Genomic DNA, 72,089 nt, shown 5'->3' with positions numbered 1-72,089 from the left:
GTTAATGAAAGCTTTTCACTTGAATGAGCGTGCACATCACAGCAGCTCAAGCACCAGCTACTAATGAGAGGGGTGAGAATATATTCTGTTACAAATGTTGTAGATCAAGGCATGATCATACAGCATGTTGTCGTTTTCACAGATTTTATCAGCTGGCCAACTTGCATTAGCTGCTCAGATTTACACCTGCCCTTTTCACAGATCGACATTTTATTTCTAACAAACATATTTATTATTATTTATTAAATATATACAGTACCGTTCAAAAGTTTGGGGTCAGTGAGAATTTTATTTTTATTTTTTGGAGGAAAGAAATCAATACTTTTATTTATCAAGGACAGTAAAGACATTTATAATGTTACAAAAGATTATATTTCAAACAAATGCTGTTCTTTTGAACTTCCTATTCATCAAAGAATCCTAAAAAAAAAAACTGTACAACTGACAGACCAACAATTGTTTCAACTTTGATAATAATAATAAATGTTTCTTGAGCATCAAATCCTCATATTATACTGATTTGTGAAGGATCATTTGACACTGAAGACACTGACACTGGTGATGCTGAAAATTCAGCTTTGATCACAGGAATAAATTACACTTTACTATATATTCACACAGAAAACAGCTGATTTACACTGGAATAATATTTAATACTATAACTGATTTTTGTTGTATTTTTAATCAAATAAGCGCAGCCATGGTTAGCAGAAGAGAATTCTTTTAAAAGTATTTAAAATCGTACCGACCCCAAACTTTTGAACGGTAGTGTATATATATATATATATATATAGCTTTACCAAAAGCTACAATAATTTCTTAATTTTTAGGAAGGTTTTCAGTTATGACACATCCAGTCCCTTTATGACAGCTATACACTCATAAACATTTTTAAAATATAATTTATGATACAATTAATATATTCTAACCCATTCTAACTGATGATACAAGAATATCACAAATCATTTTCACAATTACAACAAATTCTTGATGTACAAGAGAACAGTGTAAACTAGCTAGACAGCAACTGTGAAAAACTGTAATAATAATTATTAAATAAATAGCACTAAGACACATTTCTTGAAACCTTCATCCTTTTCTCACAACATTAAACACAAAACCAAATCTTCGAATTGCATTAAAAAAACTCTTCTGACAAAATCAAAGAATCGGATCAAAACCATTTCACCTGTACTCATAATCAAACAATGCTTTCAGATCATACACACAGCAGTCAATATATAAACACTACAGATCATTATTTAGATACTACATAGAAAAATGGAGAACACAGCATCTACATGTAGTTACAAACAAATTTTGCATTTTTTGCATTAAGTATAGTAATCGCAACTTACTGAATATATATATATATATATATATACACTGTATATATATTGTACACTGTATGTATACTGCAAGTAAAGTATTGAATATTGTATAGTATTGAATGTCTGTATATTCAGCACTTGCATACTGTAAAAATACAGAAGCCAAAATGCAAAAGCACAAAAGGTCAAAGAAAACTCAATGAATAGCATTTTACAGTACACACAAAAGAGTTGTGCAACTGCAAAATCAAAGTCAATGAGAGATTAATTTTGCCTCAGCATCATATCTTCGTGTTGGGTCTAGTCTACTTTGTCCACATCATAGGCAATGTTGTCTCTTGCCAGGCAAAGGAAATTAACCTCTGGTGTGCTGGATCCAGTCTTGACAACACTCACACCTTGCTCTCTCTTACTCGACCTCATCCTCTTCCTCCTCTTACACATACTCTTCTCCCGCTCAGATTTTTTCCCATCCATTGTTCATGTCAACATTCAGTGCACCAGTGCCAACATGTGTTTGTAGGTTTATAGTTTGTACAGTTGGTTTGATCACATCATTAAAAAACAATTGTGAACAATTTTGAGCCGGTGTGTGAAAACTATGACAATGAATATAGCCAAATTTGTTTTAAATTATTTTTGATGCAGTCAAAAACTCTCCAACTACTTTTAAAGGGGTCATCAGATGCAAAATTCACTTTTATATGGTGTTTGCATATAAATGTGTCTTTGCAGTGTGTGGAAACAACCATCATACAATGAAAAAAAATCCTTGAAAAGACTAAACACTGCCAAGGCAGGTGTCTTGTGTTGACACCCCACGGCAGTTGCTCATTATCATTTAAAGAGACATGCACCCAAACGGGTCGCTGTGAACAGAGCTGTTCTCAATGGCCCAACCATTGAGGAATTTTAACCAAAGTATGTTACAAACTTAACATGAAGACCCTAAAGAATCATCCCAACTTGTAGAAAATGGGCATCCGATGACCCCTTTAAAGGTGACCGTTTGGAGCAGATTTAGAAAAGGCTGTCTGCGATTGCCAAACTGGTTTTAGTTCTTCCCCACTCACATGCAAATGCACAGAGAGTGTTCTCCATGGTGGGTTTGAACAAAACCAAAACTAGGAACAGTTTGGCTCTGGATGGAATGCTATCATTCATCATGACTGTGAAAATGGCTGGCCTTGAACCAAGGTGCTTTAAGTGGGAGCCATACACACACACACACACACACACACACACACACAGGGCAAGTTGTTATCACCGAGTATGTATTGAGCACGGCTGTTCTGTTGGCTCGCTTGGGGCCAAATTTCTTTTTATTTTTTGATAGATTTATGAAATATATGAAACTATTTATTTATTTGTCAGTCTTTTATCAGATTTACCAATTGTTATAATTTCCATTTGTGCTGGTCAATTATGAACAATAGGCAGAATTGAACTACTAGCAAAAATTCGAGCGAATTTGGTGGAGCCGAGGGGCCGCTGCAAATATTTGGGTGGCTCTTCCCCTAACAGATCTCACTCCAAACGTTTGATAAAACTTGAGAGTCCTGCAACTGTGTTTTAGTTGTGTTTAACTTTTTACATTTGTGTTTACTGTTTTGCAACACAAATGCATGACAGTGCAAAATGTGTTTTAGTGAGTGAGAATGTGTTTTTGGAGTTTCACAAAAAAAAGTGCATGAGATTTGCCAATTAACTTGATTAAGGTTTTGCAGAAAGAGTGATTTATTCGACAAATGGTTTTAGGACTTTGAGAATCAGAGAATGGGGTTTAGTGTCTAAGCAATTGTGGAAAACTGTCATTTGATTAATATAATATAATATAATACGCACATTCACCATTTTTCTTTTTTGAATCGGTAATGTGTTACATGAGTCACCAAAATGTACCCATTAGAATCAATGGAAAGAACATTAATGATCATTTCAACTATGTATAGAAGATGCAGTGTGGCTTTTACTGACTTCATTTTCACTACTAGACCAACAGAGAGGGAGATCAGACAGACAGTTTGCCTGGAGGCTGATGGCTTTCCCATAAGAGAGAGATGAGAAGCTTTACAAAGAGAGAGATGGGACTCTGACTAGCTTAAAAGGGATTTAAAGATTTATCACAAAGTGCCACAGGAGGATATTCCCCTCGAAAGCTCACCTGATATCAACCTTCCTGCCTCCCCTTACAACACAAACTGTTTTTTAAACACTACAGTAAGAAATTCATCTAGCTAATTATCCCAGCTTTAAAAGCAGCACTATAATAGTTCTAATCCCAAAAAAAAAAACCTTAGACTTCACCTCTAAATGAACCAAATCACGAACCAGATGATTCACAATCACTTCAAGCTACATCTTATATATGAATCATGATCATTTATTAAACGTCTCTGTGTTCTTTCATCTAAGAGCCATATGTTGAGTTTAACGGGCAGATCGCAGACCCAAGAGAGATACCACAGAGATAGAGAAAGGACATGTGAGAAGCTGTCAGAACAAGAGATGACTCCAGGCAACAGATGCCCAATTACCATATTTACATAATTATGGTGATGTGGTTGGATCCGAATGAAGTTGTAAGAGCACATCTGTTGTTGTCCAGCTCTGGCGTAGCCCAGCAGAGGAGCAGGCTGAATATTTATGTGACATTTCATGATATTTCAATTGCGTGGTGCTTATCACAGTCAAATGCAATGGAGACCTATTTCACAAGATTGATTACCATCTGTACCAAGGTTTGATGGGAATATGTTTAACAAAATATCATGGCAAAACCATGACCGCGTTTCACGGCTTTTAGAGAATGTTTGCTGACAATTAAATAACACAATTTAGCTGCATGACTTATATTTTGTAATAAGGGATCTATAGGTAACACTTTAATTTCGATGGTCCACTTTAGACAATCTACTAACTAGAAGTAAATTTGCAACTACATGTCAACTCTCATTAAAGTATTCGCAGACTGTGGTAGACTGTTAGGTTAGGGTTCAGGTTAGTAGAATAAGTTGACATGTAGTTACTTAAATTACTTATAGTCAAAGGAATGTATGTAGGGGGACCATCAATATAAAGTGTAATACTCTAATGAGAGTTAAAGCTGCAGTAGGGAGTTTTGAGAAAACGTTGACTTAGCCTGAAAATTTGAACAAGCACAACTTACAGGTCCCAGCCCCTTGCTCTCTGCTGCGCTACAGCCCTCCCTCCACAGCTCTTCCTCCACAGCGGAGCCTGTCGTGAACGCGCAGGCTAGTAAACAGGGCCACCCATAACAGCGGATAAAAAGTTATATGGCACATTCACTAATAGGGACTAAACGTCAACAGTATGCTTTACATTGACTATGGCCTGCCCATACTTTGACTACAAACTTGGTCCTCAAATCATTATGTATTTTGCAATAGCCTACATGTAACTTTATAACGTTGCACTCTTTCTATAAGTTATAAATAGCTAGTAAGATAACGTTAATATAACGGTAACTAACGTTACAGTATGTAAGTAATTATTCTAGCGATATATAATGCTAGATAAGGTGTGCTAGTGCATTATTTCAGCAACATGACAAGCCAGTGAATTAGCAGGTTTCAATTGTTGCTTAGCAGAGTGCGTGACATTTTATCTACATGTTATGCGGCTAGAGTTTTGACACCGAGTCAATGGGCTCTGTGTAATTCTTTCTTTTTCGCTTGTTTATTGTCATCTGTCTTTTTCCTTTTACCTCTTTGTTTTATGAGCAGGTGTCACTCGAGAATTGGCAGTTTAGGTTGTTTCTCCGTCATAAGCACAGCTGCAGCACGCCGGCAATCTTGAGTTTGAACGACGGCTCGCGCTGTGCAAGAGAGGGGTGTGATCAGCGCGTACACGAGCGTGATTGACACTGCTAAGACATTCCTCCTGGCTCTGATTGGTTGTTTCTGACCGGGAGCGTGTATTTCTGCAAATGGCAATAGGACCATTGGGAGGAGCCAGAAGAGCTTGATTTTTTTCACAGATTATCTGTCTCATATTCTACTGTCATGACATAATGACCGTTTTAACAAATATGTAAAAAAAAATTTTTTTTACAAAAGTTACCTACAGCAGCTTTAACTGACATAGTTGCAAAGTTACTTATAGTTAGAATGTCTACTGGACCATCAAAATAAAGTGTTACTGGGATCTATATCTTTATCTGAGACAGGAATTAGAAGAGTAAGAAACCACCAAGAAACATCCTGTTTTTTTTGTTAACCGGAAAACACCACTTACATTTTCAAATCTCCAAATGTAAGGTGAAATCAGATCAAGCGCACAAAACTGAACAACCGCCTTAACAAAAATAACCAATATCATCTTAGAAATCAGCATGGGACAAACTTAATGCACTAAAAAGTCTTAAATAAGCATTCACTAAAAGTAATCAAGAGAATGAAATGAACGACACAAACCTCTCTGGAATTTTCCTACTATAAAATACGTTGCTTTCTGCTTCCCCTTTGAAGACAGCTTCTGCTCTAATAACTCCGTCTATAGGCCGGCTGTTCACAGGCTTTGCGCGGTCCTAGCTAGCTCTCGGCCTGAGCCTTTTCAACTTTCAGATAAATTATTCAGACAGATAGCCTATAAATACCATTCTCTTTTAATGAAATATCCTGGTGAAGCACCGCAGTATGATGTAGCAAACGTAGTCCTGCTGACTTCCATGCACATCAATCTAATTGTCTGCAAGAAACATATGTTACACGAAAACATATGATTATCACATCTTTCGCCTTATCAAAAACTAAAAAAAGATTCAAAGAATTCTGATCAAAGAATCCTGAAAAACATGCATCACGGTTTCACATATATTAAGACGATATTAAGAACCACGACTGTATTCAACATTGATGATAATAAGAAAAAAATTCTTGATTTTAGAATGATTTCTGAATAATGGCTGCAGAAAATTCAGCTTTGCCATCACAGGAATAACTCACATTTTAAAACATATTAAAATAGAAAACAGTTCATCTTAAAATTGTAATAATATTTCAGTATTACTGTAAATACTGTATTTTTGATCAAATAAATGCCGCCGTGGTGAGCATAAAAACATTCTTACCGACCCCAAATTTTTGAATGGTATTTTATGTGGAGATTATTCAAAGTGTGAGTTAAAGGAACAGTTCGCCTTCCAAAAATATGTAAAATCATGATTTACTCACCCTGATGTCAGTCCAACCGGTATGATTTCCTTTTTTCATTGAACACAGGAGGAGATCTTTGGAAATCAAATGATGTTTAGAATTAATGACAATTTTAACACAAACTTATCACATTTTAATGTGTGTGGCATGCCTTGAGGTCGAACGTTTTAATATGTGCAAATAAGATTTGAGAGCTACTGTGAAAGGGAGCTACTGTGCTACTGTGAAAGCGAATAAAAAATCAATTGTATATATAGCTCATGGGTCTTTAATGACTACTTTTACAGTATATTACCTTTTTTTGGAGATACTTTCATTGCATGCAAAAAAAAGAGAAGCCCGGACATTCCACAAAACGTCTCCTTTTGTGCTCCACGGAAGAAAGAAAATCACGAGTTTGAAACACCATAAGGGTGAGTAAATACTAATAAATCTTCATTTTTCCATAAATTGTTCCTTTAAGTTATACAGATAGATTCAAAGGCTTCAAAGTAAAAAAAAAATTGTAGGTGTATTGTAAATATGAGTCTGGAATTAGTAGTAAACTTCTCTCTGCATTCTAGGGGGAAAAACAGAAAGCATTTGTTTAGCCTATGCCTGTCCTTAAAACAGTGCCGCCACCTACAGACTTGCCACAATTACAGCATATTCAGAACACAGTCAAAATCACTGACCTGCATTATTATGCATATGACTGACACTGACATACATACTGTAAAGTCAAAGGCAGCGCTGCTATATTCTACAGTAGCAAAAACTAATCACTTATCACTGACAGTTTCTGGACACTTTAACAAGGGGAATTAATTAACATGTGGTAAGACATCTGCCATGCTCCTAATGATCTCCTGAGTGCAACATCTTTCCAGCTAAGCCTCAAAATATAATCTCCTTAGCATGATGGAGTCTGTTTAGAAAATAAATATGTAAATGTGAGCTCCAGTGAGGATATACACTTTGGCTTTCATGGCTGAGAGCGGGCGAAGAGTGACGGAGAAAAGCAGTCTGCGTATCTCAAATGTAGTAGCTAGACAGAGGACTGTCAACTATGATGATGAGGATGAAAATGAATGAAACTGAGCTATACGTGTTACAAATTGGCACACCAACACTAAGTGTCACAAGCAATCACATCACCTCACGCTATTCTTCAATGAATGACTATCAGTGAGTTACTGAAGTGTGATTGTGGCTGTATTGTCTCACTTTTCACAAGATAACACATACATATTTGTTCTTATTTGTTTGAGTTTTTATACTATTATCACACAATACTTTTTGAATTTCTATATTATTTTCATTACAACATTATTTAGAACATAAGATGATTTCGCTGTAGGAATCGTTAGCCACAAAGAGGTTAATTAAGGTCTTCTTATTCATGTTGGGACATTTGGTCCCTAATGTAGGGCAAAACCTGACCCACAAAACCACACAGAGAACAAACTGAAATCAGATATAGGAATTGTGACCACTAGATGGCAGAGAAATTCCATTGAAAAAACATCCACGTGGACTGTAAATGTCTTCTAAAACTTAAAAAGTTAAAAGAATGATATAATACGAAAAAACATACAATTTAGATGTCAAAATATAAACAACAGTAGCCAAAGACAAGGACTTCTAGATTTCCAAACATTTGGGAAGTTATAAGAGCTATAAAATGCATAAATTACAGGCTAATAAAAATTCAGCCCGAAATACAGTAAAACAACAAGCTACGGATAAAAACAATAGCCTACAATCCGTTTGATCCAAAACATTGCAATAATGCCAGGTATTACCTTGTTTGTTTTACCGACGAAACGAGAGTGTCCTAAACGGTTTAAAAGTAGAGTCAACCCTTTAAAGATACATTAAAATCCTAATATTTAATGTCATTATCAGTCACTGTTAATCGAAGGTTAGAGCATGTCATTGACTTTTTATTCAGTCAGCGTACTCGGTTAAAATACGGCTAATACGTACTGGTCTCAGTCCCAAACTGACAGCTTGCCGTCAGGACTTGTTGTTTGTCTGCATTTACAGCTGCTGTTTACACGATTTCTGTGCCATTAAACCGTTTTCAAACAGATTTCCCAATTCACATTCACTCCTCTCGTCTAACTTGCCTGTTCTGTTCACATCTAGCTCTTCCAAAGGACTCACAGGGCTTAGATCCTATTTCGAGTTTTCGGATTGGCTAACACTCGCGGGCAGATACTTGGAGGCTTGCAGCTTTGACCTGCAGGGCCCATTTCTTAGACAGTTAATGTCTTTACCACATACTTACAGTGCAGCTTGATTCCTTAACATTAATTCTGAAAGTGTAGGCTACATATTTGCACGCACATTATTTTCCAAATAAAGCCCATATTATTTATAGCCATTTATTTCAGTTTGTATTTGTAATAATCCGGCACAATAATTTAATCAAGTCACCAATTATCCTTGACAACAGCACACAAAAGCACAACGCATTGCAAAATGTAGGTCAAAACTGTGCATTCACCCATTTGTATATTTATTTATGTTAATTTATTTGTATGTGTATTAAAAATAATCTGAAAATGATAGCCTAACATTTCTTGTGTTTCATAAATACTTCCATTTGAAAATGTGCAGCTATAAATAACTAATTAATAATCTAAAATGTTTACATGACAAAAATTCAGATTAATATGACAAATGCTAGCTGTCTTATTGGATTGCTATAGATGATAATCAGGTTAACATGTCGGAATATGACCAAATTTCGTTTAAAATGGGGATACCTCACACCATTGCCTTCACTTTCACTCATCTTTAAGCACAAACACACACACACACACACACACACGCACACACACTTATAAAGAATTACACAACCAGCAAAGCAGTGGCATATACATACTCAGAAAGTGAGCTCACGCATCTTCAGTTATTGTGCGGGGTTGCCAAGCTGTGCTGCTTTCACATTCATGAAAATCCTTGCCATTAATTCCCTGGGATGGAGGCGAGGCTGGACCACTGATGAAATATATGCCAGAAGCCCTGCCAATTTCTATCTGAAAGCCAACAGACATCTCATTCACTTAATGCTGTTTTGGGGAGGGGAATGCGGATGATTTTTTCCACCCCTACACTGAGGACTTATGCATCATGATCAGCAGAGAGTGAGAAAGAAAAGACTCTGCCTGAGGTGGGTCATTTCTCTGCCTTCCATCAGCTCTTTTATGGAATAATGACATTCTCCAAGATATTGAAATAGATGGTGGAAGAAAAAAAAACAATAAGTGAAGTGGATTTTTTTTTTATTATTATTCAAGCAACTCCACAGTGCAAACACTATCTAACCTGAAGTATAGTCAATGTAACACTAATTGACTTTCAAAGTCCAGTAAAGGCATTTTTTGACAATTGAAAATTCTTTTTTTTTTTCATCCTCCATTAAAGTGGCCATGAAATGGAGCTGCAATAGTGTTCTCTTCAGAGAACTGTCCTCTATCCGAGTGAAACAGCTTCTTGGGGGGAAAAAAGTAGACTTGGACTTGGTCTTGTCCATCAGGAATTGTTGTGGTTTGCTATTGCTGTGATTTTATGTGAGTCACAGGTTGTCCTGCCCTCACGCCAGTAAACAGGTCATCAGAGAATAGAAGAGATGTCATTCCATGCAAGAGGGAGGGGAAGTTATTTTGATTAAAGATTATGATGGCACATGAATCAAAAAAATTATAATAATGTGCATGGATAAATCATTTATAATAAAAAATGATTTCATGTTGACATTACGAAAAATCACACGGAAGAGTGCTGTTGTACAGAATTGTACGACTGTGATCAGCGACTGTGTAAACCTGTAAATGGAAATATGGGCTTTCTCTGACATCAAATGCAATTACACTGTTGCAGAAAGCTAATATTCATATTCAATCCTTTTTCAACCATCTGGACGTAATTGTAGTGAACCTTTTACTCTGTAGAGTTACTAACAGTAGGCAAGCCAGCTGGCAGGTTGGCATAACACATTGCTCTTGAAGGTTCTGGTATTTTAGACAGCCATCATCCATGCCAACAGTTCCTGCAAATCCTCACGCAAAATATTCAGGGGCCCTGCAGACCTCAACAGAGCTCAAAACGACCGTATCACTCCAAACTGACCCCGTAAAGGCCCCTCTCAGCTTACAGAGCGATAACGCTGTGGCTCGAAATGAGCATATCAATTCACAGCATAACAAGAACAACGAGAGGGAGAAATTGAGAGAAAGAAATACATGCAAATTCTAATAGCAAATTCTATGAGATCTGCATGCTGGTTATTTGTTTTGTTTTTATAATCTGACGGACAATTATTCTCTGTGGTAATCAATAGGCAGTCAGGTGCAGGACACATTTACCCTTCATCTTCAAATAAGTGTTTACTTTGTTATTTGAAGAGGATAAAAGTGGGTTCTAAACTATAAACAGTGACTCTCCAACCAGTGAGGGTGAAAAAAAGCACCAAACATAAAGCTGTGATATAAAAGATATGTGACTCATAGCCGAAATACAAAAGTAGTGCTATAACTCTTCACCAATATTGTAAGCATAACTGTCTCCTAAAGCTTCCCTCCCTTGGACAGCAGATGATTGGTATGCCTGTGAAATCCTAAAGGCTCCCAAGAGAGGTGGCGCCTGGAGATGATAAGATCCATTCCCATCAAAGGTCAGAGCTGGTCGAAGAATAATACGGTCAGCATTGGGCAAAATCACATCACATTGCATTATCATATTCCTGACAGCTTGCAGAGAGTCTCGGTCAGGGAAAAGTTAAGACTGTATCATCAAAGAAAATAGATGCAAATTATGGAAGAGAAAGAAGAAACAGGTGAAGGCCATCTGAAAATTTCCAACATGGTGCTTAAAGATTTCGATGAAATCAAAATGGTTGTTTTGTGGATTCTAAGTCATGATTCAGGCTAATGCCATCAATATGCTATACCATATAAATTAAGAATATTAGCTGGAATTTAACATATCAAATACTACAATCTATACATTATAAAACATCAGATGAATGCATCTGTGGCAAAAAAAAGAAAGAAAGTGTATTGCACAAAATTTGAGAATGGTGGTGTTTATGCCAAATCCTAAACATTACAAAATATACATTATATTCACCATAGCTTGTTTCATTACAAAAACAAAAGCAATTTTTCTCCCATTTTACTCTTATAATAGTGCTCACTACATGAATAGTTACCTTTCATGTATGTGTTGTAATAGCTGTTTGTAAATGTAAAAGGTCTGCGAAGTTTCTTAAAAGCCTTAAACGAGTCGTCAGTAATTCCAGTTTTACTTCCTGCACAAACATAGATTTGTTACAAATTTGCATAATGCCAGCCTATGGTCGTATTTGCCCGTGAACAACGACACCATTGTTACTGTTCAATTACGTTAGATTAAACTGGGAAGGGTCATAGCACTTGCATATTGTTGTCCTATTGTTAGTTTAACTGCTTCTATTGTTCTCATTTGTAAGTAGCTTTGGGTAAAAGCGTCTGCTAAATGAATAAATTTAAATTTAAATGTTCACAGCCGAAATTCAGATATGGTAACAGCCATTACGTTTCCGATACACGCTATGAGAGATAGACCAATCACAACAGACTGGGCTATTTGACCAATCAGAGCAGAGTAGGCTCTCAGAAAGAAGTTCAGAGAGACTGAATCCTTTATCGAACAGTTCCAGACAGTGTGAGAAAAGAGGTGATGCTGCAATGTTTATTATGAGAAATTTAAAGTGTTTTTTTGACCTGTAAACCTATTGTTAGCATAATAATGGCATTTAAAAAGTTTTTTTGGCGGGTCTCAAGTTTGATTATACCTCTCTAGGTGGGCCCTACCATGAAAACGTTTGTGACCTCAACCTATTGTGCCAGTCAGACATAATTTCCTGGTATTTTAAAACTTTAAAATTTAGCAATTAGTACAAGCATTACTAAGTAGCTTATTGTCTTCTGTGGTGCTGCATGTAAAGCCTGTGAAAACCTGTATATGAAGCAGCTTTTCTTATCTTCTTCTTCATCTTATAACAAGGCTTAAAAAAGATAACATCTTCATGGCTTGTTGAAAATGTTTGAAGATGACAGAGTAAGTCCTCAATGCCCAGGCCACCCTCACAGGAGCCGAACGCTGCACAAACAACCCCCATCTCCTGAGGAAGGAGTGAATGAGTTTATGTTGCCTTGCCTTGTCCTTTCCATCTCTTTGCCTCCACCTCCTTTCCTAACTCATGGGACCTTCTTGGCTGAGGTTCGGAGAAGTTTAGTTTAGAAATGACTCATATGGAAACTTATATAGTGTAGGCAGCCAGGCTGCTCTGCCTGTTCCTATGGCCTGTGATGTAGTGTGAATAATGGTCGATTACTTGTACGGTCCTGTTTCAGCCATTGCACTGATTTCTCCAACAGAGAGCAATGTTAATGATGCAGAGAAAGACCATACATGAATAAGGAGGAATAAAAAGGTTTTTGGCTCACTCTTAGGAAATAGTGTGTCTCTATGAAAAATTAACAAGAAAAAAAAACTTACTCACAGACCTTAGTTGCATGATAATGTGTTTGTGTAATGCAAAAAATATTTTATTATTGCAATACATTATAATATATAAAATAATAATACAGAAAATAATACACGCTATACTTGCATTTAAATAATTTAAAACAAATAAAATAATTTAAAGTCATTTTTATAAGTACCGGTAATACAAATTAGTAAAATGGGGTTCACCAGGCTAACCTGTGTCACAGACTTTATATACATATACTTTTTTTTTTTTTTTTAAGAATTCCTAAAATTTTCATAAACAAATCACACCATTTCCTGGAAATGGAATGTATAATTGTGTGATTATGTAGAATTAAAAAAAGGAAAAGAAATTAAGCATTGGACATTGATTATATTGATGTTTGATGCACGTCAAGTTTTTTCAACATTCTAAAAACATGGTTACAGTAACAAATATGGAAACTGCATAAGTACTCCAAGGTCATTATTCAAATGACAATTACACTGACATGAAATGCATATGTAAAATTGACTAATTTGGCTACATCCAGCAATAAATTGTATTATTTTTCTTGTCATGTATTATCTGTTGAATTCATATTTGTACATTTAGTGAAAAATGAAACTAATATATGTGGTATGTGAGTGTTTATGTTTGCTTTGGACTCACTCGCTGCCCAGTCGTGACATTAGAGCCAGGCGGTTAAAATCTAAGTTATTATAGCGCTCCGCTCAGATAAATGGAGGTTGCATTTGGTGCAATTTATTCTCATTAATTATTTAGCGGCCAGGGCCTCGCATTATGCAGTTCAGATACTTAATAGGAGCAGATCACCGAGTGGGTCAGGAATGATTACACACTGCACTGGCTGGCAACGTGAAAGCATTTGCTGTGAGTGGTAATTACTTGAAATGATAAAGCGTTTGCATTAAAAGTGATAAAGAGAGGGCTCCAATGCAAAGTCGCTCATTGCAAAATTAAGAGAATTAGCAACAATTTAGCCTGCCAGTCATGCAAGGGCTTCACATTACTGGGGTTAAATCAGACCATTATACACTATGAACACATTCATACATAGTGGATGTTTCTGGGGTTGTTTTATGACTTTCTTTTATTTTCTTTGATTTGTCTGTTTAATCACATGCTGATACAACCTCTCATTAATCTTTCAAATTATGCATAGTCTGCACTGGCAAATTAGGCAAAGGAAGAGTTTGGAATATTAATATAGTGGAGTAATAAAATAAACCACGGTAAAAACACATATGAACACAATCTTCATTTACATGTCTCGTGACAGGCAGGGATTCTTTAATATGCACAGCCGTAGATGATGTAGACGATGTCAGACGAAATGCTTTAAAAATAGCTATTCGGTTTCCAAGCCTCCAGAGGTTCTTGTCTAGAGTTGAGATAGGGAGGCAGAACGTCTTCTTTTGAAGCAAACACAAAGACAAGCCCACAGGAGCTGTAGCAAAGTGAGACAAATGAAGATATGACCAGCAGTTGGGTTATTACTCAAGACTGGGAGATATGTCCATCTCACATGACACAAAGGCACCTAATTATTAATAATGGGGTTTTAGTTCAGTATTCACTCTGGTTCTTGAACAACTGCTATGTACTTTAATTCATGCTATGTTTCCTCTTTCTGTGGGAGAATCCCCTTGTTTGTCACTATCTTGTTTAAACATAATGACTTTGGTCATGCAAATTTTGTCTGTCTCCACGGGCCTTTTTTCACTCACAGTCATTCTCTATAGTCATCATTTTCCATCACAGCTCATTGAAGCACCCAGTTAGAAACAAAGATTGAGCTTTGTTCAATGGAGAACACACTTGACTGCTCAGCATGATAACAGTGGCTCAGATTATCTAAGTGCACTGTTTTAACTTCACTGTTGCTTGTAAAGTAAATACATCCTGTCTTAGGGGAAGAGTATTTGTTGTTTAATTCAGTGTTTTTGGTTATGCCATGGTATGATCTGCTGCTGCGTCTAGTGAGTGAGCTAGTCAGCTAAACAGCAAGAAAGGATGCTTTATTAGTGCTCTGGGTTCGGGCCAAATTCAACTCTGAGCCCTCTCCTTGACAGCATGCCAAATACGCATATTTTATACTATATCTAAAAATATGTAAGTGTGAACTCATGAAATAGCAGACATCATTTTTGAGCATCATGTTCAAACCTAGTGTGCTGCTTATCTAGACAGCATTTTTGGATTTTATAGGATTGATCAAAACTAGTCAAAATCTAGCCAAAATACCTTTTGTAGACAGCATTTTTGAACACCAGACACATTTGAACCTAATCAAGACCTAGATCCCTTTCTAGACATCATTTTTGGGCATCATAGTCACCTTTGTTTAAACCTGGTTTAAAAAAACTGTTGGTATCATAAACACATTCAACCTAGTGAATTCTAGTGAGATGCCTATATCAAGAGAAGACTGAAACTAGTTAATACTCGTGAGTCACCGATCCACACTGCATTTTTGGGCATTACATGTTCAAACCAGTCAAAACCAAAGACCTAGACGCCATTTTGGGGCAGCATAGGAATGCAAACCTATTTGAATCCAAGTGAGATGCATAGACAGCATTTTCGGCTATTATAGGCATGATCAAAACTTGTGAAAATCTAGTGGGCTACCTACTCAGACACATCTGAACCTAATCAAGACTTAGTTAGATACATTAAACATTAGCCTGTTTCTTGAGTAAAGAAAAGATGTCACTTCCGTTACTACGGTACAAACTGCGTGCAAGTATAGGGCTCACTGCATCCTGAGGTGGACATCAAACCCCGCCCACATCCAAGTGTGAGGTCAGAAGCCACACCCGTGTCCAATACATCGAATACATCCCCGTTCCGCCCCGGAAACCTACATACAACAAATTGGGTTTCCGGGGCGGAACAGGGATTTTTGTTCCTGTTCCATTTTGTTCAATGTGTCATCTAGGCTGCAGCAGGGTTCGCAAAATGTAAATGTAAACTTATCCAAGATGATTATGACGATGAGTACTATTATTTAACTGAAGTTATGATTACAAATGCCTTTAATTCAAAGTACATTTATCCGCCGGGAGGATAGAATTGACATCATTACGTGATGACGTAAAAGAACTGGTGAACCGTTTTTTTGAACCGGTTCATTAAAACGAACTGTCCGAAAGAACCGGTTCGCGGAAAAGAACCGGACTTCCCATCACTACTGTACATCATCTAAATGTATTTTTTGGCAGGTGTTGAAGGGACTGGGTAAAATCAATAGCGTCAAATACTCTTTGATAGCGTTCCACTATGGTGGCGGAAGTAAACATACACTGCTTTGAGTCAGAACAGAAGTTGTGTGACGTCATGTGAAAAGGGCCTATTGTAAAATATATATTATTTCTCCTCATTGTAATTGGTCCCCCCTGAACGTGCGAGCATAAATCTGACCCTGGAAGACCAAGACAGTATTTTCGGGCAGCATATAGGTATGAAAACATATGTTTACGCCTACCTAGACAGCATTTTTGGCTATTAGGCACAATCAAAACTCATTTTTGACTACCTAACTTATACAGCATTTTTGGGGCATCAAAAACACATTCAACCCTAGTCAAAACCTGTAGACAGTCCTATCTAGACAGCATTTTGGGCATTATATACACATTTAAATAGTGAATCACCAACCTAGACTGCATTTTTGGGAATAAAAGGCATGTTAAAAACCTAGTCAAATCGTCAAGAGACTCTTCTCTAGCATTTTTGGCATCATACACATTCAAACCTAGTCAGTGAGTCACCAACCTAGATTACATTTTTGGGCATCATAGGCATGTAGAAACTAGTCAAAGCCCAGTAATCAATTTCAAACAATTCAGTTGTTTCAAAATGCAAATAATACCCATGCATACTGTAATATCTGTGCCAGATTGATAACAAACTTAAAGGGAAGTTAGAAGGATGGGGGATGGATAAAGAGACAGATAAAAAAAAAAAAGCTTCTCATAGACAAAAACAGATCACCACAGCTGTCTAAATCTCTACTGCTTCACTATCCTTTTAAACCGTCGAAAACACTATTGTCTTACATTCATCAAACCATGTAAGTCACCCCGGAGTGAACAAAGAGAGGCTCAAATTCTAAGCAGGCAAGAATTCCTTCCCGCAAAATGGAGATCAATGCTATATTGACTCACACTCATCAGAGTAAATGATTTTTCTTATTGATTCTGCTGGAAGACTGACATGTGGAAGCCAGAGGAGTTACGCTGTTTTATGGTAAGATCTGTAAGTGCATTTCTGTGGATGTAAACAATCGAACATGCATGGTCATAGGTTACACATATCACAAATATCACGGGTTATAGAAGCACATGAATCACGACAGCATGCATCTACTTGTGTGGTGATTTTGGAATAGGAGTCAATTAGTGTAATCTAATCAACACTGAGTAATTTGAGATGCATGAATGTGTAAAGTCTATGTGATAAAGTCACACAACTTCATAGTTTTTTTGTTGTTGTTGCTCTGGAGTGTTGAGGTGACAATAGATCAAACTGCAGATCAAAATTATGATCAAATTTAAGCATTTCATTAGGATTTTTTTTTAAAGGCTATTGTTTTTTTCCCACTCATCTTTATATTTTTTCACAAAACGTAAAGTCAAATTGCATGCATACAACTCACAAACAGATTATGAAATATACCATCGATTCCATCATAGCTCTTTTAAACACCACAATTATACACCAAAATTATACATAATTTGTTTCAATAAATAAAACAATATATATATATAAGTATAAAGTATATATATATATATATATATATATATATATATATATATATATATATATATATATATATATATATATATATATAAATATAAGTGTAAAGCAACAGAAAGTATTTTCTATACACTAAGAGTAAATAGTTGTTAGACACGTTTTATACTTAGTGGACACAGTTTTGCACCTCAGTGTATTGTAGTATATTATATTGTAAAACAGTATGCTCTTTCATTCACACATGCAAGAAGACTCGTTTTATTAACCTTACAGGTAAAATAAATAAATAAATGAATAAACACCTATTTATTGTGCTATTAAGCATTTTTCTCCCATTTCTCTCCAGTGAGTCTCTGTTAAACATGCACATACTCTATTTGGAAGGTGGGCCTTTATATTTCCTTCATATAAAAAGCTCTTCCCTTGTCTGCAGATGTTCTCCCTTTCCCAGACATATGGAAATCCTCACCCTGTGGTCTGGAGGGAGGGAATGCTGCGGAAGAGACCCATCTGGAGTGGGAACAAGGTGGGTAATGGAAGAGATGAGGCCCCCCTCTCTGCCAGGTTCTCTGGAGAAACCTTGGGCTTGTCTGGAAACGCATCAATCGGTCATACACAGCGGGCTGATCCAAAGCCTGTCACCGGATAGCCCAGGGAGAGGAGTTAAAACTACAATTGGTTCTGCCGTTTAATGATAGAAGCTACAGGCCACTGGAGACCCGGCGAGTGCTGAAACAGACAGGCTTAGTGAACGCAGCTGGAGGATTATGGCAGATTTTGGGTGATGATGGAGACAAGTGGTTTTGAGGCCGTGAATAATCACACGCAGCCAAACTTGACCACTTTGACATGCTTATTCAGTCTGATTATCGTACGTAAAGTGCAAAGAGCAGCATTAAAACCTTTTCACGTGTCAGGGCTTCAACACAAACGCAATGCGCCATTTTGACCTTCATACTAAAAGCGCTGCAAATAGCATTACATAAGACGATTTTACGAGGTTACTAGGTCAAAAGAAAGTGGTTTAGCAAGTTACACAGTGTAAACAAACAAACAAACAAGGTAACGTAGATTAGCATATGTTAACTGTCACCCCCCCCCCTTTTTTGTATATACATGAAAATGCACATTTCGAACTTAAATGGTTGTAATTCAAGAATGCTTTGGAATATAGACGTAAGATTGGTCTCGTTTTAAAGAAGACATTTGGCAGATTTTTGTAGATTAAGAAAGTGAAACAGCAAAAAAGTTATAGAAGTTTGAGTTTATGAAAATATTCAATGTAAAACATTTAATTATTCATATTTTATATAAAATATAGATTTTCAAAACCTGGGCGACTCTGAAACTGCAAAAAAAAAAAAAATCAAAGCCAAAAATCTGAACATGTTGTGTTTCAAATTTTAGGTTGATTTCTCAAAAAATGAGCTTTCAGTAAGATTTTGTTTGGGCGCAGTACCAAACTTTTTCACTAGATGACAACCGGACTCCATTACTGCCCATATAAGGGCGCCTCCATTTCCAAATGTGTTTTGAGTGATCTGAACCATTATTTCCACAATTTTCATACAATTTATGAAGTAGACATCCTATTCAGAAGTAATATGAGAAGTTTGGCAGATTTTGATATGAATTCAACCTCTAAGAAACACATAAAAAGAACAAGTATGTGCGTTATAGCTTGCTGCCACATCACAAATGGTGAATTTATAATTTTTTCTTTATATTTAAAAAAAATTCAGACTTTTTTTCTAAAATAATTGAATGGATGCTATCTTCTGAACTCTTGGCATGAAAACAAACTGAGGTTTCTACCCTTCTTTCGTGATGTTTCATGTTCATCGCTATTTCAAAATAAAGGTCTAAACACGCCTTAGGAGTATGAAAATATTCTTGTTGCAAATTGATAAATTACGGCTCCTCTGTAATTTATTTTGAAAATCAATCACCAAATATGGAAACTAGAGATTGTACGCTTTCAAATGATATATAGTTTGTCAAGATTAGTTTAGGTTTAGTATGGGATATTACTGTATTAAAAATGTAATGGATTTGGGCCGGTGACACTTAAGGGCATCCGCTGTAAAAAGCTGTATAAGCTCCTCCCAGATCACTTCATTTTCCACAGCTCATGTTGTCTGGAGTTTTTTTACTGCTGAAGTCTCTTGGAAAGATAGTTTTGCAGTGTTTCAGCAGCAGAACAATCCAAAAACACATTTAATAACAGTTCAACCCGAAGGAGATTAATCTATCCTTCACAGCCTCACTTTCATGCCCGTTAATAATCAAAGATGGCGCTGCTGTGAATAAGGTCAATAACATACTGTCTATGGTCAATAACCGCTGTAGCCATGGGAGGATCTCTTAAGTGACAATAATGAAACCGTTTCTTTCTGAAATGTTACTTTTTGCAATGTGTCATACAAATTAAAACTGCAGTATGTAACTTATTCGGTGTTAAAATACTTTCTCCTGTCCCAATTTATAACTATTAAGTAAGCCATTCATAGGTTAATTTTCTCAAAACCCTTTATGGCATTATGAAAATGAGCTTTTAGCGACATATAGCACAACGGTGCGGACCAATTCTGAAATGACATCAAATATAAATATTAGATATAAAACCTAAACTTTAAACACTTAAATTAAAATGAGAAAAGTTTAAGCTGAGGTTCTAAAATAAGTAAAAAATAAATAACAATACTAACAAGTGATATATTATAATCAATGGCTTACAGGGGGCTTATTCAGAAAGCTGTTTTGAAAACAATTTATTTTTGCGGTCCCTTTTCAGTGGCACAGAAATCATGGCACGCTTAAGCTTCAATGTGACTGACACATGCTTCTCTTCCATACTTATCTTATTTCATTTATGCGACACCAGACATACAAATGTATCATGCGAATTGACTGGTAATCATTGGCTGTTTCACAAGTCGCCAGCAAACAGCAGTTGAAATGATCGAAAGTTTCAGCGTTGACCAGCCTGCAACTTTGTGAAGCCTCCAAATAGTTCAATGGATTGTAGAACACTTGATGCGAGTCATTTGGCTAGAGGAATAGAAAAGGAGCTGAATTTCTCAGGGCTGAAGCACTTGGTCTGCTCCGGTCCAGAGGTGGAAAGAGTAATAAAATATTCTACTCAAGTAAAAGTACTACTACTTCAATTAAATTTTACTTAAGTACAAGTAAAAGTACCCATCTAATAATCTACTCAAGTAAAAGTAAAAAGTAGCTCATTTAAAATGTACTCAGAGTAAAAGTTACTGAGTAACTTTTTTAACAGCGGGGGTGGGGGACTCTCCCGTGTAGGCTTGTAATGGTATGAGATTTTCACAGTATGATAACGTCTCAGAAAATATCACGGTTTACAGTATTAAACAATTATTAAATAAACTGTATTATTAAATTATGGGTATTGTTATTATTATCATCAGTTAAAATGACAGTTAAATTAAAGGGTCACTTCAGGATTTAGCATTAAGCTTTGTATCAGTAGAAAACCTGTAGTATTTTCGAATTACCGTATTAGATTTATGTATTTTTAGTCTGGAAAAAATCCTCTGATGACGCAAAAATCGTCATTTTGCATCATCGGAGGATTTTTTGGCCAGAGGCTAAAGACTACAGTCAGTAGTAGGGGCTGTCCCGCATGTTCTCAACCCGCCCATAGAGGCTGGGATCTCACTCACAGAATGTACACATAGTGTCAGACATCTTTGCAGGCTCTTGTTCTGTGGAGAAAGCTGAGTAGTAGTGAGTTACCATCCTCTTTTTCCCAGACGTCGAGATCGTCCAAAATGTCCGGTATTCAGCTTCTGCTTTCTGCAGTCGCCTTTCATTGTTTACATGCACACCTTTTGTTTCAATCTAACTGAATTCATTCCGATTGGTAAATCTGAATGTAGTGTTTACATGAAAGCTAAACAAGTGATCGGTTGATGTGTGTTTTGACATTGCTAAGAAAATTCCCGCTCCTCCGTGAGGGCCGCGTTCTCACGCGGCCCTAGCCTCGTCCTGCTCGCCACAGTAAACATGATGAATGGCGACTGTAGAACGCAAAAGCCGAATCCCAGACATTTTGGGTGATCTCGAAATCCCGGGCAGACTCATCACGGAGACTCACTAATAGCCTAGACTTGTTGTTTAACTACTGGGCTCTGTTACCGGTAGGCGTGGCCTCCTAGGGCAGCGAAGCAATTGCATTCTGGGAGTTGTTGTCTTTCATCCACATAAGCCACATTTTCTGGCTTTTCTCAGTCTAGATTCTCTAGAAAGCTCCAAATTCAAAAATAATTTCACATTTCTTCTACATAAATGACCCATTTTAAATACACATTCATCTTCCCAGAGGTGAAGTGCCCCTTTAATGAAAACAGGATTTTTCTTTGGTTGAACAAATGCTTTTATTATAACCAACTTGAAACCATTTGTTTGTTTTGTTTATTAAAATTTCAATAAAACATGTCTAATCAATTAAATTTGATAATTGATAATGAATTAGATTAACAACTTATTTTTAACATTAATAATTTATTAAAATGTTTAAGAAAAAATATTGTCCTATGAAATGTATTTTATTCAGAAAAGTAATGTTTCTTTTTATGATTTAATCCAAATATATTTTCAAAAACGGTTGTAATCAAATGTAAATTTAAAATTGTGTCCTTTTATTTTTTGGGGAAGCGCTGCAAAAACAGATTTACTAAATTAAACCATGGACAAAAAATATATATTCCTTTAAATAATGTTTAAATAAAATGTATTGTTGTTGTTATTATTATTATTTAGAGAAGTAGGCTACGTTCTATTGTATGCCTATAATAGTAATATATTTCTGTCCTAATTTCTCCTAGTAAAACCAAACTTATTTTGACGGGTTGTAGTGAAGACCAAAAGTGTAAAAAAAAGTGTTTCAAAGTGTATTTGACAATGGTTTATCTCAAATAAAATTATGAAAATGCTCATTAGACGTTCTCTCAGAGCAGCTCTGGAAATGTTCATGTATTCATATCCTCAAATTGTTTGTGAGACTCTGAATGTCACGAGTACTTGAGTATGTAGTAGACAAAGCGCGCAGCTCAGCAGAACAAATAGGGTTATATTTACATGCAGTATTTTTGTGCTTAGCTTAAATATTCACAGATCATGTCGCGATTGGATTTATTCCACAGTTCTAACTTACTTTCCATGTATTCATCCATCCATTATTTTGCGTGTTTTATGTGACATCTGCGTTATGAAAATTTCATTTTCATGACTGGATTCCGGGGTTCCCTCTGCATCACGTAAATCGGGACATAACTTTATCTGCAGGAGGACCATGTCCTATATCCTCCTTTTGCAGCCACTTTGCGTCCACATTTTTTGCAAGTTGGATATCTATCCTCGAGGACAACCACGCTTTTTTTCTACAAAGTATTTTCATACTGGCCATAATTCGCTTGGCGCTTCGGTTTCAGCTTCAGCTGGGTCTGCGTCACCTTTTTTGCGCGTTTGTTCTCCCGCGCTTCAATCAATGCAGTAGTTTCCGGAGTGTTTTTTTTTTTCTTTTCTTCTTGTATTATTATTTTTTACTCAGTAACGGATATGATTTCAAATGTAGCGAAGTACAATACTTCAAAGAAAAAGTACTTAAGTAAAAGTAAAAGTACAGATTTTAAAAACTACTTAAAAAAGTAGAAGTACACAAAAAAACCTACTCAATTACGTAACGCGAGTAAATGTAATTCGTTACTTTCCACCTCTGCTCCGGTCAAGTGTCAGTGCTTTGCATGAAGGGTGATCCCAGATGAGACAGCTCCCAGCATGCCTCAGGGTACCAGGACTCACTATCAGAGCTGCACACACACTCAATGTGCTGAGGAGAAAGCTTTTATTCTGCATACCAAATTATTTGCATCAAAAGCTATTAAAGGTTATCGGGCAGAATAGTAGTATCGAAGCTCTACAGTATTTTGACACTTCAGCTGCATTAGATAAAATATGAAACCAAATGACATTTATTTGAAAGAAATATAACAGGAAGATATGATAAATTAAATGGATATTTCCTGGTCGAAAACAACCTTGAGATCAGTTGGACAAGTGTATAATTGCATTTTGGGGTCACTGTATTTGAGTTATTTTAGCTTTGGGTGTGTTGAAGTACAATTGTATGAAAAAGACCAAAAACATCACGTTAGATAAATTGAACATTTTATTTGTGGAAAAAACACAAGCAAAATGCATCAATAGACATTTCTACTGGAAGCATGGGAAATGATAAAGAAGCCTCTAAAAGCAAAGTCGTGCACATGCCAGAAGTCTGTCGAATGTTAGCATTGTATCAGCTATAGACAAGGAGCAGTGAGCAATTCAAATAATTCAGAGAAAGGGCAGTCAAATGTACATTTACAATTCAAATAATGAGCTCAATACAAAATGTACAAATAACAGCAACTAGCAAGAATAAAACCAGAAGGAAAAAAAAAATTGTTTTACTAACAAAATGAAAAATTATTATGCAAAAGAAAACTGTAAAAAGCATATATTTTTTTACAAGATATTGACAAAATTAAAGGAGCCAGGACTATACAGGTACACTGAAATTTCACAAGGTTAACGCTATAGCATATGTAAACAAGCATTCTATATTTGGGTTTCTGACCAAAAAAAAAAAAAAAAAAAGCTAAAAAAAGTGTAACCATCTTTACACAGTAAATTAAGGTTACTGGTCGTACACAAGAACAGAACTGCTTGCGCGTAAATAAAACAAAACGTTTAGCTCCATTGCTATTCATAGCCTATTATGTTGGCTTTTGCACCATTTTGAGTTATACATAAGCAATTTTAATTCAGCAATTGTTTTTTTCTCCTCAAATTTGAATAAATTAAGATACAATTCATTGTTTGTTCTTTTTTTCCTTTACAATTTTACAAAATTCAGGTAACCGTTTCTGACAGCGGATAAGGCAAGTGAAAAAATGGCTATATTCATACATTTTACGAAATGTTTTTTTTAAGCTATACATTGCAAATTCAATAACTTTGCAGGGATTAAAATGTAGTAAAATCTCAACAATCTGAACAATGCAGAATAATTAAAGCCCCAGTGATTTGTGATGTCAAACATCTCCCATTCTGGTTATTACTTTGCATACTTAGAGTAAAAGAAAAGATTTTACGAATAGTGTCTATCTTGAATTGCACTGATCTAAATGGGTAACAAAGCAAAATCAATATCAATACAACTGAAATGCTTTGTATTCAACAATCAATACCGGTTTGGTTGGTTAACATCACAAACACAGAAGACACACGTTCACCCTCTCAAAACAACCCAGTAAAGCCTTCATTTATACAAGATGCTTATTAGTCTGTCTACTTCTGCTAATGAAGGTTGCTCACAGAAGCAGTTTCCCATTCAAAGCATCAAAGTGTCCATTTATCTCTTCATTTCAAAACATACAAAAGATTAAAAGAACAATTCAAGGAGGGAAAACAGCTTGATGGGAATTCACTGGAATAATTCTATGCCATTGCAGAATTAACACGCAGTACAATGACAGAAGTCAGTGTTGTCTTTACAGATGTACAAGTAAACAAATATTCTGCATATATCAAGAGGACAAGAATTACACAATTGAAATGGATTATATTAGACTTTATTAAAATGTTATATATCACACATATGGTAATTACATTTTGAATTATCCATTTGCCTAGCATGTCATCAATATCAAATTCCTTTGGTCCTTCAATAAATAAAACTCATATCATATACACATACTTTGTACAAGTTTACAGTTCAAAGGGACGATTTGCTGACTTTTAGATTTGTGGGAAACGCCAGCTAGACAGCTTGAGTATTTTGAGCCAATGGGGATCGGTTATGTTGAGTGAAATCATGCTTGTGTCAATTTTTCCTGACACCCAAATAAACTAATTTCTAAAAATGTTGGTACTGAATGCTTGTGAGAGTTCCCATGCATTCAATGACAGTTTAAAGCTCATGTTCAGCATGTCTCTGAATTCTAGCGGTGGGACTGTCTTAGTAAATACAGCACTGCTCTCCATCATGTAAGTTTCGGAAAATAATGGGGTGAAGTCACACGTTTGCCTTCAGATTAAAACGAGGCCGAGTATAGCCCTAACATTAAAATGGGTTTCTTTCGAATCAAAAAGAACTAGAAATCGCAAAATAAGTTCTTCAACGTTAAAGGCCTACGGACCTTTGAGACGTCAAACCCTTTTAGTGTTTTTACAATACATCATATTATGTAGACCATGAAGGACATCAAAAGCTGTCAAATAAAACGTTTCAAATACATTTGCAAAACCAGACGTTAAGCCAAGTGAGCATTAAGAAAGCTCAGTTCCGAATGTTCAAATACAAAGCTGACATCATGCTCACAATGTCTCCTTGCAGTTTTTGAATCCCAGCTGTCTTCTCCATAAAGCGGATGCAAAACACCATCCGTTTAGTTCATTGACGAAACCAGATCTAGGGAATCCCAGTGCACAAATGTTCAGACCAGTCTCGCAAAAAAAAAAAAAAAAAAAAAAAAAAAAAAAGCAACAGAAGAATGCAGCCTGACACCAGGACACAAGTATTTCCATTGTTTTCAAGAGTAGAGGGATCTGTTTCTATGGTGTGAACGTCAGTCTGAGGACTGAAACCATTTCACAGTGTATCTAGCACCATTGCGGGAAGTTTCTCAGGAATCTCCGGCAAGATTGTTTCAACACTAAAGGGGCTTGAGCTACTTTAGCTGTGTGAAAGTGAAGAAAAAACAAATCTCTTAAAGTAGAAAGATGCAACATAATAAATAAGAGCAATAATGGTCCAGAATAGATCAAATGTCGGTGGTTATTGTGCACAGTGGACATTTACATATAATTTTTTTTAACAAAACACAAAAAAAAAATCGCTTCAGCTGCACATCCACGTACAAATATAAAACAATACATACAAGAGTGGGATGTCTCCAGAAAGGGAAAGGAGGTACAGGTCGCCCAACGACCCAATACCATGGTCCAGTTTGCACCATTCACACAAATGTATGTGTACGTATGTGAGTGTGTGTGTGTGTGGGTAAGAGGACCATAAATCCCCCTTTCAGTGATGGAAACGAACATGAGTTGGCTCAGGGCAAGGTGAGGGGAAAATGGAGGCAAAGTACATCCCTGCGGTCTCGACAGCGTCCGTGGCGCTCAGAATGACTCATCGTGCCCGACCGAGAGGTCTCCCTTTGGGGTCGAAGCACGGGATGAGCCCTTGTCCATGCTCTCGGAGCCGGAGCTCTGGTGCTGCTGTTCAGAGCCGGCGCTGGAGGTGACTGTGGAGGACGAGGTGGAGGAGGTGCGGGTCTTCTCCTTAAAGTCTGTTATGATCACTGTGACGTTCCCCACAGTGATGGCCAGCTGCTGGGCTGTGCTCCTGTCAATGTTCTTCAGCTTGGGCCTGCGGATGTGGAGAGAGGGAGAAATATTCAGGGGGGTAGTGCGACAAAGAACACAATTAAGATCACTTTTGGAAAGTAACGATGGTGAAGTAACATGCACCTGTATAGTCATGGCTTCAATTTTTAAAATGGAGATAAAATCATGTTTTCATGTTTGCAATTTACAAAACCAAGGTAACTTTATTAAAGTAGGTAATGCAGGTGATTTAAAATATATATATATATTTATAGACTTTAAATGTTGGCTATACAATACCATTCAAGAATAGTGATACTGCATTTTTTTTTTTTTTTTGAATTTTTTTTTTTCTTCAGCAAGGACGCATTAAACTGATCAGAAGTGACTTTCTATTATTAAAAAAATCCTGAAATATATTCATGGATCATGGTTACCACAAAAAAAAAAAAAATGAAGCAGCACAACTGTTTACATAGATAAATATAAGAAATGCTTCTTGAACAACAAGTCATCATGAAGTAATGGCTGCTGAAAATTCAGCTTTGCAATTACAGGAATAAATACATTTTTTAAACAAATTACTTTTAAATTAAAATTATATTATATTTTAAATAAATTCAATTATTAAATAAAAAAATAATATATGATATTAAATATAAATTAAATCCGTAAAGAAAATGGTGAGAAAAAAAAAAAAGGTACAGATTCCCTCTGGGCCCAGCCATAACAAACAATGAGTATTCTATGGTAAGAAAGGGGGAAAGTCCTGCTTTTCTCCTTTCGCAGTATTTGCATGATTTTTAATTAAATGCAGAAAAGGATGGTTGTTTCATGGAAACCACGTCGAGAGGTCAAACACTTGTCCACAGTAAAAACAGTCAGACAGCCACAGCTTTTAATGCAAAAGACAGAAGTAGCTAACATGTTACTCTCCCACTAGCGCTAACATTTAGAAGTAAAAACCCCTAAACACTGCTTGGAATGCAGAAATTTAAGGTCAAAAGATGGTTTTGAGAGAAAATAAGACCAGGTTCACATTTCCTAAACATTTGCAAAATTAACAATGAACGGCAGACATTTCAAAAGTTAAACATCACCAAAACTGACATTTACACAAAAAGCCAAACACAAAATCTTTCAAAAAATGGAGACATATTTCCAGGGTTGTGTGCATAGCAAAAGCACAAAGCTAAATCTCATTGATTGGTATTAGCCTCAGTTGTTATTATGCCTCCAAGACAATGTGACACAATGAGCTCTGCAGACAGAAACAGAATGGTGGGACGGCAGCCAAAAGGGCGTGTGTGTGGGAGTAAAACTGTGCTGCTCATTTGAGATCAGCCCACGACTTGCTCATTCAGAGAGAAAGGGATTGAGACAGAGAGAGAGAGAGAGAGAGAGAGAGAGAGAGAGAGAGAGAGAGAGAGAGAGAGAGAGAGAGAGAGAGAGAGAGAGAGAGAGAGAGAGAGAGAGAGAGAGAGAGAGAGAGAGAGAGAGAGAGAGAGAGAGAGAGAGAGGCATTTGTGAATCAGAGCAGTTTCTACAGTGATTTTCGTCACTGCTGACTGCCAGCTTTGTTCACTGTCAGGGTGACTTACAACACATTCTCAAGTCAGATCAGTTTTTATTATTACACTACCATTATTTGGGCTTTAAAATAGCAGCATTAAGCATGTTTATGAAATTGTATGGCAGTGTCTAGTGCTAATAGAAGTGTCTTCGCCTTTCCAGACTATGTGAGCATTGCTGAGGGGCAGGGTACATGTGCCTGTACAAACACCTGATTTGGTGCTTCATTTTTTTTTATTTGGACCGGCAATAGTTTTTTCTCCTGGATTCTTTGATGAATAGAGTTATAAAGAACAGCATTTATTTGAAATGGCATTTTCAAAATTGCTGTAAAATATGGCCAAATTCTGACAGTAACATACTGTTACTGTTTTCCATTAAAACGGTACAATGCATTCTGGGAAATATTCTTCACGGTAAGCAACTGCTGTTAATTTACAGCTCATTTTCAACATTAATGTACTGTATTTATGTATTACGGCTTTGGACTGTAGTGCCCAATGCATTGTGGGCTCGTGCATTTTTGAAGTATTAACATAGGCACTGAACGGGTGTTTCACAGGAGTTTGAGTACGAGTAAGTCCTCCTATCTGTGATCGCGGCGGAAACTAAACGAAGCGGAAAGGAAAGGGTACATTGAAACGGACTGCAGCGAGGAGCGTGTTCTTTTACAACTGGACCGGTGACACTGCTGAGCAGGAAGAATTTAAACTGAAAAAGCGGTACCTGAAAAACTTGTTCGTGTTTGCGGCAATTATAACACTTCGAATCGAGAACTTTGAAACGGACTGCAGCGAGGAGCACATCCTTTTAAAACTGGAGGTGGTCGGAGTGTTTTCTCTCACACCCAAATCACTCGAAAGGTGACTGATGAGCTGGAACTGAACAAGCCGGAATAATGTTCGAGTGTGCGTACAAGTGAGTGATTATAAGCGCATTAATTAGAGGGGGAAAAATCCTGTCGATTTACTGCAATACATAATTTATTCCCAAATGTCAGTGTTTATTAAGGCTTTCAGACTGTATATTTCTTGATGGCACTCAGCCTGGTGGTTTTGGGCATCTAGTGCTCATTGGCGGGAGAAAAATAAATAAATAAATAACCGGTAAAATTTGGTCAAACTTTTAAAACCAACTTTCATTTAACTGTATAAGCTATACAGAAGATAATGAGTTTTTCTTTTCTGCACTTTTTCTTACAAATGTTCACATTGCTTTTACTATATTTTTGTCCATTTGGAGTGTTCTTGCTTATAAATAAATGTTCACCTTTTTATTAGCCTATTATTGTAGTAATTACCTGTGTGATTTTAATTTCCAACCTATTTTGAGGTTCCCTTTTGACCTAGAGCTGTAGCCAAAATGACGCAATTTGGGTTGTTTTTACCTCACCATTTTGTGTGTGTAATAAATTTAAAGGGGAACTTGGCAACTCCAGCCATTTCTTCGCTGATTTTCACTTTTGTTGTCACATGTTTTCTCATCGAGCTCCCCCTACAGCTGTGCGGCGTATATTTTTTTACAACACTGTCATAAAAAAAACTCACTTGCGGCACCCTTCCTCCCGCTTTCTACCGCTGCTCATGTGCATTTGTTATTATCGGAGCCGGCCAACTTTATCGTGTGGAGCTATGTCTACCGAGGTGGGTAATACATCAAACACCGTATCATAGAATTATGTCGAATTGCCATAAAGCAGTTCGTGTTTCTCGCTCGTTCTCGCTTCTCACGAGACTTCCTATTTCCAATTTACCGGGACGTTAGTCCCAATGTTGCAAGGTTGGTTTTCCGCCTGGGAACGCTGGGGAGAGCGGGGAAAGTCACCATTCTCTCCAGGACAGGTTATTGAACCTTTCAAATGATTCCTAAATGGTTTTATTTAGGGATGCACGATATATTGACCACATATCGATATCGGCCGATAAATGGTCTTTTTTGATGTTATCGTTATCGGTCCGAAAAGAAAATTGGGCCGATATATCAAAGCCGATAAATAATAGATTATTTACTTCAGTTGAGAGATGCGCGCTGTTCGCCATGATGGTTCTGAATGATTGGAATCACTTCGAAAAGGAAGATACAGTTCAGTGCAACATGTGCAGCACAAATCTGTCACATAGGCTTCATCACATTATAATAAGAGCAGCCTGCAAAAGAATGTTGTGAATTCTTGTTCGCCAGTGTTTCAGCGCGACGAGCGCGTTGTGGCGGAAAGAGCGCGTCTGTGGAGTTTAGCCTTCATGACAAGCACAGTCAAGTTCTCTCTAGCAGTCGCAGCATTCTGCGCCATTGTAAGTTGTAATATGTTTATTTTGTGTATATATATATATATATTAGGGCTGGGCGGTATGACGGTATGTATCGTTACCGCGGTAGAAAATGTCAACCGTAACAGATTTTTTTATTCCGTGTATACCGCGAAATGCAAATAAGTGGGCGTGGTTAACTCGCATGCAACGTGCGTGAGACTGAAACACTGAGAATTGTAAAAAGAAACACGGAGAAAGCAGATCAAGAGGATCCACAAAGGAATTACATTTTCTAAAGGGTTGTTGTTGTTAACGTGATATTTTCGGGGGGAAAGGCGCACGCGCAGCAGTTAAACCAGAGCAGTGCAGCACCCAGGCTACAGAGTGCATGCTCGCAAAGCATTAATTGACAACAACAGTTCATATATCAATATCGTAACAAATAGAAATATCCTTAAATAATGTATAGTTATCTGTATCTTTCCGTCTCTTATCTATAGTTTTTAAACACGCAAACAGTTTGCCGTGGTAATGAACAACCGGCTTGTTAAAGTGAATGCCTATCCTGTAGCCTATCTGAGGCAAAATTACTAAATGTGCAGCGCGAGTTATATATTTCTAAGTCCAAACAATTGGCCACCGAACCAGCTGATAAAATCTTCCTTTGATTCGATACGTGATTACAACTTGACACTCAAATTAACCGATCGCATTTACTGATGCAGAAGACGCGTGCGTGCACACGCACTGAGGGAGCGCGGTGTTCACCGGGCTATGATCAAATAATGACGCAGTTACAAGGTGTGTATAATTTAAACAAGGCTACTTTGTCAACACTAACAGTAGCTGCTGTTCGGTTTTCATACTGCTGCTCTCCTTCTAGTCACTTCTGAACTTATATTGATTAAAGCGCAGGGTGACGGGTTGCCAGATCAAAAAAAGAGCAAAACAAGCCCCTTAAAACGCATAAAGCAGACATGGCAAAAATGTACCGGGGAACACATTTAAACATAACTAGTATTACTATCCTACAAAATTAAAAGGAAATAACTAATTTATTATGAATAGAATAGTTCAATATAAAATATTCAGATATTATAAACTGATTGATGAAGTAAAGCATAACATGAGATTGAAAAATTATTCATCAACACTTTATTTAAAGTTTAATTGCACCGATAGGAGTTGTATTTAATATCAATCAGTTGGGGGTAGTTCATCTAAAAGTTGATGAGTGTGTTTTGTTTATATTTAGCTATCAAAATTGTTTACCAAAGAAATAATTGACCAAATAAGAGAAACAGAAAACAATGTGAAGTACTTTTCATTTCTAAAGTATTTGGGTTTATTTATTATACAAAGCCCTTTTTGTCGATTTTTTGAGAATAACTACATATATAAATAACTATATCGTGAAATATATCGTTACCGTGAAATAAAATTAGTCATACCGTGAAATAGAATTTTGGTCATACCGCCCACCCCTAATATATATATATATTTCTGATTAATCTAATATAGGATGCGTTTGGTTGAGTTAATGAACGATGCATAGCGCTTCATTGTAGGCCTACCGGTGATCATCTTTATCTTTAGCGTGCGCAGCTCAAACAGCAATGCAGATTTATAACTACATTATAGGACTGTCATATACATGCCATTATAATGAGAACACTATTGTAATAAAACGTTGTGAATTCTCTGGGTTTAGTTGCCGTTTCAGCGCGTTGTTGTGGGAAAAGCGCGTCCAGAACAGGGATTAGCCTACACATTATGATCCTGCACAAGTTCGATTGTGCATTCACCTCATTTTGTGCAGATAAATCGTAATATAAAGTTGATGTAATATAAATATCTGATTAACCTTACCTCACATATGATGCGTTTCGTTTAAACAACCTGCTAGAAAAGTTCTTCAATTTCCCGGTGCTCATTCTCTTCAGCTTCAGCGCGCGCAGGTTAAACAACAATGCAAAACATTAAAAGCTATGGTTGGGACTGTCATATAATTATAATTGTATCCACTATTGTAATACATTTGTAAATTCAGCAACCGTTGAGTTGATTAACCTTCTAGCAAAGCGATTCAGTTTCGTTCTCTTCAGCTTCAGCGCGCGCGCTCACACAGCAATGTCATTTGAAACAGTAACTAAGCTATTAAAGATGTTTGCTATCACTGTAATATTAAACATATTTCATTTTTTTCAAAAACATTGCGTTATAATTAATAACTAACATTATTTTCTACTCGTATTATTTTCATCAACGATATGGTTTGATTAAAATAATTTCCTTATTGTCCGTGCGGAGGCGATTCCATTTTATTGATCCATGGCACATGCATTTTGTTTCTTTATATGCAGCCCAATGTTATCCAATGACTTGTTTGCATTATTTAGGTATTTTATTTTTTGTTAGGCAATAGATTTTTTGATAACACTACAATAAGGTCTCATTTGTTAATGCATTAACTAACAGAGGCAATAGCTTTTGTTATTGTTATAATAAAATATGTGTTCATGTTAGTTCACAGTGCATTGACTAATGTTAACAGATACAACTTTATTAAAAATGTCTTATAAGTTCATGCTAACTAATGGCTGCTAACAAAATTAAACCTTATTATAAAGTGTTACCACTTTTTAATAAAGGAAGTTGCCCAGTGTAAAATTAATTTTAAAAGTTAAGGAATCTTACACTGCTTCAAACTAGGCTATACTGTATTGTATATGTTTGATTTATGTTAAAAGTGTTTGAGACAAGGCTTTTAATGGTGAGCCTTTTGTTTATGTATACAGGCTATCAAAGTATATCAAAATTTTAATTGAGATTTATCGGCCAATATATCGGTTATCGGCTTTCAAATGTAAAGAATTATTGGTTATCGGTATCGGCCAAAATGTTAATATCGGTGCATCCCTAGTTTTATTAAGTTGAAATAGTTTCCAAGTTCCCCCTTTAAATAATCACAGAAATGTACTGCATGTATTTTTACAGTTAATACTGTAGAATTACAGTATATTGCAGACATATCTGCAGCCAGTATTGTACTGTAAAATAAACAAATACTGGAAAATACTGTATTTCGTTTTTACGATAAGCTGTAAAGCAATTTCACAGCATTCATACCATAGAATTACAGTAGATTCCTGGCGACTATGCCGCCAGTATTTTACCGTTATTTTACCAATAATTGTTTTACTACACTGTCAAATGCATTGGCAAATTAATGTTTTTGAAAAGTAGTGCATTTGTTAAAGTTGATAGACTATCTAGTAAACAGCAGGAGTGTGTAAAAAGTACTGGCATTTTGTTTTATTGGTAGGCAAGTACAATAGGCAGTAGGCTTGCTACGATAGTCGGTGTTGACGGTGTTACCAGTTTTCAGAAGCAACACTAGCAATAAAAGCAATACTTTTGTTGTTGTGTTTTTCATTAAGAGTAATAGGCTAATGAACTCACCATTCAAGCAATTCGCCCCCCCCAAATTGGCGCCAATTTGAAAGCGAAACTAAAATGCGCACGGCCGCACGTGTCAACGGACGCAGAGCGAGCAGAACAGAGTAAAATGTAAAAAGTGCATTCATAATGGTGCGGAGCAGAGCGAGTGTTTTTCCATAGGAATGAAAAGAAAACGGTCGCTCTGCTCCGCACCATTATGAATGCCCGTGCGGTAGGCAGACTGACTGACGATCCGGTCACTGCTTAAAAAAAATAAAAAAATAAAAAAAATAAAGGTTAGATACCTGGAGATGTGAGAGTTCTTAATTTTGGTTGTGGATTTGCCGGACTGAAAGCTGTTTCGCTCACTGGGTGGGTTTTGATGGCTGTCTGACTTGGGTCTGTAAAGAGAAAGTCTTTTGATTACAAATGCCATAAAGCATAAATCAAACGTTTCTCAAATTCTTATTGGTGATTAACGGACTTGTTCTTTTTGCTGTTGGGTTTCTTGGTGATGGCTGGGGTAATTTCTTTCTCCCGGTCCTTCTTCTCTTTCTCAGGTTGATCCTTCTCGCATTTGTCCTTGTCCTTGTCCGTGTCCGTGCATTCGATGTCGGGTGGATTTGTGTCGGGACGGTCCCCCTCGGCCCGATCTTTCTCAGGCCGCTCGGGCTTTTCCTTCTTCTCTTTCTTTGGGGGAGGAGGGGTGGCATACTGCTGGGCCACCTGCTGTGCCACCAGCTGGGAGTTTATCCGGGGTTTCCTGTGGGGCCAAAGAGAGTTGATAGCATCAGAATGGCACAATATATATATATATATATATATATATCAGGGCTTGACATTAACACTTGTCCGGGACAAGTGGATTTTTTTGAAGGGACAAGTAAAAGAGAATTTTACCTGCCTGACCAGACAAGTAGCCTGATTACAACGTCAATAACAAAATAAATGACTAGGGTATCACCAAAACGTGAGAATGATTCTGGTTCTTACATTTATTGTAAGTTACGATTGATAGTGGATAATAAATGTAGGCTATTACTGACAGTAACAAGGTTGCGCTGTTGAGGCTCAAGGACAAATGGAAACAAAGAAACTCAAGTTAACAACATACTGCCGATAAAAATTCTAGTTTTTATATTTTTAACATAATGATACAGTTAAGCAACCTCGCGCAACGAGTGTTGTTTTCCTGAATACCATTACGATTGAAAATGTGACAATTTCATACAACAGTTCAAGAAACAGTTCAAATTAATTCACTTACATTTTAGACGCAATATTGACTGTTTTTGGTCTGTTTCAGCGGCGAAAATAGTTCTTAACATAGATCACAACAGAACGCGCATCTCACAGCAACACTCAACCATGTTTTCATTACGGAATGATTCAGTCATTTGAACAAATCGTTTGAATGAATGACTCATTGATTCGCTCATTAAGACGGTCGCCTCCCACCAGTATCAGTATTAAAAGTATCATTATTTCCAACATTTCTTAGTTGTATATTCAAAAATATTTTAAAACAATCTCATAACATTATTTAATGCAATTGTATTTTTTCAGTGTAAATTATTTCATTTGATCAGCCCTACCTAGGGTAACAGCCCTATAGTGTCTTATTATTCTGCTAACTAAATTTATAGATCAAATTTAGAAATTTGAAATGAAAAATGAAGCATACATTTAATAAGATTAGGGAGGGAAATGCTGTTTAAAGGTCATTTAAAAAGCTGATTGAACACTGATGAGAATATTGCTTCAGAATAAATTATATTTACAAGACTTTTTTTCTTTTCGGACAAGCAACTTTTTTACATGCAAAGTGAGATATTTCAAGACTTTATTTGTTATAATTTTGATGATTATGGCTTACACCTATGAAAACCTTTTCACAATACTCTAATTTTGAATTTGGGGTTTTCATAAGCTGTAAGCTAGCCTAGAAATCTAGACGCACCCTAGCGGCAGCGAAAATTATTTCGCAGCCAGTGTGATCTAGCAACTCTCCATAGGCTTTTGAGCTGGAAAAACCAAAAACTGGTCAGGCCAATCACATCGTGTATAGAGTCGGCGGGCGGGCTTAACACAATGACGGCACAGTTCATGCCGTTCCGCGTGATTTCCATAGAGGTGATTTCCCTGCTACTTGAAAACAATGAAGATGCAGCGGTCTTTCGAATCGGCTTTGGCCGCGCCCGCTGGTGGAAAAACGCATGGGACTCACTCATCCACAACCGTTCGTTGCTCTGGTTGGTTGTAGCGTTATCCTATTGCGTGCAGAGGGATTTTGAAAGGTAACCATTTATCCCGCCCCTCGGATTGAGGCATGTCAATGGAGAGTTCCCAGACCTAACATCTAGATGTAGGTCTGGCATGCCAGGCTAGCTGTAAGCCATAATCATCTAACTTTGCATGTAATGAGTCTATATAATATATTAGTTTCCCCTTTTAAGTTGAATTACTGAAATGAACTTTTGCACGATATTCTAATTTTTCCCAGTTTCACCTGTGTATATGTATATATATGGTAAATGGACTGCATTTATATAGCGCTTTCACAGACCCAATGGCCACCAAAGCGCTTTACATATTGCCTCACATTCACACACCAATGGCGGTGTCAGCCATGCAAGGCGCCATCCAGCTCGTCGGGAGCAGCTGGGGTTAGGTGTCTTGCTCATGGACACCTCGACACTTGGTCAGGTGGAACCGAGGATTGAACCACCAACCTTCCGGTTTGTAGACAAGAACCACTGAGCCACTGCCGCCCCATACATATTTTTTCGCCCACATTTTATAATGAGTATATATAAATAATAGGGGTGCTCCGATCAGGATTTTTGGGGCCGATCACCGATCGCCGATTACTGGAAGCTGTATCACCCGATAGTACCGATACCGATCACCGATTACAGGGTCTATTTGAAGACTTCCTTTTATCATGTAGCATTACTTATTAAACTATATTTAACAACAATGTACATTAAGTATTACATTTAAGAGAACAATGCATAATGAATTGGCACCTGTGTATTTATTTGCAAGCAACATGTATTAACATAGCAGCTTGGTTATTGGGAGCAGCTTAGGGCTTGACATACAACTTTCCTGTTGAATATAAAATAAAATTAATAAAAGACAGAACATCTGAGTCTTTAAATTTAGCTTTAGACTACTTTAAACTAAAAACAGCAACAAAAAAGGCTATAGCCAAAATAATGTTTCGAGTCAGTCAGCCATCAGTTTTTCTAATATACTTAAAGGACCACAGGTAGTAAAGTGCACAGCAACAAAAAACAAAAACTAACAACTTCCATATCTGTATCTATAACTTTGCTTTTTTCTGGGATGCTTAGTCAGATTTTGTGGGCATTTAGAGAGGAAGAGAGAGGTAGAGAAACCTTTTTGTGTGTGTGTTTGTGTGAAGAACCCTTGCAAAATTATTTTAAACAGATTAAGAAAGCCACCACTACTGGTCACATCTATGGTTAGATTGATTTTTTTTTTAGATCCAGTGAAGTCTGTCCCACCATGTACCTAATATAAATAAATAAAACATCTTCAGTTAACTAACAGATCATTCATTTAGTTCGCTATTAAATAAGAAATCTAGAGCTAAAATGTGTTTTTGAACTCAAGCTGCCGCGATCAGTTGCATGGATACAGTGCTCTGTGCCTCGCGCAGGATAAATTTTTTGTCATTGGTTGTTGCATTAAATCTTACCCAGATACAATAGTGCTATTTTCTGATTGGCTATTGTGTAGCTCGACGAACAACACCAGAGGAAACGCACTTGATTCATGCCGGTTCCACAGTGAGAGCAGCGCGGCCAGAGTTTTGGCCGCTGCGGCATATTAAATATATTACAAATAGTTTTTCAGCGTGAGAAATACAATGTGTGGCGGGAGAGCGTGACAAAAGACCGAAATGAGTGACTGTCACGCTCAATGCTTGACACTTGAGAGCCCTGTTGTAGAATTGCCAGACCGGTGAAGCCATTTTTACCAGGGCATAAAAAAAATTGTCTCGCGAGTTTTGCGTCATCTGATCGGCTTTTCTGGATCGGCCTTTATAGAGACCGCCGATCACACATCCCAAAGCAATTATCGGCCGATCATGATCGGCGACCGATCAATCGGAGCACCCTTAATAAATAATACCAAATCATTTTTTATAATTGTTTAATTGTTATGTATATAATATGACAGAGTTGAAATATTGCATATAACTATAAATATTCTAAGTTTAGTTTTAATTATATTTATTAAAAAGAGATTATTAAACATACAGAATTATGTTAATAACATTTGACCAGAAATTCATTGTACAGCAATGTACAGCATCAAAAAGTCTCCTCTCCATCACGTCTGCATGTAATCATCCACCTCAGTCCGTGTTTACACAAAACCATTTTAAAGCACAGATTCTGGATTGTGATGAAGACTTTAAGGCATACCTAGCCAGGTAATGCCCCCTGCAGGCATTTCAGTGACTAAAACCCTTTCACTGGTCCCCGAATGTGATGACAGCCCATCGCCAGCTGTGTGGGTCTGCTGAATGTGTAATCTCATTACTCTACTCCTTTAATAAATGACTGTGAGGATCATAGGGTGGGACATTTGCAGCATGTCATTGTCATAGGGACTAATCAGATTAGCTAGAAGGTTTAGCCCCATTTGTCACAAACCGGATAGAAAGCGGTTTTCAGTCTGGCTGTTCTCTGAAACAAACAAGATCCATCAAAACTTGGGGTATAGCCTACATATAAAAAGTAGCACAGAGAGGGAAAAGATTATTAAAAAATGATGGTCAAACATTATTAATATTATTCACAAAAGCAGAATATCTGGGCGCTCCATAAAAAAGTACCATAAGGGTGCCATAAAAATAGTCCATACGACTTGATCTCAAGTCTTATAAAAACATACAATAGCTTTGTCTGAGGAATAGACCCAAACATAAGTTATTTAGTGAAATCAGATATTTGTATAATTTCTTACTCTCAGATTTCCATTATGCGCTTGAATGTTCAAACACAAGAACTTAATTGACAAAAATAGCAAGCCTGAAACTGCACAATATTCATCTGTTCTCATGTGCATCATGAATGTATCAGGTTTAAAAGTTACCAGGTAAGAAGTGATTTCTACAACTGAGAATATGAATTTCTTTACTAAAGAATAGTATCTATGTGGGTGAGGAAACCTTTTTGCTTCTGTGCGCACACACATTCTGTAACGATGGAAAGCTGGAGGCTCTCTCTCCTCGGCGCGGTGTTGAGTTAATTAAAAGCCGAGGGGCTGTGTCTGAGATCTGAGGCAGAGCGCCATGCAGCCCGAGCCAACTCACGTTCCTCAAGCATAATGGCCAACATCTGGCAGCAGCTGGGGGTAACAGAGGATTTCAACTGATCATGGGGCTGAAGCCCACAAGTGTTTTTTTTTACTTTGTCTAAACATTTAGACTCGGGAGTCCTCTTCACCTCAATATTTCAGATCAGTCGCAGTTGGGAATGTTTAGCTGTTTAGATGGCGGTTAGATTTCTTAAAACTCATGAATGGAAGATTAAGGCCAGACATACTCAATATATACTCACGTAAATGCACAAACATGAAGGCTTAGCCAATGTATTGTACTGTTCCGCTTAAAGTGTTCTCACGGAAGGTAACCACAGAAAATAAACCTGAGAGAATACATTTGGAATGTAAAAACGAGACTGAATCATTGTGTTCACTGTTCACATATTTGTGTAGAGGACATTTATGACTGCAAGACATTGCACTGACTGGCTATGACTGTTGAGCTGCACAACATTTGTCGCAAAAGGTTATCACTAGAATCATGTCATGTTGTGCCTGGTTAGGAGTGTAAGAGGTCACAGAATAATATACGAGGCAGAATGCAACTGAAGTACTGATAGAAGCAGCTATAGTGATCCCAAGACCTAATGGTCCTGTTGATGCCCTTCAACTCAAACCAACATAACCCACGGATAAAACTAACAGCTGTCTACTGGTGGTTTGAAGAAAACATGTGGCCCTTAGATAGCGACGGTTCTTTCACTCCCTATGACTGATGTGATACAGACGCCTTTTTCACAGAGACCAGCCAATGTGAAGCCAATCAATCCCTCATAATGGGGAATCATGTTCAAGAGGCCAGCACAACTCCAATCAATACAACCTCTGCAAGGAATCTAGATGAGCTTTAGGGCCCGCTGGCAAATGATACTGAAGAGCATCTTTTAGACTAGAGCATGTGGGAATAGTATGCATCAGGTCTGTGCTGGTCAAGGGAAGAAAAAAAGAGAGATCAGAAACTAACACACTGCAGAATAACTAAGGAAAAGCAAACAATTTTAAAATGTTTTTACATTTATGCTATAAAAGGCAACATATCCATTCCAGAGTATGATTAACACTCTGTTATCTTACTATGATCCAATTTACTGTTACACCACATGCATTTTCTCTCAACTATTTACATTCCAAAACTGACTGCATTTACCTGAACACTGGACAAGACGGACATTGAATAAATGGGACGGGATGGTAATGAATAAAATTACGCACAATATCTGTAACCACGCGCCGAAATTAAGGTGTGTGGCTGGTATCAGTGTATCGATACTGCCGAAAAGGAGTATTGGAACCGTTTCAGATATTTTAGTATCGATACAAGTGATGCACCGATGTGAAAATTGTGGCCGATACCGATAACCGATATTAATATTGCTGTTATGGCCGATACCGATATTTAGCGATGTCGATATCTCTGTATAGAAAACACATAGCGAGGATTAGGGCTGCACGATATTGGTAAAAAATTACATTGCGATATAAAAACAATTTCACCAGATGACTTGAATAGCTCTATTTGGAAAGAATGAATCATTCTAGAATGACTGGGGTGGTTTTGTCATGGAGTAAATCCGCATAGAAACTAATATTAATAGAATGTTAACTAATGTAGTTAACTAGCCTTTAAATGGAACCTTATTGTAAAGTTTTTCCGATTCATGTCTCTTGAGTTCAGTGTTGGACAGATCAGTTGTTTTAACCATTCATTAAAGTGAATCGGTTCAAAGGAGTCATTAGTTCGCGAATCGGACGTGTCATTAACGGACCACGGCACACGTCGTGTGATTATCCAGGCAGTTTAGGACATCGCACAAGATTTGTCTCAACACAGAAAACATTTCATCACTAGATAGATTTTTTTTTATTTTTTTTTTATTGAAAGTGTGGTTTATGTAATCTGAATGTGTGGAAAGCTTTTCAGAGAAGATAAGGCAACGTTGTTTTAGCACAATTCACAACCAGTGGTAGTTCAGAAAAAAAAAAACTTCGGTCTTCCAACCTTTTACCATCGTGTATTCTCAAAGATATTCAGTCAACTCAGTTCATTAATATGCGCGAGGGAGGGAGAGAGAGCAAGACAGTTTGAAGACGGTGAGAGTGCACGCGCGACCGGGGCTTTCTCTCTGCTCGTTCTCTCAGTTAAACAAGCGCAGCAGTCAGTCATCTACATCACTCACCGGTCAAATAAGGCTTTGGCGGGACAAAAATACGCCTTAGTAAGGCTGACAGAAAACAGCGCGCAAGTTCCAGTCTTCTCGCGCTTGATGTTTAAACTGACAGGACTTGCGCTCGTAATGTATGCGCTGGTGCAAAAACAAACATCCCCACCCCCACACTCACATCTACACACACGTCAAATACACAGGAATGATTATCGGCCTGTTCACATCGGCCCTATTTTGACATCGGAACGATACCGATGTGTAAAAAATGTACCATATCGGCCGATATATCGTGCACCACTAATCGATACATATTGAAATATCGATGTTTTTGACAAAGATACTAAGATATGCGTGCATGCTTCAGATGTGCACACAGAAAACTTCACACAGCATAAGTTGTCATGCGCGTCATCGATTATGACGATTAATTGTCAGTTTTAGGCCTTTGGTGATTATTTGTCTGTTTTAGGGCTTTGTCATAATTTTTGTGTACTTCATTCATTAAATAAGTCTGATGAATTTAATCCTTTGTAAGTTATAATTTTGCAACAAGATATGATAGATACGACAGAACATAATAGGCATTTAATAATCTTTCAGTGCACAAAACCATGATAATATGAATGAAACGTTTCAAAACAAAACGGCACAAAGCGCGTATGCGCATTGTGGGTGCAGATATGATGTGCTTAAAGCAACATGGAGCCACAGTGCGCAGCGCTGCACAAGTGCACATTTAAAAATTCACGGCACAAAGCGAAGAAATGTTGAGCGCACAAATCCTAGTGTATATCTGTCCAACAGTTTATTGATCATTTGGTTATTCATAGTTTTAAATTCCAGTAATTGTGCGTTTAATGCCAATTCATAGTCCGTGTGCTGTGTGTGCTCACGGTAGAGAGTCGTTTAGAAACAGCAAACTCCAGCAAATTAAAGTCATTTATGCAAATCCATAGCCCTTTTTCTACAGATCAAGCATTATAACGTCAATATATATATATAATATATAATATATATATATTATATATATTTATATTAGTGCTGGGCAAGTTAACGCGTTATTATCGCGTTAACGCATTTATTAATTAATGCCGACAATTTTTTTATCTCGCGTTAACGCAGAGGTTTTTTTATTTTTTATTTTGAAAGTCCGTTGCTCACTGCCTCTGAATACACATAGGCCTACAGTCAAACCATGATCACAGGAGGGGTGGGATGTTGGTCAGCCAGCAAATAACCCACCCAAACAAGCAGTGGATGGGCTTTGGCAGGTTCTCTCAGGTGAACAGAAAGGGAGACAGCGCTCTGCGAGTGAATGACAGGCGCTCTATGGATAGTAACCATGCAACGGCTTCTGTGCGCTACGCAGCTGTAGCCTTTTTAACTTAAATTAAAATTATACATAACTTTACCTGATAGCCCTGCGTTTAGTTTAGCGGGGATGCTCTGCCATGTGAATTCCCTCCTGTTGATGTCCTGATAACTATTTCGATTCTGGAAACTCACAAACAGCGAGCCGAGGATCAGTCTAAAAAGTTAGACAATTCAACTTCGGCAACGCGCGGGCGCGTGCGTGAGGCGAGCATGACTGCAACAGTTTCACAGGAACGCACCCGCTTGTCGCTGCACCTGTGCTCGACCACTTCACCTCACTCTAGGCTGATTTATACTTCTGCGTCGGACTTACGCCGGAGCCTCTACGCTATAGACAACGCGTTGGTTTTCATTTATATATCTGCGTCGTTGTCCGCGTTGACGCGCAATTACACATGCAGAGGGAGAGTGTGAAACCCGGGGAGCGGTTCTAGCAATCACAGCGCTTGCGGTACGCGTAGAATTGACGTTACATTTTTGGAGAGATGCACGTCAGGGTACGCGCGCTACACAGCTACGGCGTGAGTTCGACGCAGAAGTATAAATTGGGCTTTACCTCTGTTTAATGTAATCTTACGTGGGAAACCATGGCATGCCATGACCAAACCTAAGCTTCTATCAGAGAAGTAACGTTGGTCGACTTATATCTGTAGTAGTGATCATGACCCTTTGACTACATAGACTGTTTCTGCTGCTCCCTGATACAAGATACCTGTTCAGAAAAAAAAAAACAAGAAAACTGGACTCGTTTTAACAAGCTAGATAAAAGGTAATGCCCTGGCAGTGGCAAATAGCTTTGTTTAAATATTTGATTTGATTACATTAATGTTTAAGTTGAGATTTACAAGAAATATTTTATTGATACTGTGTAAAGGGAATACTGCTGGTATAAAAGCACCTTATTTGTTTAAAGTTTTTGCAAACCACATGTTATTGCACTTTTGTAGCAGTACATTTAAATCAAAAGTGCGCAAAACACTACTAGAATTCATTATTCAATTTTGCGCGTAACTATGCGATTAATCGCGATTAATCGCAAGAAAATCATGCGATTAATCGCGATTAAATTTTTTAATCGTTGCCCAGCACTAATTTATATATATATATATATATATATATATATATATATTGGAGAGAGTATTACAGTGCACCCTGTCGTAACCGGACGAGGCGAGCTGTTTGAATGCTGAACGGAGAATGATTGACAGCTGAAGAGGAGGGAAGACGAGTTTCCGTGAACTTTAATTTAATGATGTAATACTTCTGTCCCTCACATTAAGCTATGGAATGGCTTCAGATGACTTTGAAAATATTGCAGGAAAACTTAATTAGTGCTTGTCTATTTCTTTTGGTCCACGGCTCCCCCTTATAAATGAGTGCAGTAATCGCAGTTGCCTGAAACACTGCGGTTAGATCGCGACAGGCCTACAGGCAGCAGCTCTATCAGCAGCGTATCTCCCCTTATTGCCATGCTGATCAGCAACACATGAGGAATTGTGATGTCCACAACAGATTAAGTTTTACATACTTAACAGTTGACTGGACAGCTACTCAGACGTGAAACCCATGTGGCACATATCCATTGCAGGGCATTGGACATTATGAAGGACTCCACTCACCCAGCGAATAAACTGTTTACCACACTCCCCTCTGGCAGAAGGCTGCGCAGCCTTAAAGCAAGATCTAAAAGGCTATTGTGCAGCTTCTTTCCAGAGGCAGTGAGGCTTATGAACTCCTTAGTTTAGGGCTCTTCGGGGCCCTTCTGCCCTCTGCTCGCTCATTGCTGCTACTGCACAAGGCACTTTATGATATTATGGGTTAATTATGGTCTATGTTTTTTTTTTTTTTTTTTTTTTTTTTATAAACTTAAGGCTATTTTAATGTTTATAGAGATGTATTTTATACGTTTTATATAGGTCTATCTTAGAATTTTAAATTGCCATTTTTTCTGTATTACGCTGCTGGTCCTGGGAAACGAATTTCGTTCCTTCATGTCTAACATGTTCGAATGACAAATAAATGAAACTGATTGACAGAAACATACATTAACGGAACTCAGTACGTATTTTTTTTTTCTTCACCAAACCATATTATAGATGTATCTTCTGATTTGAGATTAACTGCGGTGAATATGTGCGCCCGAAGAGAGCGGTATGTTTTTTTGTTTTGTTTACAGAGAACCATTACACCATAACATATATATGCATCCATTTGTTCAGTCTATCCACTGTAGTACATTTAGCACTGGGTAATTTGCTCTAATCCAGACTGGGGTTTTGTCAAAAGTGCACGATCCTCCACTTAACTGGTACTTGGCTTAGTTTACCTCCTGAGGGGGATCCAGAAATCCCTTCCAACCTGAGGTCAGCCCGGGAGTCTAGCGGCAGACAGGCCTGCGATTGATTTGATTAACCTTCCCTTGGTGGATCTCCTGCCACGAGGGGAGATTTGTATCAGGGGCAGTTTAGAGAGACAGAAACAGGCTGAGTGTTTGAGCCATGAATCAGTGCCAGCTGTAACTCGGCCACGAGAGCTCACCGGCATGTCTCACTGCTGTCAACACTCACTGAGCACGACAAAATCCACACAATGCATTATTTACTGATCGACACATGACCGCTTCATCACAACCTCACCCTGATGACTGGGACTCGTGTAAGAACACAGGTGGCACCTCTCCAATGGGAAGAGAGAAATGGCATACAGTCTGAGATGGACACTGACCAAACTCACATTAGCGAACAGACGTTGGTTGCCAACTCAAGGGAAACTTGACTGGAGTTGGATGAGAGAGGTCATTGTGGTTGAGGGACTGTGTTTTGGAATTTCATACTACTCTTATGGATTAGTCAGGGCATATGCCACATTTAATTTCACTTGAATGAACAACGCTGTGAGGGACAATTTACTGTTGTATACTTTGGTGTCTACCATTCAGCTGACAAAACACAGTACATCTTTTCAAAACATTTCCTGTTGACTGCATCTCTCTCCCTCAGAACCTTATTTTCATTTGCATTAAATTAAATGTTGCCTAGGGTTGTGCGATGTCTACCAATTTGGCATCAGACGATGTGTACAGTGAAACATCGCGATGGACGATGATATCGGGAGGAGGGGCGGGGCTAACATTCTAATTTTTCACTTAAGCAATAAGCCCCGCAAAGCCGTGTTTTACAGTGGATTTAGAACAGCTAAGAGGCGTAGGCACAACGCAAAGATATTTTCCTCTACATCTCATCAGCAATTTTGATGTTGGCACGCTCTGCAGCAGCTGAGCACTGAGGAGCGAATGTACAGTGACTTGACAGAACTGCCAGATTCAAACTGTGCTTTCGCGCGGTGGCTGCGCTGAGCCAGAGACGGACGCGCTCAGCGCTTGTCATATATCACAACTATTCAGTGTTTTTAACCACAATGTTTATTTTAGGTTTCAGACATTTAAATGCATATAATTTATAGCAAAACAATACATTTATAGTTTGTAAAATACACAATGGTGTCTATGGAAGCAGCAATTACAACCCATTCAAATATATTTGCCGACGGATTTCATTCATATCAGACACACAGTGTAAGTAACTATAAAGTTAACTATATTCTTCTCCCAGTTCACCGGCCATGTATTTCGGGAGAAACTGATGAATTCACGTGCTGTAATAAACCCAACAGACATGAATCTCTGAACTGCGGTCTGAACAAACATTACGGCGCCCATCTCGCGTTACAGATCAAAATAATTTATAAAGGTTTTTTGAAACAACAAAACAAACTCACTTACACGTATTTGAAAATCGGAATAGAAGATAGTTGATGACATGGTAATCAGGTTTGTTAATATTTAGAAATAAAAGCGCTAACGTTACATCTGTCATACAGCGCTATTTTGGCTGTGGTGAATCACGTGCCAAGCATGACGCGTCACCATGGAAACATGGGAGGGGGGATCGCGATGCTGGCTTAACATCGTGATGTCTGTCAGCCATCACGATGGACGATGATATCGGTTAGAGGTTAGAGGTTTAATGATGTAATACCTCTGTCCCTCACATTAAGCTATGGAATGGCTTCAGATGACTTTGAAAATATTGCAGGAAAACTTAATTAGTGCTTGTCTATTTCTTTTGGTCCACGGCTCCCCCTTATAAATGAGTGCAGTAATCGCGGTTGCCTGAAACACTGCGGTTAGATCGCGACAGGCCTACAGGCAGCAGCTCTATCAGCAGCGTATCTCCCCTTATTGCCATGCTGATCAGCAACACATCAACACATGAGGAATTACATCATTAATTAGAGGTTTAATTACATCATTAAACCTCTACCTCTAACTAAGGTCCATTTCTTTATGCATGGAGCATCTGGATGACTTCCATTTGACAAAATTTGCAGTACACAATATAGCACACTGTGTAGAACACTGTATCCTAGGGCTGCATGATTAATCAAGTCGATGATCAGTCGAGTGTTTGAAATAACTTCCTTTTGTGAGCTGATGTGGCTTCTTATAGAATGATGCAGACAATTTATTTTATAGTATTCTATACAGTGATAAAGGCTATGTCGATTAGAAATGCATTATAAATAGGCCATTACTTTATTATTATGATGAAAATACCCGAGAAGGCTTGAATAACTCAAATACACCATATTGCGGCAGTAGTGTGATTATTGTCTTCATATTTAATCAGTCAGCGTTTCTATCTTTTTATTCAGCTACAGCATGATGCCTTTGTCCACATTAGGGATTTCCTCTAACGTCAAGTTACATTACTTCTGTAAAGCGTTACGGCACAAGGGAACCCTCCACCTTCCAGTATGAATGAAACAGACGTATTTAGCTCTCAGTAATGCTCTCTCCATCCTATGTGTATAAAAAAAAAAAAGACAAAAAAAAAAACTAAATAAATTTATATGATAATCCATATGTTTTTCTCCAGTGTACAGGAGTTTTTTCCCCCACAGTGGATACATAAGAGGCTCATATTTCATATTAACCCTCTGGGGTCCAAGGTGTTTTTGGGGTCCTTGAGATGTTTTGACATACTCTGACATTTGTGCTTTTTTCAGTTGCTTATAAACAAATTACTGGCAAAGGTGTAATTACACTATTTAGCACAAACAGGGCTACCATAATATGTTATCAACATGTATGTACATGTTAGGGCTGCAACGATTAGTCGACGTTGTCGACAACGTCGACAATAAAAATTTGTCGACAAATATCTTTGTTGTCGAGTAGTCGTTTGATCTCACGTGACCTAATGTAAGGGCCTGCAATATCGCGATTTGACCGCTACGGCGCTGTAGCGCTAGAGTGTAGTGCAGCCCTTACAAATGCTATTGCGGTAGAAGAGAAAACAGCGCGAATTATGACAGTGCAAACGAATCCGAACTAGCAAGGTTTAGGTTTGGGAAAGTTTCACAAAACTTCAAATCAAGAATGCTGTCGTGTGCAATACATGCAAGGCGGAACTTGCTTTTCTCCCGTGAAAAAGCACAACATGCATGTTGGAGTGCAAGAGGAAACATCCCGGCAAAAGAGGAGCCGGTGAGAAGTGAGTGTTCTCCAGCTGGAGCTTACTAACCAGCGGTAAATCTCTCTTTATTAGAGAATGCAATACTACTAATAATAGTAATAATATTATCAATAGTAATATAATTACAGTAATGTAATGACTTATTTTGCATAGAATAAAGCTTGATCGAGCTTAGGAGTCAGGGCTGTTTTTATTATTGTAACACTATTAGTATATTAGGTATTATTATAGGCTAGTCTTATCACTTGCCTGTATTTTGTTCAATAATCATGAATACTTACAAAACGAGATGTTATATCCTTCCTATGATATAGGAAGAATATCATGGCAGTTACTTTATCATACTATAAATTAAAAGGTGAATGAGAACGTCTCTGTCAGCTCAATTGTCATGTAAAAAAAGATTGTAATTTTATAATTATAATAATTGTTTGCAGATTAATATTTTGCCATTCTTTGTGTCCTGAAGTAAATGTCCCTTTTTCTGTTTCAGTTCTAAGAAAAGTAGTGGGCCTATTAAACAATGCTTAGAGAGCATTTGTGTGTGATTTGAGTTGGACCGAAATCTGAAAACTTAAAGAGAATGACCTGTTTAGTTGGCTCAAAGTTCATTAAAACAACTATTTCAAAAGCTGAAGTGATTTTCTTTTTTTATATTATAGTTAGAATATGTATAACTCAATGTTTTAACTAATTGGAAAAGCTGAATAATCGTTCCAAACTTACTGATTAGTCTGCAAAATAATCGACGATTAGTCGATTAATCGTTCTAATAATCGTTAGATTAATCGATTATCAAAATAATCGTTTGTTGCAGCCCTAGTACATGTTTGTATTTTTTAGAGAAAATTGTTTATGCGTGGTTATTGAAAAAAACTAAAACTTAAAGTTTCTGAAATAAGGCCACAAAACACATACTAAATATGTGTCCACAAGACTTTTGACTAATGGATGTTGTCGCCTAGAGTTTTTTCTTCAAAATGATCTGAAAATCATCCTGCCTTATCATTCACATAAAACAATAGATTGGTTTAAATTTAAAAATGACACTTTTTGTTTGGAAAGGCAATATGCGCAGGGGTGTGACCTGCTGTGATTCACACCTGAGAAGACAATGGGCCCGCATAATGAGCGCATAATGGGGCTGCATACTAATGACCCTTTCATTCAGGTGTGTCACTGAGCCACAAGAATGCAATGACTATATATATATATATATAGATAGGCAAATTATAATACAAAATTGGTTCACAGTTCCAATTATTTATTTATTTTTCAAATTGTGCTTGCAAATGGTATAATATCAAATGTAAACATTTCTAGTAATTGTGCAGTTAATTCTCATACTGTTTTTACAGAAAGTTTGGGAATATATCCCAAATCTGTCACTAATAAAACACAATACAAATAATTTAAAGAGGAGGCTTATATTGAGCTTTTAAGATTTACCTAAGATTTATTTATATGTAGCCTACATATATTTTTGCTATTTTAATAAAAAGGTTACAATTACAACAACAATTAAAATTAACTATATTTCAAATGTAATCTTTCTTTGTATATATTAAAGTATACATTTTATCATACATATTTCACAGTTGCGGATTAATTAGTTTGAATATAGCCTACAATCAAACAAACACTATAATAACATCTTAGCAAACAAGCTTATTTGATGTGGCAGTATTTTACAGTAAAAACGACATCTTGTCTTTCATATGTAACATATCGTTTTTATGATTAGACATATAAATGTTAATTTGCAGTTTAATACGTTGCTTATACAAAAATATTTTATTTCAACATATTTCAGTCGATTTTTACTCATCTCAGTATTGGAATATAGTTAGGTAAAAGCTGTTCATTCATTCACACACAAAAATGCGATTCATATTCAAACAGTCTTTTTGTTTACAGACACTATTTCATATCGCGATTAGAACAAAGCACTTGAAAATAAAGAATGTACCTATTCCTCAGCTGGATCCGTTGCTCCTCCAAATGAAACTACCTGCACTTCTGAGGTAATTTTTTCCAGGATTATTATTAAGTTAGTATTATTCCTCACAGCGTCGTAAATATGAGTCTCTTTCGGAGGGTTATCCAGCTGATGTGGGCGTGGATCGCCTCAGAGCATTTGTGTTTGAATAGAGCGCGCGCTCCGTGGGCGTGGTCAAATTAACTTTAATGACCTGAGACGAGAACGACTATCATCTCTCTCTTTTCGTACAGATTACATAAAATGAGAAAATTTGTTTTTTATATAAATTACTTCATTTAAAAGAAGATAATTCAGGCTTCATGCCTGTGTGCCTGTATACCTGTTTGACTGAGTATTTGCAGAGTTACAGTTCATTTTTCGGACGCGTTTCAGAATGGACTTCACTGACAGAGAGAACGCAGAACGCGCATCATGTTTATTTTTCTTTATTAGGCGAAAAGCACAACACTTTGTTTTTATTATGAGGTTCCACAAAAAAAATACAAACTTAACAGGATCGAATGATGTACAACACTTATATGTAAGATCAAAATCAACAGAGTAATTTGAGTCTCTTTTGCACTGATAAGGAAAAAAGTGAGCTGGTATCGCCGGCGAGACCGCCGACCCCAGAGGGTTAAAGACAGACTTTTAGTTTTTGCATACATCCTGACAAAAAAATAAAATAATAATAATATAATATTTTATAATAAATCCTTAGACCTTTGTAAGCTGCCTGCATATTAACAAGTAACCCTGCAGTTTTTCGTACAATATTTTCAGTAAAATAAAAATATTATTATTTTCTTATTATTATTGTTATATATATTCTTAAAGGGGCACTTGGCAACTATTTCAACTTAATAAAACCATTTAGAAATCATTTGAATGGTTCAATAACCTGTTCTGAACAGAATGGTGACTTTCCCCGCTCCCCCCAGCGTTCCCAGGCGGAAAACCAACCTTGCAACATGGGGACTAACGTCCCGGTAAGTTGGAAATAGGAAGTCTTGTGAGAAGCGAGAACGAGCGAGAAACACGAACTGCTTTATGGCAATTCGACATAATTCTATGATACGGTGTGTGATGTATTACCCACCTCGGTAGACATAGCTCCACACGATAAAGTTGGCCGGCTCCGATAATAACAAATGCACATGAGCAGCGGTAGAAAGCGGGAGGAAGGGTGCCACAAGTGAGTTTTTTTTATGACAGTGTTGTGAAAATATACGCCGCACAGCTGTAGGGGGAGCTCGATGAGAACATGCGACAACAAAAGTGAAAATCAGCGAAGAAATGGCTAGAGTTTCCAAGTTCCCCTTTAAATACTCTTATTTTTTATTTATAATAATTAGGCATATTGATATACAAGCAGAAAATGTTGAGCCAAATTGTGCATTAAACCAAGTGGAAATGCATGGACCATTAAAAATCTCAAACAGTACACAACCTTCAAGATCCACCATTGTCATTGCAAAGAAGTCCAGTTGCAATCAAACCCTTAACCTAAGAAAATTATTTATATATTTTTTTATTAGCTTAATATATAGGTTTTCTTAGCTTAAATGGTCTTGTTGGACCTGGCTATTCCCCTTTCTCAGTTGAATTAATTAATATATTAATTGAATATGTCAAACTGAAGTAGATTATAAATATTTTTTAAAAGGCATTAAATTATATAAATTGTTTTATTTTTTTAACAATATACAACTGGTCATTTTGTAAACAGATTTGTGTGAAAACGAGCCTTGGTCTGATAAGCCCCCCCATGGTGGCATGTGTCACTTTAAACAGATGCGCTGTAATTAATGACACCACACATGAAGACTCTTTAATTCCTAGAGAGGTTGGCATTTCGGTGAGGCTCCAGTCTAGGCTTCAGTTACACAAACGTTAGCGGTGCAGTAAATTATGGCTGAGTTAAATGAAACAGATTGCATGTAGAGGCAAGACAGAATGAGAGAACGCTCCAGTGAAGAGAGGCTACAAAAAGCGCTCAATTAACACAGCTCTCCAATTCAAGTGCAGCATAAGCAGGCAATCATGGTCATTGACTCTTGCATGCTATGGGGCCACAAAGTGCCCTGGAGAGAGGACAGTCAGGTCAATGGGATACATATCTGATACTTATGCATGATATTGGACTACAAGGTGCTGTACCTTTATAGGCAGATTGCAATCTAAAAAGCAACCTGTTGTCATTTAAAGGATAAGGCTAGTTAAATTGAACCCATACTCTCTACTGAGCCTATGGATTTAATTAATCTCAGGTGGAGGAATGTAAAAAAGAAAAGAAAAAGCAGTGCAAAAAACATTCATATTTGTCTTAAAAAAATGCTAAACTTTTTAGACATTTCCTGACAGCAACTGTGAGATTCACCACTAGATTTAACATGTTCGCCTCTTACATCACGGCAAATGCGACAGTTATGTGTAGTGGCAGTTCGCGGAGCGCCTTGATCCTCTGGCGTAGCAGTATTAAGCGTTTGGCTGGTGGGGGATGATGAAGCTGCCATGTGTGCGCGCGTGTTGAACAAGCTCTGGGACGGGGCTCCCATAAGCCATTCTACTAAGCGATTAGTGGCTTTGTGCCTGCTGTACAGAACGGAGATAGTGAAGAGCACCTAGAGAACAGACCCTGGGTTCCTGTGCTGTCGCTCTCGACTGGGTGGAGGACATTAAACATTCATCTGCACCTTCCGGAGGGATTCTGCCCTCCTTCTTCCCCGAGGAAATTGCTCTCTGGGGAGAAGATCTCAGCTGTGGTGAAAAATCTAACTGCTCTCACAAGATGTGGATGTGAAATGCAATGTGAAAACGGGCCAGTTAGTGGATATTGGATAACATAAAAAAGTAAGTAAATAAATAAAATAGAACACCAAATAGAAAAATGTTGATTGTCACGTCAGGAGCTCAAACTATATTACATGTTTAGTTTCTAATTTCATAAATTAACAAAATTTCTATGACTAAATGCCTAAAAATTACAAACATTATTAAAAGAAAAAAATGATATAAATATACAAAAAAAGAGACCGTTGCAAGTAGTACCAGGGTTTTGTCCTCACAACACAATTTGTTCTTTGAGTGGCATAAAATAAACATGACCTGCATTTTGTATTTGGAAATCAGGCACAGACTCTGTGTGGGCCTGTCTAAAACTAGCAAAAAAGCAAACATGAACATCTCTTTCTCTTTTTGATCCATCCAAGAGAAGCTTCCTGTGTTGTCTGACCTTTCACCAAAGGAAACCACACAATTCCTCTCATCACTCAGACTGCAAACCAGGTGTAGAGTTTGTGTGCAACCCACATAGGGATCCATCTATCAGCAGAGGCTTGTCATGTTTCTTTTCTTATGATGACCTGAAGGAGTGATACTTTTTCTTTCAGACTCACTCAACCTTGTGTCCTGCCGTTGCCTCAGACCTGTATAATTACAGGTCACTTTTCAAATTAGTATGAACACATGGCTGTGTAATATGCACCCTATTCAACACAACAATTTACTGAATATTTATGTCTAGACTGCCCTGCTCTGCTAAACTAATAAGTAGAAATGCAACAAAGAAGCACTTTTTGTTAAGCGCTCAAATAGGAAACCATGTCTTGTCGCTGAACTGCTCCTTTGTGATTCACTTTTGCACAGAGAGAAAAGTTTCAGTACTGAGTCGTTACTCCCACACAACTAAAATATCTGGAGACTGTGGGCCTACAAAGTATTTGAACACTAAAGTCATACACTGCATTAAATATAAAAGCAAGTGGCATTTAAAAAAAATTTGGAAGCTCAATCTGCAAGCAGAACATTTCATAAAGTATAAAATTATTAAAACAATAGAAGCATGGTTCTTAAGACAAAACTGTATTTGGAGACAGGTTGTCAAATAGCCTACATTTTTTAAATTTTTTAATCAAGTAATTTCAAAATGGCTGTAGCAGCATTTATTTTCAGATGTTGCTTGATTTTATATTTTGTATGTGACTTGTAAGGGTCTAAATACTTCTAAGGGCCATGTCATGTGACAGTTTTCAAACAGACTGCTTTTGTAAAAATAAAACCTTCACATGAAGAGTTCACAGAAAAGATATTTCCCTCGCCATCACTTTCATACATTATCTGCAAATCCATGCCCTTACTGCTTTGAAGAATTTAATGTCATATAAAAACACATCAGCAAGCAATAAAGTAGGCTGACTAATCCTCTTAGAGCTAACATCTACATACAAGCAGAGCTGCAGATTGTAATAGCTTAATATTTCCACCGGCAAAAACAGAATCCAGCTCCAATCAAGACAACCTGTCAGTCAATCTACCAGTCAGTCTGCCTTACCATCTTCATCAGCGCTCTGCTCCGCAGACTACAGCGAGGCACAACCACTTCAGTTCCTACTCAGTTAGCTGATTAAGTGTGGTCACTGAACGTCACTGACTGTGTTACGTGAGATACGCATGAGTCAGGCGAACGGCAGCCTCCTCTGCTCCACTGACTGAATGACATGCGGAGGAGAGCGGGAGTTGAAGGAGGGTGAGCCCAGTGCTTCCCAGCGCTGGGTAATGATGTGCTCCATTCTGCCTTCCCTCTGAGAGCCTCTTGGCTGAGTGAGCACATCCCAACAGAGCCGTCCATCAAACTCAGCATGCAGTGGCCCACAACCCCCTCCTCACAGCGCACACACGTACAACACGCACACTCGCTCTCTTGCATTCATTCACTCTCTCCATTCTTTTGGGGCCTTTTTTTATCTCCTCCCTAGTGCCTTGTCATCTGTCTCCCTTCAGAATCACATGGCCAGCAATTTCTCTGTTGCTAAATCACTTTCAAGCCTATTTCAGCCCACACACACACACACTTGGTTCAAACTCAATAATAAGCATCAACCGGTACCCACCAGGGCAGAGAGGTCCAAAAGTCTGAGAAAACTCTGAAAATATGGGATTCAACATCCTATTTAAACCTAAATAATCCGAAAGGTATAAGAGTTTGAAAAGTATAAAACATAACATTAGTAGTTATAATATGATTTACACATTCAGAATATTATGCTGATAATATTAATAAAAATTTAAATTAAGAATTTAAATGAAAAATAATTAATTTTAAAAAAATCATGCATTTAAAATAGAACCATTTTTTCTGTTGGTCTCAGACTTTTGGACCACACTATACATATATATATATATATGGACAGCAAATAAGATGCAGTCTTCATAAAAGTGAAAAAAATAAGTATTGATAACTAAACTACTTTACAATAACATGTTCATTACATGTTGGTAGATTCTGCCAATCCCAATGGCCATATATTGTTTGATGAATCAATCTGGCTAATATCGGTCTATCACTACTCAACACATCTATTTGACCTCTACAAGACACAAAATCTTATGCATTCCGATCACTCATTTTTGCTCTAGTGAAAAACGACTAGTGTGCTCATTCGCTTTAATGTCTGCAATCTTAGAAGTTTTAAAACCCTCAATTAACACACTGCTATAGATTAAAAGCTTATGCCTGTGGTTTAGAGCAGGTCTAAATGCTGATAACTGTGGATAAGCAAAAGTGTGTCTAAGTGTGTTTGTAGAGGCATGGGCGAATCTGACAGTGTTAGCAGTCTGATTATGTAATTTCATTATCCTCAACAATCTGCACTCAAGCAATGGCGAAGAAAATTACTCGATTGTAAATCTCTGCTCCATCAATTACACACACAGAATCTCTGCCATCCTTGTTGATGTCACGAATCAATAGTGTCAAGACAATATTATGTTATTCCAAGCGGAACAAGCCACTTAAAGCCTCAATTTCCCATGGAATCACAAAGATTGTATGAAATTCTTGCACTGTGACATAGTAAATATTCCATCAGCTTGCTCTGTGTGTCTACCTGTACATGACCCACGAGAGAGACACTAAAACAGTCTGTAGAGTATGGGTGGGAATGTTGAAGACACCTCATCATTTCATTGAATTTTGATTCAGCGACTCTATAATCTTTTAAAGAGTTAAAGAGAACAGTTGCCAAATTCTATGGAAAGATTCTGTAAAAAAACAAAAAACCACCAGTAAAATGTCTGCTCTGGTCAATCAATAGAAATACAGTAAGAGGCGGCTCTGCAGTTTTCATTCAGTGTAAATAAAATAACATATCGGAAAAACCTTCAACTATGTCAATCAGTGCGTGTCTTGATTTCTGTGGATGTGCACAAGACTAATCAACTATTGAGTGTGTGTAAATACATATACAGTGAGGAGTAAATAAATACATTTCCTTTAAATGTATTTATGCTGCTGCAAATGCATTTAAAAAGCCATTTCTGCAAGGTTGCAGGCAGCAAACATCTATATCTGTAATGTTTTGTCCTGTGTATGCTTTATCAATAAACAGAATTTTTAATAACGTAAAAATCAAATGATTTTTTTTCGGCTTAGTCCAGAACCGTAAAGGAACTGCAATGCATCTGTGAATCGATTTTCCCCACCTCTATCATTGAGTGGTAAAACATTTCTTGTGTCTTAAATGTTTGCTTTTATCAATACTGACATAGGAAGAAACAAAACTACTTGGACACTTGTTTAAAGGATGAACAACTTTGTCTGGGACCTGGCAGGGAGCTTCAGGGGAAGTAAAAGTACACCCGCATTGAAGATCAAGGTAACACAAAGGCCAAATGGCACTTCCCCCTGATCCGGCACATCAATCAACTTAAGAAAACCCTAATGGATTCTTCCCTCTAACCTGTGGGTGACTGATATGCATCTTGGAACATAGAAACCACGGAATCTGACACTGAAACAAGGTGTCGCATTCTTCACTCCTGTTCTCAGGATTCCAATCTAATATTAAAACATGATGCTTTAAGGTCTGCAAGGAATGTGGTGTGAGGAAATTTGATTTCAATGGGCTCAGAGGAAAGAAGATCGTTTTGAAGTTTTGCTTGAGGCCGGGTGTTTTTTTTTTGTTCAGATTAGTAAGAACGGAAGATTAAAGCCATCTTAAGGCAACTTGAATCCAAAAGTGCTACCTCACAAATAATATAGACCACACGTCTAACATATCATGCGACAAGGCCACAGTGATTCAGGATAAATTTCTGCTGGGTTGACAGTAGCATAACCCTAGATAACCTCTACTGCCATGGCAACACAAAGCGAACGAATTTATGAAGTGTGCAGCTGCTGTGTGGGAAAAAAACAACGAGAGACATGCCCTCCGGCAAAGATATCATCCAAATCATACAATCCTGCAAGTTGCGGATAGACGAGCATGAAAGCCATACATATAATTCATTCAATACTTCATTAGCACACTGTCGAGCGTCAAATTGCCCGGTCTATAAGTGAACATCCAAACCTTTATGAGGTCTGTTAGTGATTCAGTTGAGCAAAAGAGAATCTGTTATGCTCAATTAACATTTATCCCTAAAAGTTGCCTTTAATTATCATCCTAAAAGTCTCCCGACACCATGCACACTCTCCTGCAGCCACGTTCGCGGCATGCTGCATGAAAATAATCAATCCGCCTGATCATAATGTGCTCAGGAATCAGATAAAGTCTTTGAAGCAACCATCCCCAGACTTTCTTTATATGACGAAAAAACAAACAAACATGCATTGCTAATCTACATACATCCTTGCACAGGGGGCTGCTGCATTCTTTGAACTCCAAAGACCAACAAAGATAAAATAATTGGTGAGTGGAATGCGTTATCACACCACAAAGACCCATTCACTGAGGGAAACAGAGATAAAAGGTGCTGAGATGGGAGCCTAAACTGCTGCACCCTTGTAAGAGAGCGCATCGTTTCTCTGCAAGCACCCCACGCTCCCCCCCGTGCACCACTGGAATACATCAAACGTGGACAAGATGGCTAATTAGTCCTCATTACAAAGGGAGCCAGGCTTCTTACATCAGCAAACAATCGCATCCATCAAAGCTTGACAGCGCAGATCAAACAGAGACAGAGCGGCTCTCATCAGCAATATCGTGCGATTTCTATTTAGCAGAATGATAGGAGCTGGGCTCCTGCCAGAGAGTGAGACGAGGGGTTTCCGAAGCGCATGGCATCATTTCCTGTCTTTACTATGAACGTAATGCGCCTGATTTCTGCAAACAGATCCATGAGCTAAGCTGGGTTTTCGAAGGGAATATTATAAATTGACTAATCGTTATTGACAAATACGCCGCTTTGGAGTGTCTGACTTCTCCCGACACCTCTTCTTTCCCCCAAATGTCAGAAAAGCACTGGGTGTAAAAGAGCAGATGAAAAGGTTAGAGCTTGGGGATTACTGCGTGCAGCCGCATATTACTCATAGCTGTAGACACCACATCAGTCAGCTGATGAGAAGTGTTGGCGGGTTCACACATCATAACAAACACAGCGCAGGCCAGACAGACGTAGAACATACGTAACTGAGGATACACAGCTACATACGCTTACAGGAATACAACCACGATGGCATTTCAGGCAAACCGAACACATTCATTTGTCGATTTAATCAGTGGTTCTCAATCCTGGTTCTGGAGTAGTACCCCTTATTTAACACCTAAATTATGATCCGCGTACTAGCCTGAAATATAGTATGCGCAGTACATCAAATATATTGCATGGTCAAATAAGAAAAATGAAACAGCAGGCGAATAATAGATGGATACTGGAGCGTACAGCATGTAGTCACTTTGACATCCTATGAGGAGCTTAGAAGCCATTAGAATAGTTGATCCTCAGGGTTAATTTTTTTTAACACCACAGATGATAAGCAAATGTTACATCCAGACATCCTAAACTAAAGGTCACATAAGAGTGACCTCCAGGATAAAGAATGAGAACCACTGGAATAAATGACCTTTATGAATGGACAAGCACACCCAGACCTGTTAGTGACAACTTCCAAATGAGCAGCGTAGAAATTAGAGTAATGAAATCATTCAATTAGCCAAACCAGAAAAACAACATTAACGTCTGCTTCTTCGCCCTAAGCTTTATTTCAAGTGAGCACCATGTTAGTCTAATTCTTAAATCAAGCAGAAATTGTTACACTTGCAGATGTGTCAAAACAAATGGCACATCCTGAAGAATTTCTGACAGCTGACTGACCTTTAAACTGTTGCAACCGCTTTAATAAGAAAGGAAACCCAAGATAATTTGTTTCCCGTTCTTGATCTGAACAGCAAATGCCTCTAAAACAGTTTGACGGATTCTAAACACACCCAGACATTAAATGCCTTCGATCAAACCCAACAAACGCCAGCCATGGATTTAAAATGGAAATCTGACTCGAGCCACACATGCAAACACTGCAGCACTGCAATAGCAGGTATGCATCTGCAAGCATGCATGACCATGGAGCTGCAGTGAAAGCATCTGCGCGAAAATCCAATGCAATAAATTGTGTTCAAGCTAATGCAGGACAAAGAAAGTTTGCCTATCACTGCAGCGACTGCACGGGCTGGCTGCCACACTCCATTCTAGTGCCAGTCATCAGACTGAAGAAATGACATTTAACTTGCATGAGAGGACTGGTGTTTCAATGAATCTTAAAGAGCAAATCAACAAGTAAAGCATTACAATCAGCTGCATTAGTGAGGATGAGAGAAGAATTGCAATGCTGCAAAAGTCCAGTGTAAATGCCCATACCTGGTAGACGTGCCCTTCCGTACATCACAGATGCTGCATTTGAAGGCTTCGGCACTGTTTCTGAAAGTGCACACGCTACAGTCCCAAAATCCGTCGTCCGCTGTCGGTTTGGCTTGTCTTTTTGGCCTTAAATAACAAAAAAAGAAGCCCAAATTACAAAGGTCAACCTCCATGTTTGCCCCCCTAACATCCTACACCCCTACTTTTACTGTCTCGAATTCGTTTAACGTAACCAAAGTGGCACAGAAAGTGACAGAAAATCCGACCCGTGACGCGCGAGGGCGGTTTATTAGAACCGGAAAATACTGGAAATGCACGCTAACCAGCTAACTAGCCACGGTTATTCTCCACAGCTCCTAGTAACCGGGCTTAACACATATATAATACACTCTCTAGATTGGTGTCCGCTGGCACGACAGCTAACATTAGCCAGCGAGCTAAAGATATCGCGTCGGTGAACGGCGTGAAATTGAATGTCAAAACGGTCCATTTAACGTTGAACTTCGACCAAAAACCCCGTCCGAAGAGGCCAGGCGTATCCCGTAGGAAGAAAAATCTCTTTGTCTGAGAGGCACTGAGAAGTGTTTAGAGTCCTATGAGAAGAAGAGAAAGCCGCCATAGCTGCGCTTGTTTCTGAGAGAAAGGAGAAACACTCCTCGAGAAAAGCATCCGAATGTCCACCGAGCGAAAAACAGCCGCGCGGTCACCAAAATCGCCTCGGAAACTACCGACTGTTGACGCTTTCTTACCTGGTCGGGCTCTTTTTGTCGCCCATGGTGGAAAAACAGACTCTCAAAAGACCGAAAAGGGTTCAGTAATTAACAATAATTGTGTGTGAAGGTCCGTGTGAGCGTATATGTGTGTGTATGGTGGATCCACACAGAGAGAAGCGCTTGCAGGCAGTCTTGCCTTCCCCCGACTGACTGACTGACTCTAGGCAGGGCGAAGAGACTGCGGACCCCGTGACTGCGCCGCCCAATCACCGCTGTCGTCGGTTTAAAACTCTCGCCAGAAATAATCGGCACGGATAGAGTAATACTACTACACTCTCCGATTGCCAAACGTAATTAGACTGTGTGCCTGTCGAAGTGAGAGAAAGCAGCAGTGAGAGTGACTTAATGACTCTGCTATATATCAACAGCAGCACTTGGAAGTGTGTGTTGAGTTGGGATATATGGGGAGAAAAGTCAAGTTCAACTTGGGACACCTTATGCTGAAGAATACAGGAGTTTACTTTGTCTTGTGGTTTACCATCTCAAATCATATATAAAAGTAAGCCATGGAAATGCAAGGACTAAATGGCCACATAACCACAGTTTTAAGTCTTCAGTGTGCAACAAGTTTACCATTGTAGCAGCTGACATTTTTTACAGCTATATATTTTTAAGTGTTTGAAAGCCTGACTGAAGAACCTGTTGTTAATTATTTTATTTCTGCTTTTTGATAAAATAACTAGGCTTAATTAGTCATAAAAAGAATATTTCATGTATTATTATTACTTTAAGTTGTTTTTGATGTCACAAATATATATTTTTTTAATATTTAGCCTGTCTAGGCTACTTGTTAAAGTCGTGACATAACAGAAGTAACGACATGTTCTTCTGTAATTGTGCGTAGAGTGAAACAGATTAACAAAAACAAGTTGGACATGGCAATTGTTGCCATATGTCAAGGTGTGTTCACGCCATGTTGTAATTACGAGATTCCAATTTGCAAGAAGCATTCACATCCTCGTAGAACTTGTAATTACAACTTACTTGTACCACCAGACCGCATCAGATTCATTTAGGCATTGATAGGCTACTGTTGCCATAGAAAACCATACCAGAACAGTCTTCAGAAAAGTTTCACCAGAAGATCGAGTTATATTTTGATTAAAAATTAGCTCAAAAAAAGAAAAAAAAAGAAAATCAATTGATTTGAATTGGTTGACCAAATAGAGGATGGATTTTTATTTCATGCCTAAGTTAAAATGCTGAACTTATAAACGAATGAACACATGAGATCAATGCCAAAATCAATGCCTGACATCAGCGTATTGATATTTTGTATGTCATGACTATTTATCTGCTTTGACAAGCATGACCAGAATCTAATTGTGCCAAAATACATGCATGGCAGCCTTAGGATACAACAAGTTCTAAGTATAAACACAATTGACACCAGTTTCTCTTGTTGCGAAACACATACTACCATCCAATCACCACACAGCCAGAGATCATGAAGGGAACACACACGTAATGAGCAAAAGACGATGATATGAGGGTTTTTAGCGTTTTTCTTACGGACTTCATGATTTCAATTTCTCAAGTGTCCAGTCCTCATCTGCGGCTCCCATTTATTTTGGATTTCACAGTGAAAACAAACGCTCGAAGAGGCCCCTCATGGTAGACACAAGGGCCCCTGTGTGGGGGGATATGAAATGTGAATCATTAGCTGCTCTCTGGGGTTCCAGCCCCTTTGTGCCCGCTTTTCTCTCCATGTGCTGCTGGATTCTCTGTTGCAACTTCATGACAGACTCTTGCAAGTTTTCTACCGGCTGATGTTGATTGGAGGTTTGATCTGGAATTCTTTGCATGGTTCCTTACAAAATCCAGGACAGCTGAGAATACAAACGTCTAAGGTTCGGAAAAGCCAAGAGCTTCAAAAGACCAATACAGTAAGAAAATGATACTAGAATCACACAATTGTAAATATACTAGATACAACACAGATGCTGTCAAAATGTTTAGTCACATCAGACGAAACATGAAATATTACACAGTAGGCTACTAATTACCTGAGCTTTCAAACCTCAAGTTCACACTCTGCTTCAAAACCTGATTCATAACTGAATGCAGAGAACTTGTAGAAAAGTTGTAAGAACCTGTCAGATCCTTAATTTAGAGCTTGCCTGTGATGTCTTAAAATTAGAACAGTACATTTGGCTGTCACCTCTGTGGTACCAGATTGATGTCACAGATTTGTAGCTCACGAACGATGAGATGTGATGTGGGAGTGGGTGAATTAGAAAGATGACTCAGAATTAGAAAGATGACTCAGATGAATGCTGCGATCAGAACTGAGATTCTAGCGAACAGATGAAATAGACAGAAACCGAGAACATGGTTTCTTTCTGTTCTCAATGTGGTGGGTCAACCTTTCTTTGATGATACATTTGAACAGCCTACAGTGTTTGGATACATGGGTTTTAACAAAGAAAAAGTTTTTAAAAAGAAATATAAAAAGTTAAACTTTCTCTTTTTTGGTTCACTCAAATGGCTCAGGATGTTCATATTTTAGATAAGTATTTTAAAACGTATTTATTTCTCATTTATATTGTAATTAATATTGTATATATTTGTAATTGTTAATACTATTAATGATTATATTAAACTAAATATACTAAAGTATATTTGACAGACTATGAGAGGAATCCCTTTTCTTTGCATGACACATTGACATGATAGTGAATGGCTCTTTCTGCATTATCCTGAATGTTGTATCAACATTTCACGTGTCACAGAACGGAAGAGAGGTTCTTGCATGCACGAGTAAGCATCACATTCTTTTGATTTTCCAGGCAAAAGCGTTCCGAGTCCTTCACATAAAAAATGAGTCTGCTTTCCTTGACAATCTAGGAAGTCAGAGAAGACATAGTTTTTTAAGTTTCATTACAAGCTGTTCACACATTGGCGATAAAAATGTGATTAATAGAACATGAGTTTTCTAGCCCCAATAGGAAAGTGCCCCGTTCTCAAAAACTGTGCCAGATGTGCCTGGAAATCTCAGGATTTGTAATAATTTCATTCCGTGTAGAATTTTCAAGAATGTATGATTCTTTCAAGAAACAAATTGTGGATTTTATCAGAAAATGCAAAAAATATCTTAGAAAAAAACTACAGAGAGCATGATCACAAAACACAAACTGTATGAAAACAGGACTGAATCTCCATTAGCACCAGAATGGCACTTAAAAAGCCACTTTTATTTGACCTGCTTGCTTTTAGGATGTTTCAATTCATTTAAAATGTTTGTTTTCAGGATAAATAAAACACATTATGAATCAGTTTAAATCAGATGGGGCCAATGTATTCTAAAAATAAAAGAGCATTATATGCCTGGCTCAAGGACAAAATCAGGGTGACCTCTAGATTTCTATCATTTTGTTTGTGTTTGGTTCATGTTCCCTGATTAGTTTCGAACCAGTAATTCGACAATTACCTCTGATGCACAGCACAACTCTGACCTTTGCTTCCATTTTCGTACCTGTCGCACTTAACACTCGCAGCACGTTTTCTTTCTATTGGTATGAGTTAAGGGGAAGTAGTAAAGAAGCAAAGTGGAGTCTGTTCATTTCGTATATTGTATTTGAAACCAGAAGAAAATCAGAGGTGTATCTGCAGCCCTGTGGATAGTGTTCTTGCTACTGGGAATGAGTTTATGCAATTTGTTCTACTTGACCTTTCACCTTACAGATAAAACACATCTGGCTGCCGCCCCTAAGGCAGCTTCTTGTTGGCTAAACTCATTGTGTGTTCATGTGCTTGTGTTGGACTTCAAAAAGGTTTTCACTGATCAGTAAACACAGTGTTTGTGACACATTTGAGCTACTTACAACCCGCATTGTCTCTTGAGACAGATGTGGTTGACCATTTATGCATATCTGGCACTGACACTGGGAAATTTATGCACTTTTTTTCCAGAGCACTAACTGATTCAAAACAAAATTTGGCCTGAGCTTTTAGCTGGCACGCTACCAAATGAAGGGCTCCAATGACAGGCATACTTGAAATGCACATTCTTTTAGGATCCCACACTATCACCATGATTTAGACCTTTAGCAAGAGACTATCGAAGCAAAATATCGCTATCATCTATCTATCTATCTATCTATCTATCTATCTATCTATCTATCTATCTATCTATCTATCTATCTATCTATCTATCTATCTATCTATCTATCTATCTGTCACATTTATGCACCTCTTGATGGAAATAACATCACAACATTTATTTCCATCAAGAGGTGCATACATTTTTGGTCAAGATCTTGTATTGACAATGCAAGAGTCCAGCACTCTGTAAAGTCTCCTCCAGAACATCCCAAAGACTTTCTGAGGTCTGGACTCAGAGGTGCCAATTCATGTGTGAAAAGGATTCTCCATGCTCCTCCCAACCATTCATTCACAATTTGAGCCTGATATGGCCATGATGTGTCGTCCTACAAGCTACACACTCCATCTATTAGAGTTTGAAGAACTGTTGCCAAGCATATAACATGCAACATAATAATCACTGCAATAATGACCCAATCATTGACTCTTAAGCATTTGCCCTATTTAAATCCAAACAGAGACTTTTTTTTTGGCCGGGCAGTGTATATACAGATATATTAATATACACAAATGTTGTGTTTTCAAGATGCCGGAAATGCCTTTTTGAGTATGAAAAAACTTCTGCTGGTCAGATTCTCACTCAGTAATGTCAACTCAAAGATGGAGGCTTTTTTTCTCATGTGTGTGCGTATGTGCTCTGGGAGAATGAGGGGGGAATGGAGGACACGATTTCCTTTTCCACACAAGGAATGTCTCCATAAGAGTTCCTGTTTGGAAAGTGGTTCTCTCACACTGGTAGAAAGCCAAGAGCTGCTTATGCTCTGATGAGCCCATAGTGATAAGGAGAAGAGCAGCCAAATCTTCAGGAAGGAAGATTATCCCACCAAATGCTGGCAAACGCTCAGAGCGTGAGTGTTTTATTTTGTTAGAGAAAGAAAGAAAGAGGCAGACTGCTAAAGTCAGGTGAAGAGACTGAAAAAAAAAATGATGACAAAGAGAGCCAGACTGAACGTTGGGGGGGGGGGGGGGGGGGGGGGGGGGGGAGAACGAGAGAGAGACTTCTTTAGTCTCACTCTACAGCATAGAGCTTTGCTGAATCCAGGGCAAGCTTCACAAAAGGTTGCAGAACAAAGGCTTGCGAGCTAAGTGTGTGTGCAGGAGAGTATGCATGTGCGCGCAGGCAGCGTGGTGGGAAGGCTCAATCCCATGGTTTGTTAACTCAGAGCGCACTGTAACTTTAAACAAGAAAATGAGACGCTTTGCGTCAGCTGCCAGCTCTCCCGCTCTCACTTTCAGATGTCGTTTTTCTCTTTGAAAAGGAGCTTGCTTATCTTTCAAATTGTCATTCTTCATAGATCCTAAAAGGTTTATCAAAACCAAAGTCACTTGAAAACAATAAAGTATGACAGACTAAGAATTGTGGCACATTGTGGATCCGAAAAACCCCCTCAAATCAAGCTCTTTGAGCATAGGTCACCTTTAGATGAAAGAATGAGAGGTTTGAGACTTTGTAATACTTTCATGTGGTACTTCTGACAAGAGTGGTTTATCCAGAGGACGATAAATCACTCTATGTGGTCAAGGAGACTTTAGTCTTGCAAAGCTATACATTAAGCTGTCTTACTGACATTTAGGCCAACCACAGTTTATTTTACTTACCATTTAAGGGTGGGTACATTTGAAATCAATGATGCCACAATAATATAGTGCAATGCAAAGAATATCAGTCCATATACAAGTAATAAGTAGATCTAATTTCACATAAACTCAGAAAACAACAAAGAATATAAAGTAATGTTTAGGAATATGTAGTTAACCTCGTACTAAAAAAGTGCCTGAAAACACTATACCTTTGATGACGTGAATCCTGCATTTTCAAGTTCCTAGCAGACTGATAAAAGACTGTGCTCCCAACTTCTGGAAGTTGTGTAAAACCAGTCAGATTGGAACAAAATTCAGAATTGGCTTCTTTTCGATTCATGATCCTTGAATTGAGTCAGCCGCAAGCCACAGGAAGTTGAAATGTAATTTGAATTGAAATGACAGGAAAAGGAATTTCCTAAATTGCAATTCAAAGGACTTTAACACGCATAATGCATTCTGAGAACGTTTTTATTTTTTTACCCTGGTCCACAAAATATGATGAAATGTCACACTTTAGATTAGCATCCAGTTCTCACTATTAACTATTAACGATATATATATCTTCAACTATTTCAAAACGTTCAAATAAGGCTTTATTGAGCCAACAATAAAAAGAATAGTAAAAAAAAAAAAGAATGAATTTCTTTACATTTCAATTAATTGCTCAGTAAACGGACTGTATGTGATCCATGTGCTTGCCGTCTGGTTAAGGAGGCTTCAACTTGGTTAATGTTAGTCAAGTCAAGTCAAATATATTTATATAGCGCTTTTCACAATACAGATTGTATCAAAGCTGCTTCACAGTATCAATCAAAACGACTTAACAGTGTTTGTTTATTACTGGAAAAAAGACATCCAAGTTTGGTAGAGCTGATCAGTGGTATGATGGGTCATTTAATTTGAATATCCCCAACTGAGCAAGCCAAAGGCAACAGTGGCAAGGAACCGAAAAAACTCCATCAAGTGACCCGATGGTGTCCTAAAACTCCCTCAGATGACCCAATGGAGAAAAAAAAAACCTTGGAGATACACCAGGCTCAGTCGGGGCCAGTTCTCTGGCGTTTATGAAGTAGAGGCCGAATTTACAGTAACTGTAAGATAAAAATTGTATATTGAATGCCTGGCTAAATAGATGCGTCTTTAGTCTAGTTTTAAACTGGGAGAACGAGTCTGAGCAACGAACAATATCAGGAAGGCTATTCCAGAGCTTCGGAGCTAAATGTGAAAATGCTCTCCCTCCTTTGGTGGATCTGGATATCCTAGGAATGACCAGAAGCCTCGAATTTAGTGATCTTAAAGAGCGCGATGGATTATAGGGCGATAGAAGATCCGTTAAATAGACTGGAGCTAAACCATTCAGAGCTTTATAAGTCAAAAGCAATACCCTTGTCATTAATACGGAACTTTATAGGTAACCAACGAAGTGATGATATAATGTTCAGACTGAATCAAGCGGTAGAATCTCACCAGGTAACAGTGTGGTTCCAGTTCAATTTGACTGATTAGTGCATTGACGAACACAATGCAATCAACTGGCCAATCAATCCCCTGAGCGCTTGATTCATTTAACAGAGTACCCTTATGCCTCGTTTCCACTGAGTGGTACGGTACGGTTCAGTACGGTACGGTTCGGGTCGGGTCGCTAAACCATGATCGGGGCTCGCGTTTCCACTGCCAACAGTACCCTACTTGATAGGCGTGGTGTTTGCCGGAGAGAAGCGATCGACGTCATTTTCGCGCGAACAAAAACGACATAGTAAACAACAATGGATGACAGACAGCAGATCTTGTTCTTGCTTCTCGGGATGTTTGTCACAAGAAACAAGCGCTGGCATTAGGCGTTTCTCAATACCAAGTAGCCACGCAAAGTCCGACTCAGGAGAATGATCCCGAGGACGCGAGTCCAGTAATTCTGCTGATGGAACAGCGCGTTCTTGAAAGCGCCACTCAGCTCGCTCTGCTACTCCGGTTATGTACATTTTAGGCAACAATAAAACGAAATATGTTATAAAACACCACTCTGCTTCTTTTCGATTTAATTTAAATACATTTTAAACATTATAAGCACACAAACGTGGTTCAGGCAACGCATAGCCTATATTGATTATATTCACTGCATGTAACGTTATATTTATAACAAAACTAAATATAAAACACAATCCTGCCTCTTTTCGTTTAAATTTAAAAATATTAAACATATTCCAGGCAATGTATTGCATATTTCATTGGTACAAATGTTGCAATAAACAACATTACAGATGATCTTGTAATAAAATAAAATAAATGACAAAACTATCTATTTTTGTTGAATTTCAGTTTTATCAATAATAGCCATTATAAAAGTATAAGTAAAAGGGTACAAAAATATATACAGTAAAGCTTTAATAACAAAGCAAACAATTCAGTCAAATATACAAATTCAGCGCTCAAATATATGAAACTTCACTTAGCCTTCTGCCAAAACTATTGGCCAGGGAACGAATTATAGATTCACGAGACCAAAGATCGCCTGTTAGGTCTGTACAAGGCGAATTATATCTCATGTTTAACCACTACAGAGACGTCAGAGTCAGCGGCAAACATCAGAACGGCTAGCCGGGGAAAGGCTGCTCAGGCGGGGTGCACGAGCGCTCGAGCGTCCGGTGATTGCTTGGAATGGATCTTCAAATTATCATAAATCTATAAATAAACCACAGATTTGAGCTTTAAAAAAACTACTTTCTCGCCTGAAAAACTCTTAAAACTACATTTCGTGACACAATAACCGTAGTATTATATTTTAACTGTATGCTTCTAATGCCCTTGTAGCACGCGCAAGTGACAATACTCTGTCAACCAATCACCGTTCTGCAGTGAGTCTAGCTCCACCTTTTAGTACCGTACCACTGTGCTAGGTACCACAACGGAAGGGTACCCAAAAAGTGGTACGGTACGGTTCGGCTTTTTGGTACCATTCACAACTTTTGACAGTGGAAACGCAAATAATTGCGTACCGAACTGTACCGTACCGTACCGTACCGCTCAGTGGAAACGAGGCATTAGAGGATTCTTTTTCTATTTGTTCCCCTTTTCTTTCATTCTTTCTGGTGACTCAGCTGGTTGCAAAGCCAACCCTTCAAATGCCAACTCTATGGCAACTGTGAAAAAATAACGGAGGCCAATGTTGAAGCTCTGGATAATTTTCCTACATGCCTACCTGTTCTCTTCCCAGATGATGAAGTTATCAGTGAATATCCATCTGGCACTCGTTGGGGAGAGGAAAAATATGCTTTACGTGTTCATCACTTTCCTCCACACGCTAAGCTCCATTATCATGTGTCTGCAACAGTTTGAGAGGGCAAGAAACCTTCACATTAGACTCATATTATTACATATGATAAGTGTGAGACTCAGAATAGCAGAGGGAGGGAGGGAGGGAGAGAGAGAGAGAGAGAGAGAGAGAGAGAGAGAGAGAGAGAGAGAGAGAGAGAGAGAGGAGAGAGAGAGAGAGAGAGAGAGAGAGAGAGAGAGAGATGAGAGAGAGAGAGAGAGAGAGAGAGAGAGAGAGAGAGAGAGAGAGCAGAAAGGTTGTGGGTGGGAAAATGCATTAAAGCCAGAGACAGAGGCTGAGAAAGGCAGAAAATGGGTGGACAATAGGTTAAGTGGGATTGGATAAATGGAGAGTGTTTTATCAGAACATGAGGCGAGAGACAGAACCAGGAAAGATGGCAGGGGGTTGTGACTGAGGTGAGAGAAGACCAAGCTTTTTTTGGCTTCAATAACAAGCAGGGTGACATTTTATCACAAGCAGAAACTTTCATGTGGTATTAAAATCTATTGTTTGAAAGACTGATCAAGAAGGCAACCTCAGGCAAGTAGCTTATGTCAAAAGGAACTTATAGAGGTTTTCCAATAAAATAAAAGCAAGAATAAAGAAACTTGAGCGGAAATGGTATGGATTTAATTAACCTAATGAACTTAAACTAAAGTTGTGGCGAGTACAAACAATGTACACAGAAGATGCACTATATCTTTACTGTTCTTTGCAATTTATGATGAAATCATTGCTCAAGTCCAGGGCCTGAAGTTAACTTTTTTGGCCACCAGCCACTGTGGCAGGTGGATATCAAAATTCACCTGCCACAGAGACTTTTTACCAGCCTTTTTTTTTTTGCCTCATAGCCTAAAGGTGAAAAACGGGAATTTCACAATATTGTTCTTTAACTTGTACACATTTAAGTGCTGTCAAGTTATTAACGAAATCAATATAAGTAATAATAACTCTTAGAATATACATTTTAAAAAAATCTTTTTATATATTGATTTTGACACACACACGCACAACAGATCTATAGACTTACCGCAGCTCGTATGCAAACAAATCACCCGCGGCTGTGTCGATGGCTGATTTAGTCACGTAGACAGCTAGGTCCTGACAGCTTTTAGTTACAGCGTTCAGGAACCGTTAAGCTGAACTAAATTAATATTATTACTGGTAAATTTACCGGGTACCGGACATTTTCTCACCGGTTCCCAACTCCCAACATGTACTACAGTTGCACACGCACACATCTGTGCAACTGTCATTGTTCTGGAGCCTACGTCAGCGTTACATTATCTCATCCCATCTCACCAACAGTTTAATACTCGCACATCCAAACGTAGTCAGAATAGGGCCTCATCTTCTTTCTGATCGTATCATGAACATTACGAAACAACAGTCGCTGTCATAAATCAGCCGCTCACGAACCTTGCCGTTGTCGCCAATTGACCACTTTGTATTAAAATGTCTTCTTTTACTTTTCTTTGACTCATCCTCATCTTTTTGATGGTTGTTTGTTTCAGCTGGCCTTTTTACCCCAGTAATGTGCCGCCACATTATAGCTAAGGTCCAACGCAATGAAAATGAAAACGTAAAAAAAAAAACCTAATGAATCACTCAATTCTCATTGGCTACCTGCCAATGTGGCAGGTAGATTGACAGTGTTACCCGCCAATAGCAAAATTCACCCGCATTTGGCAGGTGGTCGGGTGTTAATTTCAGGCCCTGCTCAAGTCTCAGGAATGTCATGATGCAATCAAAGTAATCTTTCAAAGTAGAAAAACTTGAAGTCATATCAGGCATCA

General features: G+C 38.0%; 1 protein-coding gene and 1 long non-coding RNA gene across 2 annotated transcripts; both read right to left on the bottom strand.

Moving 5' to 3' along the window:
* Window positions 1-25,428: 25,428 nt before the first annotated feature.
* On the bottom strand, window positions 25,429-61,581 carry rybpb (RING1 and YY1 binding protein b). Its single transcript, XM_056253692.1, has 6 exons — window positions 61,272-61,581; window positions 60,523-60,648; window positions 34,947-35,225; window positions 34,768-34,863; window positions 26,021-27,243; window positions 25,429-25,987 (listed from the first exon to the last, which is right to left on the bottom strand). The coding sequence occupies exons 1-5, from the start codon at window positions 61,295-61,297 to the stop codon at window positions 26,994-26,996; spliced, it is 777 nt and encodes a 258-aa protein (XP_056109667.1). The 5' UTR covers window positions 61,298-61,581; the 3' UTR covers window positions 25,429-25,987; window positions 26,021-26,993.
* Window positions 61,582-62,784: 1,203 nt separating this feature from the next.
* LOC130087398 (uncharacterized) lies at window positions 62,785-70,405 on the bottom strand. Its single transcript, XR_008807365.1, has 2 exons — window positions 70,180-70,405; window positions 62,785-63,124 (listed from the first exon to the last, which is right to left on the bottom strand). It is a non-coding gene; the product is annotated as an uncharacterized LOC130087398 (long non-coding RNA).
* Window positions 70,406-72,089: the final 1,684 nt, after the last annotated feature.

The sequence above is a fragment of the Rhinichthys klamathensis genome, unplaced genomic scaffold (assembly GCF_029890125.1).
Source record: "Rhinichthys klamathensis goyatoka isolate OS25496 unplaced genomic scaffold, OSU_Roscu_1.1 h1tg000109l_1, whole genome shotgun sequence".
Taxonomy (NCBI): Eukaryota; Metazoa; Chordata; class Actinopteri; order Cypriniformes; family Leuciscidae; genus Rhinichthys; species Rhinichthys klamathensis.
Note: the sequence above shows the minus strand (reverse complement) of the source record. Positions and strands in the feature narration are given on the sequence as shown.

Coding starts and splice junctions, on each gene's coding strand:
- rybpb (XM_056253692.1), bottom strand. CDS start 61,297: ATGGGCGACAAAAAGAGCCCGACCAG. Junction 35,226..60,522: donor CGGAAGGGCACGTCTACCAG/GTATGGGCATTT, acceptor TTGGCCCCACAG/GAAACCCCGGATAAACTCCC. Junction 34,864..34,946: donor CCCAACAGCAAAAAGAACAA/GTCCGTTAATCA, acceptor TTCTCTTTACAG/ACCCAAGTCAGACAGCCATC.